Source organism: Bos mutus, chromosome 3, assembly GCF_027580195.1.
Source record: "Bos mutus isolate GX-2022 chromosome 3, NWIPB_WYAK_1.1, whole genome shotgun sequence".
NCBI classification, from domain to species: Eukaryota; Metazoa; Chordata; class Mammalia; order Artiodactyla; family Bovidae; genus Bos; species Bos mutus.
This window is the reverse complement of record NC_091619.1, coordinates 54,302,047-54,374,135: the sequence shown is the minus strand read 5'-3', so window position 1 is coordinate 54,374,135 and position 72,089 is coordinate 54,302,047.

Sequence of the window (72,089 nt, the reverse complement as noted above, 5' to 3'; positions counted from 1 at the left end):
CATGGGGTTGCAAAGAGTTGGACATAACTGAGTGACTAAGCACAGCACAGCACAGCACTTTAGGAAAAGGAACTGATAGAGTTAATGATTTCAAAAGGATACAATTTGGAATTAGCCTTTATTCTCATCTTCTCACTGGGCTCTTCAATGGAACCAGATAGATACAGGCAGTCATTGTGGGTCAGAGTGATAAAATGATGCACAATAGCTTGAGAGTTGTGAAATTTAGGGATGTTGTCCTGATTTCATATCACTTTCACTGTCTTTAATCGTAATATAGGAAATATACACTTTCCAGTTAATAAATTCAAACCTTCCCTATTTCAATAATTTTTGGTTTTCATAACATCCCTGGAGATAAAGAAGACAGCTATAAGAGTTAAGAAACACAGGTCTAGAGGCACGAGGAGCTGTATAGGATAAAGGAACATAGGGAAGGAAGACAAGACATACTATCAGCCATTGGACTAGGGAGCAAGGAGCTACTTCTAGAGCTTTTCAAACATGATACGCTTACTCTTCCTTCTGGTTCTATTACTACCAAAACAATGACAAGTTAGGATTTGGTCCCCAAAGATATGAAGAGAAAGGTAGGAGCAAGACTCCCCCCAGTGTTTGACCTTCAGAGGAGACAGATAGTTCAGATAAAGGGTGAGTATGAATAGCTGGGTAGTATTAGCTGTTTCTCTGGGCTTCCCTGGTGGCTCAGCAGTACAGAATCTGCCTGCAATAAGAGTCTGATGCTGGGAAAGATTGAAGGCTGGAGGAGAAGGGGGTGATAGAAGATGAGATCGTTGGATAGCATCACTGACTTAATGGACATGAGTTTGAGAAAACTCTTGGAGATGGTGAAGGACAGGGAAGCCTGGTGTGCTGCAGTCAATGGGGTTGCAAAGAGTCAGACAGGACTTAGCAACTGAACAACAACAAATTAGATGTCTCTTTGGCCTTCCCTGATGGCTTAGCCGTAAAGAATCTGCCTGCAATGCAGGAGCTGCAGGAGACGGAGTTCAGTCTCTGGGTTGGGAAGATCCCCTGGAGGAGGACATGGCAACCAACTCCAGTATTTTTGCCTGGAGAATTCCATGATCCTGGAAGGCTACAATCCATAGGGTAGCAAAGAATTGGACACGACTGAAGTGACAGCACAGAATAGCACATGAGCTGTCTCTTTACCCTCTTCCACACAGGGACCTACATTTCAACTGATACAGAATTGGCAGCTGACTCAGAATGATATAGTGTTAACACCGTAAAATTAGTTGTGTTTGGAAGAGTAACATTTGTATATTTTTTACCTGGTTCAGCAATATTCCCTTATCCCCTGTGAAAATCATTTTTCTAGAATAAAGTCTCCCTCTAGCCCAAAGCTCAAAGTTATTAGTCATACTGAAGAGAAAAACAAGTTAACAAACTGCTATGCATTTGATTTTCAGTTGATCAATTCATTATCTTTCAAATATCTATGTTATCAGCAAATAGACTCTGGAGCATGTGTTGGGTAGTACCCTGCCTTTGGCAGAAGGGAAGGGAATAGGATCACGGGGAGGAAGGAGTAAAGATGTGATGCAGTCCCATCAAAAGCCTCGGGTTCCTGTTAGCCTTGTCAAAGGCCCTTTGGGGACCTCTGAAACTGGGCTAGCTTTGCAGAGTTGCCCTGAAATGGGGTAGAAGACTGGACCTTTATACTCCTGCAGTGACCAGTCATGGGATGTGGGTGGCCCTGTGACCCTGGGTGAGGTGGGTCTCTAGGGCGAATCCTAGAGAAGGACTCAACTGAGAGCTGAGGGAATGGTTGTCTCAGTCTCAGAGGATGGATTTGGGCGATCCCCGACATCATCCATTGCAATACAAATTAGACTTCTAAAGTTATTTAATTCTTTCAAAATTTGCCAGAGTGTACCAGAGCTATACAGATTTCAAAGTGAAACTTCAATGGCCCAGAGATGGCAGATCTCTTAGAAACTGTATGGCAAATGTTTCACATTTGTAGAAACTTTTTACAAGTCATCAAATAAATAGCTTTTCCATTTACTATATAGTAGCAGAAAGACAGGGGCTCTTCTGGTTTTTGATATGTAGGGTGGTTGGGGGACTAGGGTAGGAGTGTAGCTGCCTTTATCACAATCTGCTTGGAAGAATAAAAATGGTTGGCTTAACCTTCACCACCCCAGCTTGAGTCCACATTCTTAGAGGATGAGCTAAAGATTGAATTCTGGATCTTTTGTGTAAGAGAGGGAGAAATCTGCTGCCAAGTACAGGAGCATTGGAGCCTTGAGACTGAATCCAAAAACTGGTTGTGGATTTGGAACAATGCCTTATATGGCATGACTGTTTGGAGCCACTTCAGGGAGCTAGGGGATCATCGTGGCATTGCTTACGATAATCAAGGGCTGTCTGAGATTCAGGAGGTGAAGCAAGAAGATATGTGTGCCTAATGTTGAAGAAAAGCATTTTTATGTCTGTTAACATTTATGGTGTCCGATTGAGTGGGTTAGCAAAATAAAGACAGATGGCAACAGATTAATGCGAACACTTACAATACCTACAATATTGCGCCCACTCCAGCTGAAGCTCTCCTGCTCAACTTCCTCTACAACTCACAGTCAAATGTCACTTAGTGACCCTGAAGAGAAGAGCAATTTATGATGGATCAGGAATCAGGATTAACCATACATTTATCATGGAATGAGGAATCAGAAACTTCATTTAATGTAGAACTGTGATGTTTGTCTGGGCCTGGTGGATCATTACTTTGCAATCACTCCTTGTGTTAGGAAGCAGGAATTGATTAGCCTAGGGTCATTAAGTCCATCCCCTGCCTCCAGGCTGTACAGTTTGTGTAAATGGTTCCAGCTGGATATGCCTTTATGCTATTCTTAAGGAGCTCCTGAAGAGGAAATTACGAGATGTCCCGGAGGAGCACATTGTGAGGGTCTCTCAGCCTTAAGCTCTGAGAAGTTCTTTTCCATATTTAAGGAGCATTGGAGTAAGGAGTCACAAAATCTGGGCTCTCCTATTAACTCTGATATTTAGCAGTGGCTAGACCTTGGACATGAGTTTGAGCAAGCTCCAGGAGATAGTGAAAGACAGGGAAGCCTGGTGTGCTACAGTCCTTGGGGTCCCAAAGAGTCGGACACGATTGAGTGACTGAACAAGATCTTGAAGTAGCCATTCTTTGACTGAATTTTTCCTGTGTAAGAGATGGAAAAATATTTCTCCAGACACCTCTGACACCCCCACAGGACGATAGGGAGGATCAAAGGAGACAGTGATATGTGAAACACTACTGTGTTTCTAAATTAGGTTGTGATGTACCAGTTCAAAGGTACAAATTGCGATCAATTAGCTACAATTAAGTGCTGATCAGGCCATGATGAAGCAGATGTGATCAAAAGTGAAAAGCCTCAGCAATTTTAGATTGAGAGAACAGTCTAAGATGGACTTTATCACGCCTGCAGTTGAACATTAGATGCATTCAACTTGAATATGCAACAGGTCATGTTCAAGCCTATTACCTTTATCATAACGTGACACCAAAGATTAACTTTTTTGGTACAGGCATTCCAGTTATCATGGTTGGGTTTAAGTATCATTTGGAATGATTTTTGTTTCTTATTTTAAGATGCTCAGTGACCTGGAGTGCTCTGTCCTGTATTTGGCTGAATCCAATTACTAGTAGAACAGTGTGGGTTTGGTGTTGAACCAGAAACCCACCCACTCATGCACATGTGTTTCCATATCACATAATGAAAAATACATTGTAGCTTCAAGCCTTTGATAAATGACGGTAAATTTTTTCCAATGTTGGAATTTTTCTAATGTCTGATAAATGTCTTTCATAATTCACCAAAGGTTTTTGAGCACAAGAGAACATCCATTATAAACAGAGATATGAATTCTCCCTGTATATGCCTCTGACATGATCCCACCTTTGCTTTGCCGGCATTGGAGTCGGGGCTGTTTCATTGTTGCTGCCCCACGGGCTACATGGTTGCACTGGAAGAGTTGTGACCCCCCTCCTTCGACACTTGGACATAATTTGTCCTGTCTCTTTCACCCTTGGAGAGCCTCACAGCTGGTCTGCATGATACCCGATATCATTTTGATGATAAATGAAGGCCTTTCTTAAAGTACAGTATCTCTGTCCTGCGATGGTGAACAGAATGCCTCCTCCAAGGACAAGGTACTTCCTATTAGTCACAGCTATTGCACAGCCATTTCTGCCCTTTGGTTTTTTGCATTTCCTAAAGTTTGCGTATATTTCTTTCACTCCTTTTCTGTTTGATTTCTGGGGCTTTACAGGAGAGTTTGTTTGAAGTTCCTGTCTTTCAGAGACCTTTTAAAGTTTGTTTTTAAAGTAATGAGTGGCGGCTTCTGTAAACAACAAATTGTGAAGACTGAAAATCATGTAACAATATATTATACTTGGAATAACACTTCATCATTTATGAAGTACTTCTATTATGAAGATTGGCCTTTCTTCATTCATGTTCACATTGGTGCTGCAAGATAGATAAGGGAAAATATCAGAAAGCTGGGATTTAATAAATTTAGATTTTAGATTTTGTTCATTTTCTTATTTCTAGCAAGTATTCAAACTCAAGTCTTCTGGTGATTTGTCCCATGTCTTTTCAACTTGATCACAGTGCTCATTAGTAAATAAAACTTACAATGATGTTTATTTGACACATTGAACAGCATGACTATGAGTGACTGGGCTGCCTGGCCCTTGGACAGCCATGGTAAGTTACTCAAGTGAAAAGGGTGAATGTGTTTCAGGCAAAAAGTCAACCTTTGTAGGAGCGATTGGAGAGTGAGTAGAGAAGGAGAGATAAAGAGGCTGTGCCTCCCAGCAGTCCTTTCTTGCAGGATCATCTTTGGGAGGGTGCCGTCCTGCTTGAAGCCAGTTCTGGTCCCCCAGCTTGGGAAGAGAAACAGGGTGGAAGCTGGGGTGGTGAATCTCTTCCCTTTCATGGCACCTGCTTTAAGCCCGACTCCTTTCAGTTCCAGGAGACAGAAAAAAAGCAAGTGCCTCAGAGAAGATTATTTTAGGGTTCAGTAGGTGACAAGTTTACATCTGTGGTGGTTAGTTTTATGTCAATTTGCTTGAATCATGGTGTGCTCAGATATATTTGGTCAAACATTACTGTGGCTGTGTCTGTGAGGATGTTTCTGAATAAGATTAACACTTAATATAAGACTGGGTAAAAGAGATTGTCCTCTCCAATGTGGGTGGGCCTTATTCAATCAGTTGAAGGTATGAATAGAGCAAAAATGCTGACCGCCCCGTGCATAAGACAGAATCCCTCCTGTCTGACCACCTTTGTACTAGGACATCAGCTTTTATCCACCTTCCCATTCAAAATGAAACATCAGTTCTCGAGTCTCAAGTCTGCCAACCTTCCAGCTGGAACTAACCACACCATCAACTCTCCTGAGTCCCCAGCTTGCCAACTGTGGTGCTTGGGACTTCTCAGTTGTCATAATCATGTGGGCCAATTTCTTAAAATCAATCTCTCTCCAAATATATCTTGTTGGTCCTATTTCTTTGGAGACCCCTGACCAACATCCTTTCAGTAAGATAGATGGTAAGCAGCAAAGGGCAAGGCAGATATGGCTGTGGTGAGTATACTCTTGGAGGTTTGGAGAAGGGGACTAAGGTTCTGGCAGGGAGGATACTCAAGAAACAGGACATAAAAATGCAGAAACAAGTATACTCTCCATACACTGTATGGTTGTGATTTCTCAATTTTGCTGTGTATGTAGTGTTGTTAAGGAAGTACTGAAGGGAAACAGCCTTAGGGTGAAGGCAATTTGGGAGCAGGAATGAGGAGGCCTGGGTCAGATTCCAAGGCAAAGGTCTTGAGTAGTCATAGAACAATATAAAATGTGCTGGGTTGGGGAAAATTGGAGAGAAGCAGAGACACAAAGAGGGTGAGAGAGCACACCCTTCTGAGAGGGTAAGAGAAGAGCACAGAGACAGCATCTCAGAGACTGAACTTTGCCTTCAGCTACTGTTGCTTGCTCCTCTCTTAGAGGTGAAAGTGAAAGTGAAAGTCATTCAGTCATGTCCAACTCTTTGTGACCCCATGGACTATGTAGTCCATGGAATTCTCCAGGCCAGAATACTGGGGTGGGTAGCCTTCCCAACCTAGGGATCGAAGCCAGGTCTCCTGCATTGCAGGCGGATTCTTTACCAGCTGAGCCACCAGGGAAGCCCAAGAATACTGGAGTGGGTAGCCTATTCCTTCTCCAGTGGATCTTCCCAACCTAGGGATCGAACCCAGGTCTCCTGCATTGCAGGCGGATTCTTTACCAGCTAAGCTACAGGGAAGCCCATTTTAGAGATTAAAAGAGCTGCCAATTCACTCTGTCAAATTAAATTTACTGATTTTAACTCAAGCCATCAAATATTTTTTCATTCATTTACTCAATAAATATTTATTGAGTGCTTACTCTGTACCAAGCATGGCTCTAAAGTGCTGGGGATATAGTAGACCAAAAAGACAAAATTCCTCACCCTCTTTGGGCTGCCTGTGTGTGTGCTGGGCTGTGCTAAGTTGCTTCAGTTGTGTCCGACTCTGCGACCCCATGGACCATAGCCCGCCAGGCTTCTCTGTCCATGGGATTGTCAAAGCAAGAATACTGAAGTGGGTTGCCATGTCCTCCTCCAGGGGATCTTCCCCACTCAGAGATCAAACCCACGTATCTTAGGTTTCCTGCATTGGCAGGTGGGTTCTTTACCACTAACACCACCCGGGAAAACTTCATTCGAAATAAACCTTGTTATTATAAATATGCAGCAGGGGTGCCTGGCACAGTCAAATAAGCATCTACCCGCCTGTACCTTATTCTCACTCATAGTAAAAGCCAACATTTTGAACAAACAAGACAGTCCCTGCTCTGAAAGAGCTTATAGTCCAATAGAGTGATTTAGATACTCACAAACAATGATCACTAAAACTTGACACATGGGAAGAGGTTTGAGGGAAGGAAAATTACTCCTTCCTAATTTTACTTGACCCACTTTGAGATCTTGCTCTGAAACCATATGATTATTTAGTGCCTAACAAAGCACAAACTTCAGTTGACAACTTCAGTTTGACAACTTCAGTTGACAACTTCAGTTGACAACCATTATATCTCTTCATCCTCTGAACAATTCTTCAAGTTAGATAAAGCAAGTATTACTATTTGCAAGTTTGAGGAAAATAAATGCTCAAATGTTAGTGCTCCTACTTTTCTACAGTATTTTATATTTCCATTTCATGTCAAACCAAAAATTCTGCTTTTCTTAACCTTTCCCACCAGAAGGAGTGAAGCATTGAATGCCAGACACTGGGTAAGCCAGTGGCAGTGGGCTGGCTCTGAGGGAGCCAGGTGGATGTGGTAGGCGTGGGAGTGATATTTTGTCCTATAATTGGCCATGCATGCCCAATTCATGTGTAATCAATGTGAAGGAAGTGTATTATATGATATTAAAATTTTCTAGAGAATATCCCTTCACCCACCTACAGACAACTTTTAACATTCACAGATGGTTCTTTCCCTGTCAAACACGTCCCATAAAAGGGAGAATGAACAGTGGGAATGGAAAGCAGCCTTAGCAAAAGGCGGCAGGCTTCCTAGAAGTCCTCTTTTGGGAGGCTCTTCTCCCTTTTCCCAAAAGGAGAAAGGAGTGGAAGGAGGACCAGTTCTCCCAAGATGCTCCTAGAACACACCCAGGGAATTGTTGTAGTTCAAAAGTCAAGGACACTGCAAGACAAAGACTCAGATTGTCTCTATAATGTGTGTTTAGAAGAGTTGAGCAATTTCTTTCGTTTTCAGCATCCACCTAAGAGGCAGAGGAATAGGTATTGATAGTCTCACTTCATGGTTGTGGAACCAGAGACTGAGACCTTTAGTCATTTATGGAGATTAAAAGTGGGTTATAATTGGAGTAGAGATTTAAATTCAAATATACCTGCCATTTAAACCTTAGATTTCCTTTCCTATGCTACAGTGTTACCTCCTATGAATAAAAAGTGAGGCGGAATCAGTGATTAAATATTGTAAGTAGCTATTTGTATATGTAAATTATATTATTTTGCAAGCCAGCATATAGTTGACTCATAGTACTATTTTTATTCTTAATTAATTGTTGCTTGCAGAATGTAAGCATAATAGTTCTTAACCTTGTTACTCATCTAGAGCTACTCGAAAACATAGTATATGTGTTCTGCATGTAGGGGATGACACTGAGACAGCTACACCTTTTATACTGAGTCAGAATTTCTAGGAGGTGGAATGTAGGTTTTATCAGATTATTCTGATAGGCAACCAGGTTTGGAAGCTACTGTTAGGTCTCCTGCTTAAGGTGAGTCTGGTTCTGTTGGAGTGTGGCTGACCAAATCTCCCTAAATATTGTCCAATAGTGACCATGCTCATATATATTCATAACTTAGCAAGATCCACTCTTGGTAGTCATATAGTCAACAACCTACTTGTGGTAGGCAGAATTCTGAGATAATCCAATGACCCATGTCCTAAATATTCCTCTCCCCTTGAATATGGTCTAGACCTGTGAATCTGATCAGATCCTTACTCCCTTGATTAGGTTACATGATACTATAAAGGTGAATGGATTTTACAGATGTGATTAAGGTCCCCAATCAGTTGACTTTAAACTAATGAAAGGAGGATTATTGTTGTTCAGTTGCTAAGTCTTGTTTGACTTTGCAATCCCATGGGCTGCAGCACACCAGGCTTCCCTGTCCTTCACTATCTCCTGGAGTTGCTCGAATTCATGTCCATTGAGTCAGTGATGCCCTCCAACCATCTTGTCCTCTGTCATCTCCTTCTCCTCCTGCCCTCAATCTTTTCTAGCATCAGGGTTTTTTCCCAGTGAATTGGCTCTTTGCATCAGGTGTCCTAAGTATTAGAGCTTCAGCCTCAGCATCAGTCTTTCCAATTAATATTCAGGGTTGATTTCCTTTAGGATTGACTGCTTTGATCTCTGAGCTGTCCAAAGGTCTCTTAAGAGTCTTGTCCAGCACCACAATTCAAAAGCATCAGTTCTTTGGCACTCACCCTTCTTTATGGTCCAACTCTTCCATCTATAACATGACTACTGGAAAAACCATGGCTTTGACTATGTGGACCTTTGTCAGCAAAGTGATGTCTCTGCTTTTTAATACCTGTCTAGGTATGTCATAGCTTTTCTGACTTAATTAGATAAACAATTTAAAAGAGAGTCTAGAATTCAGGATCAGAAAAAAAACAGCTGAGATGGTCTCCTATTCATGTGAAGAAGCAAACTCCCAGTTATGCAGAGGGCCATTTGGTAGGGAGGGGTGGAAGTCTGCAAACTGAAGGTCTCAGTCCTACTATCTCAAGGAACTGAATTCTTCCAACAGCCAGGTAACTTGAACGAGGACACCGGTGCCCAGATGAGTTCTTCAGCCCTGGCTGACTTCTTAATTTTAAACTGGTGATACACTTAGCAGAAGGCTCAGTTCACCAGTACCTAGACACCTGAGCTCTGAGAATCACAAGATAATAAGTTTGTGTTTTAAGTCTTGGTAATTTGTTATGCAACAATAAAAAATTTATATAAATAATAAAGTAAAATAAAGATTTCCTAGGATAATAGCTAATAAAAGGCAAAAGTCTTTGAACTATTTTAGTGTTTTTCTTTTTTATTTATTCTATGTTAAGGGGAACCACACAATGACAAAACAAGCAAAGTTTCAGTGTCAGACATATTTGTAATCAAATCTTCATTCACCTGTAACCCATGTTATTGTGGTTGTTGTTATTGTGTGTGTGTGTGTGTGTGTGTGTGACAGAGAAAGAGATAGAGAGAGAAATATGGATAAGTTAAATTTTATTACAGTTTTAAAATTGAGATATAATCCACATACCTCAGAAGTCACCACTTTAAAGTATATAATTCAGTGGTTTTTACTGTATTCACAAGGCTGTGCACCTAACATCACTGTCTAATTCCAGACATTTTTATCACCCCCAAAGGAAACCCTGTACCCTGGAGCAATCACTTCCCCATCCTCCCTCTCTATAACTCTTGTAATCATAAATCAGTTTTCTGTCTCTTTGGATTTGCCTATTCTGGACATGTCATATAAGTGGAATCATATAATATGTGGCCTTTTATGTCCAGCTGCTTTGACTGAGCATAGTGTTTTCAAGATTTATCTATTATATAATAAACACAATGTATTATTTTCATGCAATGAATATTATTCAGCCATAAAAGAAATAAAATATGCTTTTGCTTTATGGATTTTATTTGTTTTTGTTGTTAGGTTTATATATGTCTATGATGATGTCATCTTGATAGACTGACATTTTTATCATTATATAGCGTTCTGTATTGTCTGTAGTAACATGTTATATTTTAAAGTCTTATTATTTCTGATATTAGTACAGCCATTTAAGCTCTCTTCTAGCTGCTGTTTGTATATCTTTTCCTGCATTTTTACTTTCAATCTATTTTCATCTTTGACTTTAAACTGTGTTACCTGTAGACAACACAGAGTTAAATTATGCTATTTAAAATCCATCCTACCAATCTTTGTTTTTTTATTGAAGTGTTTAATCCATTTACACTTAATGTAATTACTGGTAAGGTAGGATTGATGTCCATTATTTTTCCATTTGTTTTCTGAATGGCCAATATCTTTTTGTTTCTACTTTTTTCTAATAGTGAATTTTATATTACATAGACATTGTACAGGAGGCAGTGATCAAGACCATCCCTAAGACAAAGAAATGCAAAAAGACAAAATGGTTGTCAGAGGAGGCTTACAAATAGCTGTGAAAAGAAGAGAAGTGAAAGGCAAAGGAGAAAAGGAAAGATATAAGCATCTGAATGCAGAGTTCCAAAGAATAGCAAGGAGAGAGAAAAAAGCCTTCCTCAGTGATCAATGCAAAGAAATAGAGGAAAACAATAGAATGGGAAAGACTAGAGATCTCTTCAAGAAAATTAGAGATACCAAGGGAACATTTCATGCAAAGATGGGCTCAATAAAGGACAGAAATGTATGGACCTAACAGAAGCAGAAAATATTAAGAGGTGGCAAGAATATACAAAAGAACTATACAAAAATATCTTCATGTCCCAGATAATCACAATGGTGTGATCACTCACCTAGAGCCAGACATCCTGGAATATGCAAAGTCAAGTGGGCCTTAGAAAGCATCACTACGAACAAAGCTAGTGGAGGTGATGGAATTCCAGTTGAACTATTTCAAATCCTAAAAGATGACGCTGTGAAAGTGCTGCATTCAATGTGCCAGCAAATTTGGAAAACTCAGTAGTGGCCACAGGACTGGAAAAGTCAGTTTTCGTTCCAATTCCAAAGAATGCTCAGACTACTGCAAAATTATACTCATCTCACATGCTAGCAAAGCAATGCTCAAAATTCTCCAAGCCAGGCTTCAATAGTACATGAACCATGAACTTCCAGATGTTCAAGTTGAATTTAGAAAAGGCAGAGGAACCAGAGATCAAATTGCCAAGTCTGCTGGATCATCAAAAAAGCAAGAGAGTTCCAGAAAGACATCTACTTCTGCTTTATTGACTACACCAAAGCCTTTGTGCAGATCACCATAAACTGTGGAAAATTCTTCAAGAGACGGGAATACCTGATCTGCCTCCTGAGAAATCTGTATGCAGATCAAGAAGCCACAGTTAGAACTGGACATGCAACAACAGACTGGTTCCTAATTAGGAAAGGAGTATAGCAAGGCTGTATATTGTCACCCTGCTTATTTAACTTCTATGCGGAGTACATCATGCGAAATGCCAGGCTGGGTGAAGCACAAGCTGGAATCAAGATTGCTGGGAGAAATATCAATAACCTCAGATACACAGATGACATCATACTTATGGCAAAAAAGTGAAGAAGATCTAAAGAGTCTCCTGATGCAAGTGAAAGAGGAGAGTGAAAAAGCTGGCTTAAAGCTCAACTTTCAGAAAACGAAGATCATGGCATCTGGTCCCATCACTTCATGGAAAATAGACGGGGAAACAGTGTCAGACTTTATTTTTTGGGGCTCCAAAATCACTGCAGATGGTGACTGCAGCCATGAAATCAAAAGACGCTTACTCCTTGGAAGGAAAGTTATGACCAACCTAGACAACATATTAATGGCAGAGACATTACTTTGCCAACAAATGTCGGTCTAGTCAAAGCTATAGTTTTTCCAGTAGTCATGTATGGATGTGAGAGTTGGACTAGAAAGAAAGCTGAGCACCAAAGAATTGATGCTTTTCAACTGTGGTGTTGGAGAAGACTCTTGAGAGTCTCTTGGACTGAAGGAGATTCAACCAGTCCATCCTAAAAGAAATAAGTCCTGCATGTTCATTGAAAGGACTGATGCTGAAGGTGAAATTCCAATACTTTGGTCACCTGATGTGAAGAACCAACTTATTGGAAAAGACCCTGATGCTGGAAAAGATTAAAGGAGGGAGGAGAAGGTGACGACAGAGGATGAGATGGTTGGATGGCGTCACCGACTCAATGGACATGAGTTTAAGTAAACTCTTGGAGTTGGTGATGGACAGGAAGGCCTGGTGTGCTACAGTCCATGGGGTCACAGAATAGGACACGACTGAGCGACTTAACTGAACTGATACTACATAGATATTTTCTACCATGTCATTTGAATCCCTTTGCTGTTTTTTTTTTTTAATGATATTTTTTGAGTTAATTCCTTAATAGTTAACATGCTGATTACAATGAACATTATAATTTATCACAATTGACTTTGCATAAATACAGACAATTTCAATATTATACAAACACTGTGTTCCTTGCTGCATTCCCTCTCTTCTCCTATGCCACATTTTTGTCATAAAAATGACATCTTTGTGCATTATTTGCTTATCAACAGAGTTATAATTATTGCTTAATGCAGTTGTCTTTTACTCTTAAAGGAGAAGAAAAGAATTACAAACAGAAAATAGTTATACTGTTTTTTATATTTATCTATGTATTTACCTTTACCAGTGTTTTCTGTTTTTTTTAAAATGTGTATTTGATTTATTGTCTAGTATCATTTTATTTCATCATGTCAGACTCCCTTAAGTATTTCTTATAGAGCAGTTCAGCTAGTGACAAACTCTCTCAGGTTTGTTTATCTGGGAATACTTTAATTTTCCCTCAGTTTTGAAAGATAGTTTTGCTAGATATAGAATTCTTGCTTGATAAGTCTCTTTCTTTTTCTTTCAGTACTTTGAATATGTTATTCCACTGCCTTCTGATCTCCATGGTTTCTGACAAAAACTGGATATTAATCTTCATGATTTCTTCTACATGATGAATCACATCCTCTTGATGTTTTCAAGATCTTCTCTTTACCTTTCAATAATTTTGCTACAATGTGTCTAGGTATAGACTTCTGTGATTTTATCCTATTTACAGTTCATTGAACTTCTTGGATGTGGAAATGAATGTTTTCTAAATCATATTTAGGGAGTTTCTGATCATTATTTCCTCAAATATTCTTTCTGTCATTTTTCACTCTGCTACTGGGACTCTTACAAACATGTTGACACCCTTTTGATGTGCCATAAGTATCTGAGATTGTCCATTTTCCTTTATTCTTTTTCATTTATTTTTTCTCTAGACCGGATATGCAAAATCCTTTGATTCTTTCTTCTGCCGTCTCAAATCTGATACTGAGACCCACAAAAATGACTTTTTGTTTCTATTATTGCGCCTTTTAATGCTAGAGTACCTGTTTGAGTTTTTTTTAAATGTAAACCTATTAATATTTTCTATTTAGTGAGACATTATTCTCTACTCTCATTAATTCTTTAGGATGTGGTGCCCTAAAGATTTTGAATATATTTAAATATCTGATTTGAAGCCTCCGACTAGTACATCTAAGATCTGGACTTTGTAATGGACAGTTTCTCCTGATTGATTTTTTTTTTCTATGCAAGGACCATACTTCTATGCTTCTTTGCATGTTTCACAAATTTTTCTTTGAAAAACAGATATTTAAAGTAATACAATATGACAACTCTGGAAATCAAACCCAGAATTTATTGTTTGTTTGTTTAGGGACCCTCTTGAACTAATTACGTAATATCAGTTTTCTTTGTCATGTTTTGCCATTAACATCACTGCAAAGTTAGCTTGGTGGTAAGCTAATAAATGGAAGATATTTTCCTAAATGCTTGGAACCAGTATGTCTCTCAGCCTTTGCCTAAGGGCTTTGTGTACTGAGGTACATCTTTGACTCAGAGATTGGTAGTTTACAACTCTGCTAAGCCTTCACTTTTTGCTTCCACAGAGCCTTGGGGTTAGCCAGAAATGGGAATGTAGAGTCTTGTCAGATCTTACCTAGAGATGTGTGCAGCCTTATACATGCACATGGATTTCTAAATTTTCAGAAATATGTCAAAGGTTTTTAAAGTCTCAATAAATATTACCCCAAGAGTTTTCTTTTAAGTTTTTTGGTTAGCTTCTTGTTTGCCCCAAATGTTATCTCTTTCTCAGCCAACTGTAAGGTTATACAACTGCTGGTGATTTTCTTTTTTTAGCTGTCACGTGATATGTAGGATCTTAGTCCCCAACTAAGTGCCCCCTGCAGTGAAAGCATGGAGTCCTAACCACTGGACCACCAGGCAAGTCCCAGTTGCCTGTTGTTTTGATAAACATTTTCAGGGAAAAGGCTGTTCACACTTAGTTAGCTTTGAGTCAGATTAAATGAAGATAGTACTTCAAGTGAAATTTCCAGGGAACGGACAGACTGGTCAAATAATGAGAGTTCTCTGGGAGCTCTCTAGTGACTGCTAGACCAGTGATTTTTATTGTCATTGTGGGGCTGTTGGTGTTCAAGGTTACATCAGCATTGAGAAGAGGGGAATAGGAAGAGGGCAAACCATAAAGTTTGATTTTCTTATGGATATTCAGCTGTTTTTCTTGAGTAAACACACCTCATTTCAAACCTTTGGCTAATTTCCAGAGTTTGTAACAATTTAATTTTGGCAATTTTGTCAGTGTTCTTTTTGCTTTATGAAGAGGCAGATTTTTGGAAGTTCTTACTCTGACATTCCCATTGACATCATCATCTCTAAATCATGCTTATTCTTTAACAAATTTCTTAAGTTTCCGTACTTTCTCTTTTTTGTAAAGTGGACTAATAATACCTAACCAGACTTATTTTAGATTTATGGCAAGAACTAAATGGGATAATACACCTTGAACATAAAGAGTTCAAAATCAGGACAAGTTGAAATTGAATACACAATTTCAACTGTATGATTGTCATTGTGTTATTTTCCTTTTGTTAAGATATATATTCCTGTATAGTTCTCTGGCAGAGATGCCTTACTCTCCTCAACATTTGTACTTCCTTTTCCAGGGTGTAGAGGTGTCCTTTAGAAATGATTTCCTGGCCATGGACTGTATTTTCACTCACCACCCCTTATATCTAAGAGGGATCATGCAATTGACTTTCACCAGTGGATTTTATGCAGTGTTGAAGCTGAGTTAAAGGCATTAAGAAATAGTATTCTTCTCTTTCCCTTTCTCTCAGTTTAATGCAAAAGAGCATGGTGAATTTGGAGGTCATATGTTAAAGATAGCAGAGCTAAAGATAAAATGAGTCTGGGACCCTGGATAATTACCTGAAAAATCACCCATTCAATTTCCGTTGTGAGTGAGAAATAAACTCTTTTGTTTGATCTATTGCCTCATTTTTGAGTTCTTTTGTTACAACAGATAGAATTACCTTAATACAAGAAGCAGTCCTATGAAAGCAATGTTACAGGATAAGGCTAATATCTGCATCCATACATTCTCCTCTATATAGTAGCCACAGTTTTGGTAAATTTATTTCACTCAATCATGTACATTTGAGGGACTCAGAGTGAGAATCTATACTGTATAAGCAACCAACGTGGTGTACCTAGACATTATTCTCTACACTGGTTTAATGAACTGGTGAAACTCCCTTTGGACAGAGGAGGGAATTAATTGCTGTCAGATTGGGGTGAATGACTTGTTCCCCAAGGAGAAGACCCTCCCAAGAATAAATGACTAGCCTTTAACTTCCTAGATAATATGTTAGACTGAGAAAGAATGGGTTCCTTTTATGTAGGTATGAGAAAGCTTCTCTAGGCCAAGGTCAGAATCTTAAAAGAGACTATGTCAAGGGTGGAAATACCTAGCTAGAAGATTAATGTCAATTTTAACACCTGGAGAGTCATTCTGGAAGTCAGGAATAGCAGAGAAATTTGAGAAAATGCCATAGGTGGTAGTGGAGGATGCTTGTAGTGATTTGGGACATATACGAGACTCCCCAGCGACTCCTTGAATCAAAATGGGCTAGGGAATCTGGAGATTTTGCCAGTGAGGGTTATGTAAAGCACAGTTCTTTTGTTGCTTTATCGTGACATACATTTCTGATTGAACCATCAGGCTTTTGAAACCTGAGGAAATGAGGCACACTCGCGCGCACACACACACACACACACACATATACTATGATGAGCTGGGTTATGCAGCTTATAATGGAGACAGAAAAAGATGCTGTGATTTGTGTCTGTCTTTTGCTCATTCTTTTTTATTGTCTGAAGTCTCCTTTTTTTTTTTTTCTAATTGTGTGACCACTGGGACTAGAGATCCGATGGACGGAGTTCTGAGAAATCCAGTGGAATGTTGTAATAAGAAACTGTTTCCTATTGATCTTCTCCCCTCCCAGTAAGCTCTGTATTTGGATTGCTCTGGGCATGGGGGGGAATGGGGCAAGGGCAAACATCCAGTAACTTACATTTTCAGGAGCTTTGTGGTTTCTACTCAGAAACTCAGTGAACTGATAATGATGGCAAGCAGAGGTTAAATCTCCATCTCATCATCAAACCAGAGAGAATAAAGGATTTGTATTCAGTCACACAATGTGGAATGAGGGCAGCTCTTAAAATGATTGCTCAGGGTGCTTTTTCACACAGCCTCTGTTTAGCTGTATGTGACAAAGTCTGCTCAAAAAGAAACTTTTGACTAGATATATAATAAATGAGAAATGCCCTTGGGAAAAGGAAACACCTGTTTTCCCCCCACTCGGTTCAATGCCTACCCATTAATTACTCAGGAACATTTAGCTGGCAGACAGGAAGGGTACAACCCCCTCCCCCCACCTCCCGGCCCCTGCCCCAACACAAGTCCCTTTGGCATTTTAAAAATTAAGAGTTATTTTTTCTTCTCCTTTGGCAAGCTGGTTTGCTTTTTACTGTCTCTATGGGACCATAGGAATACCCTGTCCCTGAACATACACAAACACAAGTTTGAAAAGCCTGATGTGGGAATGATCCATAGAAACAAGAGAATGCCTTTGCTTTTGACCATACATGGGTCTTGGCACTGCCGTGTGGGGCATTTGCCCAGGCTATTCCACAGCCTCTACCCTGTGCCCCCGGCGAGCAGGCAGCTGTGCTTTCTTTAGTATGGATGCTTCCGCAGAGTGACCACTCAGAAAACTCTGAGGCTTTCCCTTTACAACAGAAGGGCCCTGCCCCAGGATTTTAGCTGGAGCCAAAATCTCAAAGGAAGATGCTTCCTGAACATCCCTTCCCTTCAAATTTGTTTGTTCTACTCCTCACCAGAGCTTTGCAAGAAACTCTTTCATTGCCACCTCCCACAAAGGTTTAAAAAATATTTCTTTTTCACTTAATTTACTTTCCAATTTCTTACTCATACTTGGCTTCTGTCTTGACTTCTGTGCCAATTGAAGGTAATATTATTTAATAGTCATATATACACCTTCCACATGAGGGCTACATCCTCGTTACATTACAAGTCCTCAGCTCCCCATTTTATTCCTCGAAATCAAGAGGAAACACCCCAACAGACCAGGGTAAGATAATGAGCTTGGCTACTGTTGCTGCAGAAAACATTTCTTGTTGGCTCTGGGCACAGCGCCTCAGCTTTCAGGCTGGGCCTCCGCTTAAATGGAAGGGCAGGCAGGACCCTGGCCTGCAGCAGCCAGACCCCGGCTCTCTCACCACAAGCCCTTAATTGTTTATTAATGAAGCTTTTGCCAAACAAATCTACACATTGTCTAAACCCTCCGCCTCCAGAGTACATTCCAGCCCGCCCACGAAAGTGCACTGTGGGGCCGCTCTCTGAAAAGTCTTATTCCGTCTTTGGCAGAGTTGATTAGAATTGAAACTTCTTTTTTTTTTTTTTACTTTTATTGGCAGTACCAGCTAAACATGAGATTGTTTCTGATCCCTATTAATGGCAGTACAGGTGTCACCACCACTCAGCTTGCATCCCTGTGCTCCCTACCTCCTGAGAACGGTGTCCCTTTCTGCTCTGCTGCTGGTATCTAGGTCTCAGAGACAGGAAAACCTGGGTGGAAGCACCTCTCAAACACCCAGTGGATGGAGCATTCCAGCAGGAATAAGCTAACAGTCTCTGCTTGGTATTTGAACATCATTTAATGAGTGCCCAGAATTCATCTGTAAATGTACATTGTTAATTTAGGGCCTGCTATTCATTAATTAGGGTTTTAGTGGCAAGTGCCATTGAGCTATCTGCAATGTTTAAGGTTACGTCAAGCCCTAGTAAACGGCTTGCTGATAACAAGCTGCATCCATCTTCATTACTCGGCCACTCCTGTCTGCCTTCGCTCAGCATCTTCGAAGGGCCATGCCTCTTGGAACTGAAGAATTAAACTTTTATCCAAACCAGATTCTGCTCTTTCACCTCTTCTGATTCCTTGAGTACTTCCCATTTATTTTGCCTAAATGACATCTGATTACCTAACATGGAGTGGAGCAAGGTCTTAACCTAAAACAGCCTGCAGACCTCAGTTCTCAGCTGGAGAATTCCAGTGGGTTAACGCTAAGGAAATCCTTACATTTCCATTTCATCTGATACTGGGCTCAGTGTAAAAGAAATAGTTTCTGATTTTTCTTCTCATAAGGTTGCAGTTCCAATAGAATTTTTTTTTTAAGCCAGAGAAATACAGGAAATTAATTTTAAACCTGGAGAATAAATGTCCCTATTGGTTCGAGTTTACTTTTGCAGTGTTTCTCTCTCTGAAAACATGTATCATTTGAGGCAATCACGGTGCCAAATGAAATAATTCCAACCATCTAAAGAGCCCTACAGGCCGAGCCTCAGCTGTACAAACGTAGTCATGTTGGAGGTACACACTCAGTCACCAGAGGGGCTCGGAAACCTACACTGCTTTCCTGTTTCTAGGCCCACAGTTGAAGCAGGCAGCTAGAGCGGACATTTAGGGAGATACTGTTCTTAAAGAAACTATATGAGTACAAGTGTGTTTATCCTTCAAACACTAGGTTAGAGGACTTGCATAAAAACTAACTTCCATTGACAGATGGTCTCCATAAGTCGTTGATTCTGAGAAGGGAGAGAGCTACCTGGCATGGCTGTTTAACACATTAGGGAGCTTGCAGGGAGAACCTACTGCTCCCCTGAACCATGGTTCAATTTTAAGCATCACTGGCTGGGATGGGTTATTTTAACTGTGCTGAGAAGTGAGCTTGGGAGCCCGATGCTCACCGTGTGCGAGGGAGAGGGAAGGAGGAGGAAGAGAATGATAGCCCAAGGGAGGGTATCTGAAAACCTTTGCACCACTGAGCTGGCACACTTATCACAGGGTGACAGTCTATACCGTGGGCCTGCAGTGCATTGCTGTTTGAGGTGCATGCTGCCAACTGGCTTAGAAAATGCAGATCCCCTTCTCAGATAGCGAGGGAGAGAAACAGAATAGCGGACTGACATTCCCAACAATAGGTGCTCCTCGGCTCTGGATGCAGGAGCGTGGGCCCCAGCCGGGTCTGCCGGGTAGTCGGTAGCTCTTCCCAGGGAAGGCGACCCTCTCTCCCAGCTCTCACCATGAGCCCACTCGGGGCAGCCTTCTACTGGAGGGTCCTTACCCCTCTCACAGGCTGGCAGGAATGCCATCCTGTTTTTTTTTTTTAGTCTGATAATTAAATTCCACATCACAAAGATGAAAAAAGAGTTGTGTTTATGGATCATCTTCTTGTCCTGCAACTTTCCAAACAGAAAATAGAAAATGCCCTGGAGACTATGGTGAGGGGGCAAAAAAGAAACACACACACACACAAAAACAAGCAAACAAAAGGCTTGGTTTATAACATGTAGTCATGAAGTTATCTACATTATATGCTATTGAAAGAGACAATCTAAAGCTGAAGATTTCTTAAATTTACCATAATGATGCTCTGGACACTTAAAGTAAGAGCCCTTTGAAACTGACGTGCTTGCAGGATAAAGCACACTCTTCCTCTGGAGGAGAGAAAGCCAATATATTGTGGTGGCGGAAGGAACAATGGAGCCAATGAAACAGAGGTCAGAGCTGAAGGTTTCTGCTAGAAGCAAGCTATATACAGGTATTTTAATTTCATTTTATTCAGAAACTCTGCTCTAGGACCCAGAGCCCTGCAAGTAGACTGCTGGTAAGAAAAGCACTCAATTGTTCAATTTTTATTATTCAATATTGTATTAAAATTTTTTTAGGTTCTTCGGGTCAAGGCGACTTTTAAAAGGTTAAAAGCTATTCAAAAGGGTTACCATATCCATAAAAGCAAATGAAATTAAGCCTAAAGACTGATGGAAGGAAAACAATAATTTAGATAAACTGCCACTGGCTCAAAATGTTTTGACTTTTACCAGAGAAAGGGAATTCAGAGATTCTTGGATTGGTTGTTGTATCAAAGAAAGATTCATTCAATCTGAAGCAATTATTTTTGTGCTTTTTAATATTTGGTGTGTTTTAGACGGGTCCCACCTCTCTTCAGTTACATTCTTTATACTGGGAAATGTAATTGCGTGGCTCCAACTTCCATCTGTCAACTATTGACCTTGCTGGTTAGGCATCTGTAACATCAGACACTGTTGTCATGGAAAGAATTATGATGTTTCAATCGAATGTATTGCAAAGTTAACAAATCCATAACATGATCTGGATCACATGGATGAATTTGGAAAATGTGTTTCAGAGACCTCTGGGAAAAGTGAACAGGATCTCCCTATTAATGTTGATCTCCACTCCTTGCCATTAATTGTGAAAGCCATCATATTACAACAGTTTAGCTCAATTTCAACCTTGAACCTGGAGTACTCCAAATCCAAAGGTGGGATTCAGCAACTGAGACAAAAACCATTATATGCTTCCACGATGAAGTTATACATCCATATCACTGATTGACTTGGTGGTAAATTTGAAATGTTTGCCATTATTGGGTTGCTTTAGTTTTTGTTCAAAGTACTTAAAGATAGGGTTTAGTCTGGTTTTTGTTGCTGGTCTCAGAAAACTAAACCTGCCTGAAGGTAGATGAGTCAAAGAAGTAGATCCGTGAAAGAGGTAATTAGAACAATCAGGGTCAGCTGATATTTACTCGAAAGTCAAAGTATATAGAAAGGCGAATTTCCTGACATTAAATGAGAAGTGAGCTGATACAAAAGTTTAATTTAATCTGCTATGGAAACTGGATCTGGCCTGACAAAATTAAAATGAATAGAAGTAATATTCTGGACATAAATTTTATTTTCACTGTCCTGTGTCTGAACAAATAAGCGTTCCAAGTAAGTACACGGAACTAAAATTTCCATTTCATGAGAAATAGTCCCTAACAAAGAGTTTTTGTGCTATGTATCTTTCACTTTTATAAACTCTAAAAGGAGAATGGCTGTTGTGAACGTTAAAATAATTGGTTTCTTGGATTACAAAATGGCACAGCAAAGATGATGCATCTGAGAACTAAAAAAGAGCCTGATTCATGTTGGCCGTAACTGAAGAAAAATCTATTGTATGTAAAACAAAAATTTACAGATAAACAAATTAGGGGGTGATCATTCATATTGTAAAAGAGTCTTTAAAGGATTCCCCTAGGATTCTTTTAAAGGCTGAGCTCCACTAGTTCATGTAAGTGTGTGTGTGCAGATCATTAACTATTTGACAGGCAGGCCGGAAATGCAGGTGGAGAGAGCCAAGGAGAAGGGAGAGAATGTTCAAGAGACAGAGGAATCAGTGACACTCAGAGGCTTACCAAGTCTCAAGATAAACATTGATGAAACAATAATGAAAGTCAAAGTGAAAATATGACATGTATTTACAAGATATGCTTTATAAACTAGACCTCTTGGAGGCAGACTGCTTGGTTTCAAATGCCATCTCCACCATGCATTTAGCTGTGTGCCACTGGAGAAGTTCCACAACATCTCTGAATACCAGCTTTCTAGGACTATATGAATATTGCATGGGTTAATATATATAAAGCACTCAGTGTCCTGGCACATAATAGGTTCTGTATACGTATTTCTAAAATGATTCTGCAACAAAACTGTTATAAAATATCAGATATTTCCCAAAGCAGGGATTATTGTGTGTATAATCACAAAGCAGGGATACACATTGTGTGTATAATCACAATGCTGGAAATTATTTAACAAGAACAAAATGCTCTGCACTCTCCTAAAAGAAAAAAATTAAGAAGCATTGAGAAAAGAATACTTTTCTTTTTGGGTTTCCCAAAGGAAGTCAATATAAAATTTAACCATCTTTGAAATTATTGTCCCATCTTTATTTTTCTAGAGGTTTGGAAAAATTCCTAAAAACTGTGAAGCACATAGAGGCAATCAGCAACCTAATGTCTACTGATTTTTCTGTTAAAGGAATTTGATTAGCCTCTTATTACATTTGTTGTTTTAAGAACAATAGTATATAGTTGAAATATAACTTCTTACTTGTGGGAAAGACAGCTTCTTGTTTAGTTGCCTTGGCTTGGTTTGCACAAAAATGAACTCTTCCCATGTATTCTATCCAGTGCCTCTATACATGCAGAGGTTTGGGCTTGAAATGGACATTGATACTTTCTAAAGGAATAACCAGTAACAAAGTGTCCCAATCTGGTCTGATCAAATGGTTAAGTTTATCAAGTTTCCAGACCAGAAGCACCAAAAATGGGTATGACTTTGGGTGTGCATGTGGGTGTAGATAGTATGGTAGTGGGACTCAGAGGTAGGTGAATGTGGAAAGGTGCACATTCATTGTAGAGGAGGTGACCTGTTCTGGGGCCTCTGCAGTTACAATTGGCCTTACCATGTCAGTTTCAACATAGCACATGAGAAAGCTCAAACTTGTTTTAAGGGCAAAGAATGAAATTTTTATGAATTATAAAATGGCCTCCTGATCATTTAATGTATTCTCCTTTTGTCCCTCCCCCGCCCCCGAAACCCCTCTTTCTCTCAGGGCAGGCTTCCCTGTCTGGCCAGCCCTCTGGTCTTATCAGAAGAACCTCTTCTCTCTCACACTCTATCCCACGTCTCAGCTGGATGCAGGATGAATAAAAATATGCTTTCTGGTCCTCACACTTGGTTTTATGTGAGTGAATGCTGATGGAAATGGGTAAGTAAATAGTTTTTAAGTGCAGTAGATCAAATTACTTCCTTCACAACTTGAAGTTCCTGACATCTCTGGAAATACCAGGCTTTTTTCAAATGTGAAAGTGGGTTGATCTTCACCTAGCTTCAGTTGATTGCCAAATTGTCAGCTTTCAATATATCTTTTTAGTTTTTTGAAAAAAAAATGTAAGTGATTTGATCCACCTTTGGGGGAAATTTCCTTAGCTCAGAAAATTCAAAATGATGAACATCTGTAAATGCTTTTATTTTTGACTTGAGTTACATAGAGTAAGGGACAGAACTGTGCTTAATGGGAAGTAGTTGTCTTTAAACAATTGTCTCTTAATGGTTTTTTCCTTTGTGTCCAATAGTCTTTATATGTTAGTATCAAGAAATCAAATTTGTTAAACTTTGTTACACAACTTCATCCAAAGCAACCTGGTCTCCCAGGCTTAAATTCCCCTGTTATATTTTCTCATTGTACACTTATCCTTCACAGCATATAACACAAGAGTCCTGAGCAATTTATTTGTGTAATTATTTGTTTAATGTCTGTCTTTACTGAGAGAGAGTGAACTCCGGTATGATAGGGTCCAGACCTGTCTGACTCAGTGTTGCAGATCAGTGTTTAGCAAAGAACATACAGAGTAGATGCTCAAGAAATTTACTAAATTTACTAAATCAACAGATATTAATACTTACTAGTAAATTTTCTGTGCTTACTCTGCTTAGTTGCAATAAGGTAATCTATTACATATTGCTTAAACCACTCTATATGTAATAGTTAAAATAGTAAAACTTGTGTACATGGGGAATGGATTAAAAATAAAATTTATCCTCACTGTCCTCTATTGAACTCTAAAGGTTTCTAAAGAAAATGACTTTCTCTTTTTAGCTATTCAGATATTTACCATCATATTTCTAAACAACACAATCTATTCTTGGTTTTCTTAAGACTTCAGAGAGTATCTATTGATTTCCAGATGAAAGATGAGAAATTTTATGCACTCATATTTTTCTTTTTCCTTTCTCACTATTTTCCCCTAAGTTTAGGGTTTGTTTTATTGTTATTGTTTTGTTGTTTTGATTTAGTTCTTCTATTGGTTACCTTTATTTCTTAATATACTTATTTTTTCTAGTCACCAGCTCTAGACTACTCTATCTTCCTCATATTAGATGCGATGAAGAAATCAGTGCACCTACACTTTCAGCGTTTCTTCCTCCTTGCTAAATCATTATATTTCATATTTTTAGAGTTTAATACTATTTATAGACAAAAATTATTATTATAATAACCTAACCTACGCACTGGTATCATTATATTTATACCATTTACATTGGTTCTGTATCCAATATCTTTCATGATTTGTCTATAATTTGATTTAAAAACATAAATATCTGGAAAGAAAACAATATTTAAATATTACTTTCACTAGAACATATATGATTAAGCACACAGAGCTGGTGATATAATCCCATATAGTTCCAAACACCAAAGTCCAAAAGTTTAATTTATATAGCAAATATTATATCTTACTTTAAAATTATTATGATAAAGAAATAAAGTACATATATGTTGTACATATTATATATACCAATATTGTTCAAATAATATTATATTTTAGCTTGTTTTATATTTCACCATGACTTTTTCTTTACTTGTTTTCCCATGCACACTGCCATCCTCAATGCACCTCCAATTAATATAATTTTTTTTCATAAAGTCCTCTGATTTCCTTCTGATTTCTACTAATTATATTTTTGACCTATAGCTCACTCTGAGATTTCTTTTATTGTACCTCTGGATTAGATTAAGATATTCTTAGATTCCTTTTCTTCCTCTTTCTTTGATTAGTTTTTCATATTACTAGAGTACATCCTCATAATATCTTCTTTAGAAAAGATAGATGAGAGGTAACTTTTCTGAGTTATTTCATGTTTAAAAATGCTTTTATTCCTCACTTAAACTTTATTTATAACTGTCATTGATATGGAATTCTAAATTTAAAGATTCTTTTAGTCTTTTAATACGTTATGTTGTTGATAAGATGTTGATGCCAATCTGGTGATTATTTCTTTTTGAGTAATCACTTTTTCCCCTCTTTTCCCCTCAAAACTTTTTTGAAAGTTTTTAGGACTTTTCTTTTCATGCTTAGTGCTTTCTATATATACAAATATATATATATATATATATATATATATATATATAGTGCATTTTCCCACTTGGCTTGTGTTTGGATGTGCCAATTTTGAGGCTGATATTTTTTCCAGGAAATTTTCTTTATGTATTTTCTTTTGTTATTTCAACTCCTTTATTGTTTATATTATCTTCTTCTAAATCATCTTTTACATACGTTTTTGGTCTTTCTAAAATTTATGTTCTATACAGTACTTTTCAAATTTTAATGCATAAAAATTACCTGGGGACTTATTAAAATGAAGATTCTGATTCAATAGGTCTGGATGAAGCCTTTGATTTGGCATTTCTAATGAGACAGATGATGTCAATCCTGCTGCTGAATGGACCACATTTTGAATGGAGAAGCTTTATATTTCTTGAAATGACATCTCATATTTTTCTTTTTTTTTTTTTGCCATTTTGGAAAACTGTATCAATTCTACCTTCAAAATTAAATTGAATATTTACTTCTGTCTGCCATTGTTCAATCCATAGTTTATTTTTAGATGATTTATATTTTCATTTCCAAGAACCCATATCAGCCTTTCTAATATAACAAAAATAGTATATTCTTAAGATTTTGGGGATACTGATTAGAAATTTTTTGTTCTCTTCTATTTATTCCATTATTACTCTCTGTTCTGTGGTCAGTTTTTAAAATTCAACTTTGGTTTTCTTTTGCTCCTACTTAGTCTATGTTAAATTTATGGTAATCCTTGGTTAATCACTAATATTTGGCAAAAGGACTATATTTTCTTAATTTGCTTAGCTGTCATGAATATCATTTTAAGTCATATACACTGTTTTACCCAAAAGGCCACTTTCTTGAATGGAAGGGCTGCCTTCAGGTTCTGTGTCAAAGGATGAATCCTATAGACAAATGGCTTTTTTTCTTTCAAATACGTTAACAGGTTTAGGACAGCAAACTGCCAAAGAGGCCAACTATTCCATATATTAGATCCAGTCCAGGTGCTCTGAAGATGGTCTTCCACTTACAAACCATTATTGCTGTCCCTTAGCAATTTCTTCAGTCTGTACCTGCTTGAGGCCTCTCCAGAGATATTTTAAGGAAAATGATCCCTACCTCTACTACATCTCTTAGTGTGCATTTTGGGTTGTGATTTACTCTACTAGAGTTTATCTAACAATATAATCCAATTTGCTTTCTATCTTCCAAGACTTCATCAAACTTTCTGGTCTGCTAATGTCATCCCCCTTTCTCCTCCCTTTTTCTGGTTTGTTTCAAGTGCTGCTAACGATTTATTTATTTTTCTGTGTGTATTGTCCTTTCAATAGGAATCTAGAATGGAGAGAAGGCAGCGTAGGGCCTGTCCATCATCTTGACCCAAGAAACTATATAGCTGTCTCAGAATTACTCTAAGTGCTTATTTGAACCTGGCTGAAACACTTGGCTGTTCACAAACAGACAGACCTAACTGTAAATAGGTAAATTCCCATACAAGTTCCCTAGACCTTGCTAATTATTCTTCATGGATCAAGTAGGATTTAATAGTGTTAAGGGCTTTGGATGATTCTAAATTGTTCCCTGAGCCTCTTGGCAGTTTCATGTGTATACAGAAGACAGTGATCATAAAGCGAAGTAGCTATAGAGATGTGCCTAAAGTAAGAAGGCTAAGATAAAAATGAAGGTTAAAGCAGAATTTGAACTGGCCTACAGTTTACTTTGAGGTGTTGCATATTTTTATGTTAGTTGAGCTTGACCAATTCTGCCTTGGATTTGCCAAGAAAATAATTGATGTAATCAAGATCCAAGAATGATAACATGTGAAGATCTGTGGAGGATTGGCAAAACCCCAGATTACTGGGAAAAAGCCAATGGAGTACCTATTTTTAAAAGGCCATAAAAAATTGTTTGAGATTTAATGACCTTTTACAGAGTAAAAAAGCAGTGCATACCAATTACCTTGACCCAAATAAGTTTTAGACAGTCTTAAATGGTAATGGCAGTAATGAATAGAAGTGTATCCATTTCTTATATCAACATAAAATTAAGTATCCAAAACTAGATAAATTTTTTTAATGTAAAAATGCTGGATTTTTATTTATTACCATCATTTTGTTACTATTTAAATCCATATCATGTCAAACATCTAGATAATTCAAAACATCTAGATTTTGGCCACATTTCTCCATTTTTGCCCAGGTATACATTGGTTTTTTTTAGATGTTCCTAGCAATACAAACATAGGATGCTGAATTGAAATTATTTACAGAGTCATAATTCAGATACCAAATCTTTCCTTAATATGTATGTAAGATATGTTAACGTTTTGCACATATGACTGAAACTGATGGTGGCTGCCTTACTCTAGAATTTAAAATTAAATTCAAAATGATTCCAATAAACTAGGTCTTCATCATAAAATCAAACCAAATAAAATGAAATGTGCTGATATGCGGTGTCTTAATTAAGAAGGCAAACAAAATCCCTTTTTTAATTGAGAAGAACTATGGTAGCTCAGCTGGTAAAGAATGCACCTGCAAAAGTGGGAGACCTGGGTTTGATCCCTGGGCTGGGAAGATCTCTTCTCCAGTATTCTTGCCTGAAGAATCCCCATGGACAGAGGAGCCTGGCAGGCTACAGTCCATGGGGCTGCAAAGAGTTGGACATGACTGAGTGACTAAGGACACACACATGTTTAGGTAATAATTGAGTGGGAGAAAAAGATCAGAGGTCCCTCAGAGTTCCCAGGTAGCATTATCCACTGATTCTGTAATTTGATGAGATCTTTCTCACCTCGGATCTTTGTCTATAGTGCTTCCTCTGCTGGGATCTACTTTTCTTTCTTTCCCTTAGAAATTCTCTACTCACCCTTCCAATCTGAACCCTGTGGAGTATTTCTTGCCTTGCATTTTGAGTTAGTTTGCTTTGTTCTATGCTCTTTTGTACATTCAGATATGGCCAACATCTGTTGAGTGTCTCCTGCCTACTGGGCACTGCATCATGAAATAATAGCTGTATTAGTATACCTCAGTGTGAGTATCACACCTCATTATGATTATCGGCATTTAACCAATTGAAGAATCTGAGGCCGATTCATTCTTTTATAAGGTGTTTACTTATGTTTATTCCATATAAAGGTGTTTCATCAGTCATTAAGGGGGAAATAAAGTATACAGACACAGTCCTTGACTCCAAGTTCCTGATTTCAGCATGAGACAGTATGTAAAAGATGTGTATTCATCATATGTGTCAGTGCTATAGGAGTCAGAAGATAATGTGCCAAGTGATCAGGAAACGTCTGGATAGGGTCGGTGTATAAACCAGGCCTTAGGTCTGTTAGGTGGTAGAGGTGTTCAATGTTTGTTTAGTATTGAGTGGCATTTTGAAGGTTAAAGTTTAGGAGGAAAAACTATTCACTCATTTACTTATTCATTCACCCAACACATATTTGACTGCAAACTAGGTACCAGACTCTTCTAGGCACTGGGACATTGGTTATTTTTCTAGGTGTGGACTCTTCTTCAAATATATTCTCATTGTGCTATATTCTTAAATAAGAATTGAATTCTAGGGTTGGCAAAGCTCTTTAAAGGTCATGATATCCACCTAGTCTTTTGTTCTAACTTGTAAGGTAAAAGCAGCTACAAAGGAATTAATGGGCTTCCCTGGTGGCTCAGACGGTAAAGAATCTGCCTGCAATGCAGGAGACGCCAGCTCAATCCATGGGTCAGGAATATCCCCCGGAGAAGGGAATAGCAACTCATTCCAGTATTCTTGCCTAGAGAATTCCATGGACAGAGGAGCCTAGTGGGGTGACAAGAGTCAGACATGACTTAGGGACTAAGGCCCACCACCACCACCATCACCACCACGAAACAGGCCTATCTGAGTCCAGGCTCATATACCAACTCTTTCTAGGCATTTCCTGATCACTTGGCACGTTATCTGCTGACCCCTAGAACACTAATACTAGCACTAGTACTCCTATAGCACGAATACACATACCACTTTGTATTATCATGATGACTACACATCTCTTATACCCTGTCTTATGCTAAGGAGCCTGGTGAGCTACATTCCACAGGGTCACAAAGAGTTGGACACGACCGAGTGACTTATCACTTACTTACTTAGGGAATTAATATATAAACACTGAATTTTAAGCATGTTTGCTTCACCCCATTTTCAAAAAATGTATCAAAACAGCATTGAGAAAACCACAAATATGTCCCAGTGCTCTCCTTTACATGTTGCCAGCTCCAAGGCTAACCACCGTAAGTGAAGAATTAAAGCTGCAATGAAAGATCAGCTTCATTGAAATAAGCTGCAATTAGCTTAGGTAAAACTTTCTGATTGATTTTAAATCCTGGCTAATAGCATGGCAGCATCTGGGTAAATAAGTTTAAAATATTACCTGTCAAATTGAGAAAATTTGAGAAATATTAAAAGGTACCCATTACATAGCCAGAGATGATCTTAAGACAGTCATGAGAATTTCAGCCATCAGTTGTAGTCATTCCCTGAGTGGATATGAGAATGACTGGCTGAATATGAGAAGGTCCTACTGTATCAGGATCACTCAGACTCCACAGACATTTTAAGACAGTGTTAGTGGCTCAAGAAGAATTAGGATACAGCGTCCCTATTGGTTCTGAGATTGTCCTTGAAGAGAGCATACAAGGTTTGGCAAGAATCAAAATTTACATGGACTTAACCATTCTCTGCTAATATAACCACAGTCTCTGATATTGAGCTGAGAATGAACATTCTAAAGTAACTTCTTTTTGCCATTAACATTTGCCAAAGAAAAAGACTCCTAAAAGCCTCAAAACAAAGCTTGTCTAACTACACTTATTTTTGTAGAAAAAAATGTTTTACTTCTAGACTAAAAACCTGCCAACTTCCACATTAACCTAATATAACTTTAAAGCAACAAAATGCTTGACAAAAAATCAGTAACACGTAGAAAAATGCAACACTTACTTATGGGAGGGTGGAGAACAAAGGGAGAAGTAGGTACAGGATACCCAGGTTGAAAGGTGTCTTGCCTTATAGAGTAATTGTATTAGTTACGCAGGGAATGATTGTTGGGGGAAAACATCAAAAGACAGTGTTCAATTGCCTTCATTTCTCTTGTACTTGGTCATAGAGCTACACAATGAATCTTCAAGTTACCCTGTTCATCCTGTGGCCATTTCCTCCCTCCTTTCACCAAAAGAGCTGGTTCTGAGGGCCACCCTGGCCCAGGGCTCCCCTTCACACCTGCACACCTAAGAGGTTATTCCTTTTCCCCACTCCAACATCCAGAACAGAGGCTCATTGCTTATACTGCAATTTTGATAACCTAACTGGCAGAACAGTTATTCAAATTTCAAGCTTCTGAATGCAGCAAGATCAACCTAGCCTATCCACATAAATAATTTTGACATGATAAGTATGCGAGAGCGATGATAACCGATAAGTGAAGCAATTACCTTGCTTTTTTGGATTATATTAAATGAAGATTCTGATAGAGTAATGAAAAGAGACAAAGCAGACAAAAAGTCGGCTGCAGAGCTTTTGGGCACTGTGTTATCTCTATTATACCATATTGAAATAGAGAAGCTATCACCAATCATGCATTTCTATGTAACTTCTGGCTTCTAACAGTGAACAATGAATAAATTGTCACAGACAGTAACTGATAAATTGGGATTGGCAGTGCTTTTTAAAAAGCATAAATAAACTTCCTAGTCACCTTTTTCTTTCTCAAAGCCATTTTTAGGGGACTCTTGGGGGGATCCAACCTCTACCCCACCCCCTTTACTGCCCCTGTTCTTTGTTTAATAATCAATTTTAAGGAATCAAAACTGTGTTCTGGCATTATCACCAAATTTCACCAATTGGTTCTTGATTTGGTTTGTGGCATGACTATCTGAAATTCACAACTTCAAGTTAATTGAGAAAGTGTATTTTTGGTAAAGTAAGTTTTACAAATAAGGGTTAAATGTAAAATATGGGCAATCCATGCCATGAACTTTGGATTCTAGCAGGATGAAAGTTCTTTAACAGCCCACAACTGTTTTAATGATGGCCCAGTCCTGCATTCATTGATTGTTCACAAACAATATCGCCTTTGTTTTAAACCCCTTAAATGAGAGAGGCCCTTAGGTGTGAGCGGATGAACTTTTCGAATGTGAATCATTCCAACTCAGTATCCTGGCAAAGTCTATTCACCCAGGAGTCTTTGGGTTTAATGATGACTTGTTTATTTATTTTTATTTTCTTTTTCAGACAGGCTGTGGTATGAGAAGGTTTGGTTTAGGAATAAATAGGATTTGGTTCTTTTCACAATTACAGCATGGACCACCTAAGCTCATTACGTTAACACACCACCCACCATAATGCAGAGGTGGGAGCTTGAAGGACTCAATCCCAGTGCCACCACTACTCATGGTGTGACATTGGTCAAGTCCATTTTACTCCGAGTATCTCTTCTGTGAAATGAAAGTCATATGGTTTAAGAGAGTGCATGTTAGTGAAAGTGTTTTGTAAACAATTAGGCACAGGGAAAATGATAGTTAGTATTGATCTAGCTGGTGGATGCCCTCAAGGCTCAGAGAAAGAACCAGGCCCAATGCTGCCATTGGCTTTATCAAGATTGGAGTTTCAGACTGATCACTTTTAATGGCAGGGTCGTCTGACTTAGTTCTCTGAAACAAAGAGTGTGGGAAAAAGCATCATTAGTCTTCTGTTCCTATAAGTAAAAGCATTTATTTCCTCTCTTGTTAAAAATGCATAAGCAAACCATTCACGTGGCTGCTTTTGGGCCAAAATGAAAGGGCCAATAAAGTTATTAAAAGCTAATCACATTTGATTACATTATTGCCATTATGGTGTTTAAAGTAACATTTGTTCTGTTGATCAAGTTCCAGTCTTACTACATCTGTAAAGAATTTGCTTTTAAAGACCAGAAAAACAACAACATGGAAATGAAGCCCAGTGCCTGCACCAAAGACTGGATCTTTGGATTGTTTTTCCACGAGTTTTTTATGACAAGCCTACACTGCTGGAGCTCAGATCTCCAGTCACATAAGCTAAGGACATGCTGGTTGAGAGCTTCCAAGGCTATGGGGGAGAGATGGAGGAGGAGGAGGAGAAAGGAGACCTTGATATTGCTAACCCACAGCAAGGTCTGGTTTAACATGACTTTGGCAGTTGTTTTACTTTAAGGACACATTTAGCAAGCTGACTTCACGTTACTGTTTGTTACTCATCATGTTCTTCTTATATGTATAATTTATTCCCTACAGTAAAAAAGACAGGCTGTTCCTGTTAATTGAAATAAAGGCAGGACTTCCCTGGGGGTCCAGTGGTTAAGACTTTGCCTTCCAGTGCAGGGGGTGCAGGTTTAATCCCTGGTTAGGGAGCCAAGATCCCACATGCCTTGCAGCCAAAAAAACAAAAACAAAAAAACAAAACATAAAGCAGAAGCAATATAGTAACAAATTCAATAAAGACTTGAAAAAAAAAAGAAATAAAGGCAAAGAAAATTTGTCAGTTTGTTCATGGCCAATAGCAGCTTTATCCTTAGATATTAGAAATCAGTAATTTAAAAACTGAAGTATAGCTGACTTAGCAATCTTGTTGTTCAGTCGCTAAGTCACGTCCAACTCTTTGTAAACCCATAGACTGCAGCACTCCAGGCTTCCCTGTCCTTCACCATCTCCCAGAGTTTGCTCAAACTCATGTCCATTCAGTCAGTGACGTCATCCAACCATCTCATCCTCTGTTGCCACCTTCTCCTTCTCCCTTCAGTCTTTCCCAGAATCAGGGTCTTTTCCAATGAGGTGGATCTTTGCATCAGGTGGGCAAAGTACTGGAGCTTCAGCTTCAGTATGTTATGATGTGATTGATCATCATTGAACATAACCAGAGAGATGTGTTCACAAAGTGGATCAGGTACGTACTGTACAGCTCAGGGCCAACTGTTATCATTAGTCAAGAACAGCATCCAGGAGTTCCAAAAGCACCCCTACCCACACCATTCTGGCCACCTGAGCACCACTCCCCCCACATCGCCTCTAGAATTCCCTGCCACCCAACAATTAAAGGTTAATGATTGGCACACCCGAAAGCTTCATATATCCATTCTGATTGGTCAGTACCTAAATCCTCCTGATAAGTATTTGAGTAGCATAGATGTCTGGAGAAGGCAATGGCAACCCACTCCAGTAGTCTTGCCTGGAAATTCCCATGGACGGAGGAGCCTGGTGGGCTGCAGTCCATGGGGTCGCAAAGGGTCGGACACAACTGAGCGACTTCACTTCCACTTTTCACTTTCATGCATTGGAGAAGGAAATGGCAACCCACTCCAGTGTTCTTGCCTGGAGAATCTCAGGGACTGCGGAGCCTGGTGGGCTGCTGTCTATGGGGTTGCACAGAGTCGGACACAACTGAAGTGACTTAGCAGCAGCAGCAGCATAGATGTCTATTTAGTATTACAAAGTCAAGTACAAAGACTTAAGGGCTATATTTCAGCCCATAGCAATGTCTGTAGACCTTTAAAGAAGTCAAGATAAGTCTAATAGGCAAACTTCAGTTCAGTACAGTCATTGGAATGTCAAAGTTCAAAGTTCAAATTTCAGTCACTCAATTGTGTGCAACTCTTTGTGACCCCATGAATCGCAGCATGCCAGGCCTCCCTGTCCATTACCAATTCCTGGAATTCACCCAAACTCATGTCCATCAAGTCAGTGATGCCATCCAGCCATCTCATCCTCTGTCGTCCCCTTCTCCTCCTGCCCCCAATCCCTCCCAGCATCAGAGTCTTTTCCAATGAGTCAACTCTTCGCATGAAGTGGCCAAGTATTGAGTTTCAGCTTTAGTATCAGTCCTTCCAATGAATACCCAGGACTGATCCCCTCTAGAATGGACTAGTTGGATCTCCTTGCGATCCAAGGGACTCTCAAGAGTCTTCTCCAACACCACAGTTCAAAAACATCAATTCTTTGGTGCTCAGCTTTCTTCACAGTCCAATTCTCACATCCATACATGACCCCTGGAAAACATGACTTCTTGACTAGAAGAACCTTTGTTGGCAAAGTAATGTCTCTGCTTTTGAATATGCTATCTAGGTTGGTCATAACTTTCCTTCCAAGGAGTAAGCGTCTTTTAATTTCATGGCTGCAATCACCATCTGCAGTGATTTTGGAGCCCCCAAAATAAAGTCTGACACTGTTTCCCCATCTATTTGCCATGAAGTGATGGGACCAGATGCCATGATCTTCGTTTTCTGAATGTTGAGCTTTAAGCCAACTTTTTCACTCTCCTCTTTCACTTTCATCAAGAGGTTGTTTAGTTCCTCTTCACTTTCTGCCATAAGGGTGGTATCATCTGCATATCTGAGTTTATTGATATTTCTCCCGGCAATCTTGATTCCAGCTAGTGCTTCTTCCAGCCCAGCATTTCTCATGATGTACTCTGCATATAAGTTAAATAAGCAGGTGACAATATACAGCCTCGATGTACTCCTTTTCCTATTTGAAATCAGTCTGTTGTTCCATGTCCAGTTCTAACTGTTGCTTCCTAACCTGCATACAGATTTCTCAGGAGGCAGGTCAGGTGTCTGGTATTCCCATCTCTTTCAGAATTTTCCACAGTTTATTTTGATCCACACAGTCAAAGGCTTTGGCATAGTCAATAAAGCAGAAATAGATGTATTTCTGTAACTCTCTTGCTTTTTCGATGATCCAGCAGATGTTGGCAATTTGATCTGTGGTTCCTCTGCCTTTTCTAAAACCAGCTGGAACATCTGGAAGTTCACGGTTCACATATTGCTGAAGCCTGGCTGGGAGAATTTTGAGCATTACTCTACTAGCGTGTGAGATGAGTGCAATTGTGTGGTAGTTTGAGCATTCTTTGGCATTGCCTTTCTTTGGGATTGGAATGAAAACTGACCTTTTCCAGTCCTGTGGCCACTGCTGAGTTTTCCATATTTGCTGGCATATTGAGTGCAGCACTTTCACAGCATCATCTTTCAGGATTTGAAATAGCTCAACTGGAATTCCATCACCTCCACTAGCTTTGTTTATAGTGATGCTTTCTAAGGTCCACTTGACTGCACATTCCAGGATGTCTGCTCTAGGTGAGTGATCACACCATCATGATTATCTTGGTCGTGAAGATCTTTTTTGTACAGTTCTTCCGTGTATTCTTGCCACCTCTTCTTAATATCATCTGCTTCTGTTAGGTCCATACCGTTTCTGTCCAATTATCGAGCCCATCTTTGCATGAAATGTTCCCTTGGTATCTCTGATTTTCTTGAAGAGATCTTTAGTCTTTTCCATTCTGTTGTTTTCCTCTATTTCTTTGCATTGATTGCTGAGGAAGGCTTTCTTATCTCTCCTTGCTATTCTTTGGAACTCTGCATTCAGATGCTTATATCTTTCCTTTTCTCCTTTGCTTTTTGCTTCTCTTCCGCTTAATACTTTTAATCTATGTATTCTATTTATGCTTTATAGGTTACTCTGGATATGTTTGATAAAGATTCTTAAGCTTTCCACTTAAGATGAGTGTTATATATGTGGATAAAGCACAAGTCATACTGCTCTGGCAGGTACTGACAAAGGTCCCTGAATTGCCCAAACACCCTGCAAACCTCTTATGGTAAAGTACCTTTGACAACTATCCTTAAAAAATATGGGATAGGTCGAAAAGAATGAAGCTTAACTCAGCCCATGCCATTTAGAACACTGACATATTTACATGACCTGCAAAACTATACCAGGCACTTATGTGTTCCAGTACCAAAATATGCTTTCCAAAAACCTAGAAGTATTCTCTAAGATAGTCTGGAGTTCCAACTAGTAATGTTACTTATGGATTGCATCCTTCTTGAACACTTTTATTTTTATTTTTTGAACACTTTTTAAAAAAGAAATAAAAATGAAGGCTTCTGGTGAGATACTCACCAGGGATCTGGCTGCTCACCAGGGAATGGGTGCATCTTGAGTTTTGAGCATCCCAGTGAATGCCATCAGCTCATGTTCTCATTGAGTTCACCAGTGTTGATTTCCTCACATGGAGAGTACTAGTGGTGATGTGTATGTGAGCAGGGCACAGGAGCTGGAGGAGGGGGGCATGCTCTCTCACATTGAGGGGAGTATAAATAAGGATTTGGTCTTCTTCCCACTCCATGGAGGTTCATGAAAAAATAAATATTCTTGAGATGAAATGGTGAGTCCTTTTCTCATTCTTCTTGGAATGATTTTCATTCATTCTGTTTGTATCAGCTCCTCACTCTCTATTTACTTATTCATCAAGTATTTACTGAGTGTTTACTGTTAAGCCAGGAACCATCACAGGCACTGGGATCCAGTCCCCGAAAGGACCTGACTCAAAGGTCACCACATCTGAGAAGCATTCCATGAGTATCTTGAGCAGGAGTTGCCCACATCTAGATCCCGTACTATCTCCATGGTTAGGATATTTATTACACTATATTCTAATTAGCTGTGTCAGGTTCTTTACCCCACTCTAAATTATGACTTTCTTGAAGGGGATGATTGGATCTTGATCACCCCTGTATTCTCACAGCCATCAAAACATTATTTGTGACACTGTAGATTGATTGCAAAGCGATTATGATTCTTCACCCTTTCCTGCATCCATGGCTTTGCTGTATGACCTTGCAGTGTCTCTCGTCAAGAGGCAGATCTTATTTCCTGATTCCTGGAATGTGCTCTGGCCAATAGAACATGGCAGAAGTGATAGTAGGCCAGTTCTGAGACTATATCTCAAGAAAGAACAGGCCTGATCTAGCCTGCTGGATGATGAGAACCCTTGGCTCAGTCACTCCTTTGTCTCCCTCACTAACACTCAGCCAAACACCACATATGTGAGGAAGACTAACCTACACCAGCAACCCTCAGCCAACTCCCTAGCTGAACACGAACAGATGAATATGCCCTGCTAAGGTGAGCTGATCCTGGCGCTGATCAGCCAACTATCAACTGATCCATAAGCTCATGAAAAATAATAAATACTTAGTTTGAAGCCACTCAGGCTTGATGTGATTTGTTATACAGCAATTGCTAACTGATACGGTGACATTTTTGTCTTTAAATTTTCTTCCCTTTCTACCCAAACAACAAAAACAAAGGCTGTGTATGCTCTTATCTAGAAAGCTTAGCATTTTGTTTGGGGAGGAACAGTCAGTTCTTTAGTTTTCTAAATCTAGTCGTTGCCAATCTTGGCCTGGTAACTAGCTCATTCAGTGTTAGAACTGGAAACTGACCCAGTGATCATCTTTACCGCCCCCCCCACCCCCGCCCACCCCACACAATTCTCGACAAGGAAACTGAGCCAACAGATGTGGTATAACTTCCTTAAGGTCAACTAATCTCTTCCCAAGAGAAAAACAGTCTACTCTTGCATGGTACCAGAAAAGAACTGTGGGCCTTCACATTTGTGGCACATCTCTTAGCTCCCAACCAAGTTTTGATAACTAGTTTTTCATTTATCTTCTTTTTGTAAGAGGTAGAGTTGGCACAAATGTTCATAAACATAGTCAAACTTTATGAGGAATGCTCTACGCATCCAAGAACGAGGTTATCAAATTGCTTCAATTACTAAAGATGTGTAGTATGTGTATTTTCTTCTGCCCCATTTATAATGTTTTTGAACCTTCACTGCAGGCTAAATGTATGCCAAGAGTTCTCCAACAGATAGATGTGTGTTCATGCTTGCCCCTTTAGCTTGAAGCTTATTAGTCTTACAAAACACCAATTTCTCAACTGACCCCATGATTACTGTTAAACTCCAACTTGGAGAATGCGATCACTCCTGAGGTTTGTTTGCTAGAGGAATTTGAGTCACTGCTGGAGTCTGTGATTCTTGGATGACCATAATCAAACAGGCTCAGGGGCTCTTCAAAGAACATTATTTTCTGGCAAGAAATTTAACAGCTTCAATCTGAAAAATATATTCTGGGGCCTAACATTTTGGTGTTTGGCTTAGTAGAATATAATATCAACTTTCTTTGCTGAGTAGGTGAAGGAGGCATGGATTGGAGATGGGAGGAAAGAGCTAAGGGCTGTGGTTGAAGCATTTTCAAGTGGTGATGGAGTATTTTCCCAGTGAAAGGCAAGAGCTGAGAAACTCATAGGTATCCCGCTCTAAATTTATAAAATTGAAACAATGAAGAAAAAGTATTTTTTGTACTGATTTTCTCTTAATCAGAAATCAAATTGAACCTTGTCTCATGACAAAGTAAAATTAACTCTTCCGTTAATTACTATGACTATCTTCCCCATATTTATTTTGGTAGCCGTGTCAGTGGTAGAAAACTATCTTTTTAAATTGCTTCTTGCCTATTATAAATTACAAATTCATACAATTTTGATAAATGATTTTATTCTCTCCTTTATACTTGCTTTGGGGCCTTTTGCAACAGATGATTTTTCAGAGAAATGCCTTGGTGACTTAAAATAAAGAAATGTGAAGAAAGGTCATATCAACAAGATTAACTATGTGGAGAGACATCAGGCCTTAGAAGTACCTATCAATCAAAGGGAACCTCATCTTTCCTTTTGTTTTCATTCTAAGGGTGTTCCAAAACCTTGGAATATTATAAGCGAAACTTAAGAGGCTATTATGATTGGCTGAGGAGTCGTCAGCCCAGAATTACCTTAAATGTGACTTTTGGCTTTAGGCGTATGTTTTTCCCAAGTTATGTCACAGTTGAGCTGTACTCTTCAGATTGTCATGAACTCTGTCAGGACTAAAGGGGACATATTATTTGCTAATTTAAACACTTTATGTCTGTTTAGGCAGAATGTCTGAAAAAAGTTGGCTGCTGTGCTGTTCCAAAGCACACATTCTTTCAGTTCAGTTCAGTTCAATCGCTCAGTCATGTCCAACTCTTTGCAACCCCATGAATTGCAGCACGCCAGGCCTCCCTATCCATCACCAACTCCTGGAGTTCACCCAAACTCATGTCCATCAAGTCGGTGATGCCATCCAGCCATCTCATCCTCTGTCGTCCCCTTCTCCTCCTGCCCCCAATCCCTCCCAGCATCAGAGTCTTTTCCAATGAGTCAACTCTTCACATGAGGTGGCCAAAGTACTGGAGTTTCAGCTTTAGCATCATTCCTTCCAAAGAACACCCAGGACTGATCTCCTTTAGAATGGACTGGTTGTACACATTCTTTACTAAGACGCTAATCTTCCAAAATGACTTTCTTCTACCCAACTTGTGAAGCAGGTGAAGTAAAGATAAATGTTAAACTTTACTTTGATTTTACCATGATTGTCAGGATATGATAAAATTCATTCATTCATCAAACAGGTGTTAGGCAACTACTATGCCCCAGGCATGATAGTGGATATCAGAGGACCCGCATTTTGCCTTCCAGTGCTCAAAGACTGGTATGGGAGACAGGTACATAATCAGATTATAGGACTTCTCTGGTGGTACAGTGGATAAGAATCCGCCTGCCAATACAGGGTACATGGGTTCAATCCTTGGTCTAGGAAGATACCAAATGCTTCAAAGAAACTGAGCTCATGCACCACAACTACTGAACCCATGCTCTAAAGCCCAGGAGCTGCAACTATGGAAGCCCATGTACCCCAGAAGCAGTGCCCTGCAACAAAAGAAGCCACTGCAGTGAGGAGCCTGAGCATGGCAATGAATGGTAACCCCCACTCGCTGCAACTAGAGAAAGCCCATGTGCAGCAATGATGACTTAGGTCAGCCAAAAATAAATAAATAATTTTTAAAAGATCACAGAACACTGGGAGGGATTTTTGTTTGTTTTTTCTAGCTCTTATATTGAGTCCTTCTGAATCTTACTTGGTTTTGTGGGAAAAATTAAGCTCCTTTGCTTTGGAAATCTATAGATTGGAGAGAATGCCAAAAAAGGTGAAGAATGAAGCTAGAGACAGGCACATTTTGTCACTGAAGGGGAAAGAAGGTGTACTTCATCTAAATTTGGGACTCATAGACTTAGTGAACGAATTTATGGTTACTGGAGGAAGGCTGGGAAGGAAGGAGAGATTGGGAGTTTGGGTTTGATATGTATACACTGTTATATTTAAAATAGATAAACAACAAGGGTCTACTGTAGAAAAAATAAAAATAAATAAATTTGGAAGTCGTATAAGGAGGAGGAGAAAAGCCCTCCCGGAAAAGGTGACCCCAGGATAAATCTTGATATAAATATGATTTGGTTCCTATTAGAGAGGGACTAACTCTGCATCTTCCCCATGAAATCTCTATCCTTAGTGAGAAATTATCAACAAAAGCTTTTGGACCAACTGAAATATCTTTCAGGGTTGCCCGTGTTATACTCTGGCAAGTCACTGGAGAAACTTGTGTGTGTTGTTCAGCCTGTTCATGCTGGCAAGTCAATTAACTAACCCAGCCTACTCAACTGGAGGTGTGATGTGGTTTGTACTGTGTTTTGTGGTTAACTTTCATTTATGTTATTATTACTGATGTTATCTGTTATGGATGTTGTAGTGAAAATAAATTTTTTTGCTCTTTTTCTAGGCTCAAGGAAAAGGAGGGTTTTATAAACCAATAAATACACTTAAAATTTCTCAACACAGAAAATATAGACAGTCCTGTTCTTTGACAAACATGATGGTATTTTCATATGGAAGGTTTTTGTTTTCAAACAAATGACTTTCTGATTGTTCTCAAGTAGTTCTGTAGTACTTTAGAACAGAAAAGATTGAAAAGATAGGTAATTTTCTCAGTCAAATTGAAACTTTAAAATTTCCTTGGACTTTCTGCTGATTTTTCTTACACATTTTGCACATTTTATACATTTTCCATTTAATACACTCACGAAGGCAGTTCTGGCTTATCTGTGAGTAACTAGGCGCTACCTTGGCTCAGACATTCCTAAATCCATCTATTTTAAGAATTTTAAAGTACCTCTTATCATTTCAGAATTCAGATTCAAAGTCAGGGAAAGGAAGAGAGATATTTGTTCTTGGCTTCAGTCCCATTCTGAACAATATGAGGCTGATATGGTAGCTTGGAGAATGAATTTGGGATGTGTATAGATTTTATTTTAAAACTACTTACAGTTCCTTTCATGAACAAGCAAATGGTGGTTCTGCAACCATCTTCCCCAACTGAAAACACATCTATTGTGAAAGGAACACTCTCTTAGCTCTCAGTGTATCTTTTTAAAATAAAAATAAAACTGTATTGTACTTGTTTGTGGGAAGATTAAGATTCTTTGCTTAGAAAACCTCTTATATAGACAGAAAATCAATAACAAGCATAAGATCATTTGTCACATGAGTTCCTGGAAACTGAGGTACCTGGACAAGAAAGGTGAAGCATAGAATTAACTCTTATTTCCAGTTCATGACTAAAATGAGCTGAGCAAACAGGTTCCCTCAGCCCTGTGAAAAATCCAACCAGAATTCCTTAGACCATCAATTTTGCTTTGTGTTTTGGAGTCTTACTATTCCTAAAAATGACTAAAATGACTCCACAATGAGATTATAAAGACCACATAGTTTTCTTAGACGACCCTGGCCATGCCTGTCTCTTCCACACAGGAAGATGCAACATAAGATACACTTGTTGTATCTCCTCAGTTCACTCCTAAAATCCTGATATGTTCAAAGTTAGTCTTTCCTGAGCAACACGACTAGTATTCCTCTTCTCAAGTGTCTCTCAGTGGGTCCTGTGGCTGCATCTTTTTGGATCTCACTGAGTTGGCTCACTCTTTCTGGCAAAACCACACAAGCTAACATCCTAATAATTTCTTTCATTTCCTGGCTTTTCTGTTTTACTGTGACTCTTCCTCTATGAGCTTTTGTTTTCAATCAAGTTTCTCTTTAGTGAGACGTGAGAAAGGGTCCTTTCGTTTTCTTTGCTGTTTGTACTTCTCTTTGCCATCACCATGGGGTCCTTCCAAACTATCATTTTTAAAGGTCACTTCTTTTGTTCTATATGCAGTTGAGTCTGACAGTGGGTTAATGACACCCGAACAAGCCGTTTTAAAATTACGTGCTGCATGATCATAAACAACTTTTGAGTAAAAGGAGAAGAAAGTAAACAAGTTCCCTTCCAAGAAACCAACACTGAAGATATTAGTTAAAATGTTAAAGTATATTAGCCAATTATATAAAATCCTTTTATATTGCCTTGCTTCATTTCAAACATGGCATGGGCTATTTTGTCTGTGAACTCAAGTGGAACAAAAAGCTACAGAATGCAATTTGTGTCAGAAGCTGGACTACAGAAGGACAACTAATTCTAATTAGTACGAATTCCCCATAGGCCCGAGGGAAGCCAAGTGCAGGAACCAACTGCCTAATGCTGTTTCTATCTTGCAACAGGTGGGCCAAGGCCTTCTAAAGGTTGTCATGGCAATAGCTAATGATAGACCTTTAGCTGGACACCAGTAATTAATTGTGGGCATGTCCAGCCTTTGAATGCGATATCTTTTAATACATTTCTGAACGAAAAGAAGATTGGCTCTTCTAATTGGTTAAAATTAGAAGGCTTTGCCAAGAATTCCTGCGATGGAGTGCAAGTCTGATTTCAGCTTCTCAAACTCAGATTCTTTGCCTATCGCCACATGAAGGAGTAAAGAGAAAGGTATTTATCTCTGATAGCATTCATATTCAGTTGCATATGGGCTAGAGAGCAAGCTGCTGCTGCTGCTAAGTCATGTCAGTCGTGTCCGACTCTGCGCGACCCCACAGATGGCAGCCCACCAGGCTCCTCTGTCCCTGGGATTCTCCAGGCAAGAATACTGGAGTGGGTTGCCATTTCCTTCTCCAATGCCTGCATGCACACATACTAAGTTGCTTCAGTCATGTCCGACTCTGTGCGACCCCATGGACAGCAGCCCACCAGGCTCCTCTGTCCACTCAAGGCATTCGTGCAATACACTGTTCCATAAATGCTTGAGGCCTGTAAGAGGTCTTCCTTCAAAATTCTGACAGGTGATCAGGAATGCCATCAAGTTTCCCAGTCTTGAGTGTGTACAGCCTATAAGGCAGCTTTCCCTTAGACAGCAGTGATCTTCTGTGATGGTTTCCTGTGTGAGGGGTGGCCCTTGAACATGGGTTGGTTTGGGGATGTGGCCGAGATCTGGGCAGTGCTGGAGCCACCAGCAGGATGAGGCGACTGAATAAAGACAGCTGCACCACAAGCTCCATAGACATCCCTGGGGTACCACTTCAGTCTTTGTAAGCTGCCCTACAAACCAGTCAAGGCCTACCTTGGCAGGAGATTTGAGAAACACGGCATGATCCAGTTTTGACAAAGTGTTTGAGAATAGGGTGAAAAAGAATGGATGTTCTCTTCCCTTTGGGTTTGGAATTGTGTTGTTGCCTATTGTGAAATGATAGAATAAGAAGAACAACCATAACAGGAATAATAGCTAACACATATGTGTGCCAGGCATCATGCTAAGTACTTGCCTTATTTGAGCCTTCTGGAAACATTAGGAAATGGAAATTACTATGATTTCAGTTTTAGGGGTCAGGAAACTGAGCTGTACAGAGGTGGACTTGCTCACTATTTCTCAGACAGTAAGGGGCAGAGTCAGGATTTGAATCCAAGTCTGTCCCCAAGGCTTGAGCGGTTCACAAAAGAGAAAGCCATTGAAATAGCGAGTTAAACTGTGTTTATTTATAGCAAAAAGAGTCAGCCTCCCTTTTAAATGATTCAGTCCAAAAGACATTATGTAATCTCTGAACTCTGAGTTATGAACCCTGAACCTGAATTCCTGAATACTGACCCCATTTATTGAAATGATTTTTCAAGGGATCTTTCATTAAATGCTTATTTTTTAATTACATGTCCATTTGTCCTTCTTCCCTATCTGTTGAACATAATGGGAAATGCAACTGTTCTTTCTCTTGTTCTAATGGTAAAAAAGTAAACAAATAAGGAAGGCGCTCTCCCCCACCTCGCTGTATTAGCCAAAACACACATTTGGAAATTTCCAGCCACTTCTCTTCTATGTCTGACGTTTTTAAAAAAATAATGTTTTAGCGAAACAAACTCAGACTCAATCCATTTTAAGAAGTGGATGTTTTAAAATATGAGGTTCTAAGCAAAATGATACTGAATTATATATTTATGAGGATTAACTTGCTTTCATGTATAGTAGTGCTTTTCCTGGGTAAACAATTTCTTTTTGGTTTCCTTGGATGAGAAAAATGCACAAATTCATTTTTTTTTCTTAGTGAGATCTTAGTTCTTTAGGTGAACACTTGAATTTGAAATATCTATTTTTGTTATCCTCCAAGTGTCAGTGAATAAGTATGAGAAGTACATGAGGAAAAAGAAAACGAAGGCATCTTTAGGATTTTAGTTCATGAAAAAGTCTTAGCCTTTTCCTTTGACTACCTCATCATGATATGTTTTGTGGGGAACAGACTCCCACACTGTGTTATCACACATCTCCAAAGTTGATACATGTATGTGCTCTGTGGTCTCACCTTTACCTGTATTCATGCATGCTCAGCTGCTAAGTTGTATCTGATTCTTTGCCACACCATGATCTGCAGTCCACCAGGCTCCTCTGTCCATGGGATTTTCCAGGCAAGAATACTGGAGTGAGTTGCCATTTCTTCCTCCAGGGGATCTTCCTGACCCAGGGATTGGACCTGGGTCTCCTGTATCTCTTGCACTGGCAGATGGATACTTTACCGCTGAGCAACCTGGGAAGGCCCTTGCCCCTACCTACACATGTTCAAAGCAGAATGGTTTTTTAATTCACTGTAACAGACAATTTCTGAGCTATGGGCCTCCAAAGGGGAAAGATTTTAGTCTCATTGTTTTAATACTATTCCTTTTATCAGGCCCTACTGCTCGGTAAATAAGGCAGCCATTGGAATCTCCATGGATTTACTTTTACCAAACAATTGGAATGAAATTCTCCAGAGGCTGATGCCCCCACCCCCATCCTGTTACTGGAATCATTTTATTAATAAAATGCTTTTAACATGACCTCCCAAGATTTTGAGTCTTATTGCTTGGGTGGCACTAGAGGCTAAAATGAGGTTCCTTTTAATAACGCATTTGCATAAGTTGATCTGAAAGATTCCCATGCGATTACATGACTCCAGGGTTGGCCTGTCATCTCAGAAAAGCCTGAGGTACTCGTCCCAAAGAGATCAAAACTCAAGAATTAACTAGTCTTCAGAAAACGAGAACATCTCTAGGAGCTGTAAAACAAATGATTATCATTTCTTTTTGGCGTTGGACTATGCCAAGCTAGAGAAAAACAGAGCTTTCAAACGTTGACAATCTGGTATATTGAAGTATGACCATTATTTTTTATTTTCCACATTTTTGGTCCAAAGACAGTTCTGAGTAATTGATTCCCATAATGAGCTATGGTTCGTTAGTCAATTTAATTTATAATTGAATTGGATGGATGTAACTCTGTGTAAAATTGTCTCTGAAGAATCTGTTTTGTTCGTCTGTTCAACTTCTGACAGGGATGGAAGAAAATCTAAATTATTCCCTCCTGCATGGGGGAAAATTTCAGAGTCTCAGCTTCCCTGGTGAAATTAAGAGAAAAAATATTTTTAATAGTTGCCATGCAAAAATATTATGGCTTTACTAAAATTTATACAAGCATGTCAATTAACACATTCATGGCAAGGTTGGTGGATTCAGGCATCTGAGTAAATGCCTCAGGCAAAGACCTTTCTGAGTGCTCAGAAGGATTTCTCATTATTAGAATGAACACTAGGTCTCTCTGCGTTTATTTTTATCAGTTATTGACAAAGATGGTCTTATTGCTACATAAATATACCCAGAAAACAATAGCTCTAATTTTCCAGGTGTTTTGCAATCATCACAACTTGTATTTTCTATACATTTCTAATAATGGTATAATTTGGGGAACAATTATTAAAATAACCATGTAGAGTTTTTTTATCCCCTTAAGTTTTGAAAGATTGTCAGGAAAATGTTGAACTTTAATTGTTAACAACAGGCTTTCATTTTTGCTCAGAGATTTTTCTCCGGTTCCCCAAGCCCTTCACATTTAAAACTTTTACAACCATCTTAGCACACACTCAAAACAAAGCCATAATTATGTAAAAAGAAATGTTTTACAGTTAATGCCATCTAAGACACTCACCAAGTGCCAAAATGCATAGGATTTTGGTAAAAGGCAATCTGTTCTTTGAGGATAATGCATGCAAACTACTCTTGTGCAAAACCTGAGGCAGGAATAGTACCCCGCCTTAGATCACACCTATGGAGCTGACTTTGATACTATGCCCAGAAGTGGGTTACAGGCTGTGATTTGAATGAAGTTTAATCATTTTTAGAAGTGAAGGGCCTTTAGGGTACTCTTGTTCCCTTAGACTTATTATATCTAAGAGAGACGAAGGCATAAGCTTTATGCTTCCTTGTTAACAATAGTAATACAGTAATGATCTCTAATGATGGACTGTTGTGTGAAATCAACTGACTGCGAAGAAAAGCTAGATGAAAACAGCTGTCATTTAACATCGTCAAACTGTGTTCTTATGTGGACAAAGAGATCATGAATTCACATCCTATAATCTGATGGAGAAGGCATTATATCACAGTATGTCCACTGCCATTTGTATGGGCTTTAATCTAATCCCTTGCAAATGTTAAAAATATATATTTCAGTTAGTTACAATGATATGTATAAATAGGGTTGAATTAAGGTGGGTCAGGATATAAAGGTCAAATGTTACAGCTCCCAAGAGAGATCTTTTGCTGTTTCTCTTCATGCACACACACCTGAATGCTTTTTTCTCTGACCTTCGAAGGGTTTCAGGCAGTTTTTATTTTTAAATTTCTGACACAGACAAAAAGGATATTTCTTTTGGAAAAATACTGTGCAAATGAGCCAGGCTTGACTTCAGTTCTCTGATTCTAAACAAAGCAGAAATTACCTTAATCAGGTGAATAAATCACCAGAGATGAGTTAAATTCATAATTGTTACATTCCTCCTGTAGAATTTTTCAGTAGGACTCATCTTTTCTGGAAGTCAGCTATGTAAAATGGATTGAAAGGTGAATCTAACAAAATATTCAAATCCACATCGATCATTCATACAAAATGCACAGTTCAATGAGGGCCGACTCTGGAGCCCAGATAAGCAGTGTCACAGTAAGTTATGTTCTATGGGAGCAAAATCAGTTGTGATCAATCACCTAGTAACCCGCATAAGTTACATTTTTACTTTAGTCCTTAAACTCTTTTGAGTGTACTTTGAAAAGTATTGTTTTTGTCTAAAGTGGTAGATCAATACTGGGATCAATAAGCGTTCATTTCCAACTAACAAGGACAATGGGGAGTGAATTCCTTTAAATAGTTTCATAGCAAGAAATGTTGGGTTGAATAGTAGATCATTAATATGTCAAATTTTAAGCAGGGATCTTAAAAACCCTCACTAGGATAACTCTCAATGAGTACTCCCTTTAAGACAACTGTATTATTTCTGGAATTTCCAGGAAATTCATCAAAACCTTGTGTATTGATAGCCTCTATAGTTTTAATCCAAAGTCAATAAAATGTAAATCATTATTTGTTGATCATTTTGAGTTTCGTGAAATTTTATAACACATTTTGTGTGATGAGGTGAACATCTTTGCAATGGCACTAGTGAATATTAGAGTGGAGAATAGGGAGGGCTCTGTTCTCGGGCCCACACTTCTAGATGTGGGATCATAGAAGGAGGCCTATTTACTGGTCTTGAGATCAGGAGAAAGAAGGAAGACCTGGACACTAGTCAGGTCAATCTTTTCTAAATATTCACTAGTTTTCACAGTATGTCTTTTAACCAGTTCCTTGAGGGAGGGACTATGGCTTATATTTTATTGTCTTCAGGAGTTGCTAGTGTCTCTTTTGCACTGACAAAGATATTAAAGGAATATCCAATGGAGATATTTTTCCAGTACCTTGTACTTTTGACTTACAGGCCTCAGCTTGCCATTGATTAAGTGGCTTTATTTCTACAACAGCAGAGGGTTGGCTCAGATGAGAAGGGGGCAGGCATTGCAAGATTGGATGGATTATAAAGTGGCCTCTTGGAGGGACCATAAAATGGCCCTTAATGTGGCAAGCTTTGGGCTTCGAGAGAACAGAGGAAGATGAGGTGGGATGTGGAATGGGCAAGAAAGAAGGGACTTGCTCCTTCCTGGACAAATGTTTCTAAATTCTTTCAATTGAACACCCCCCAATTAAAAAAAAATTGCTTGCATACACATCTATACATGTTTGTTTATAAAGTATATACATGTGCCACTATTATCAATTAACACCTCAAACACTAAGTCCAAGGCTAAGTTTATCATTTACAACAATGAATGTTACATTTTTTTGTTTATTACTGGTTGACATATTACCATATAAAATTATATTGCCCTTCTTTTAGTTAGTAAGATGGTGTTGAAGAGCTCAAGCTTGTGCTTACATTACTGTTTTCATCTTTGATCCGTAGTCTTTTAATCTGCATTAATTTCAAGCTGTAGTTTGCAGCAATTTAAAAACATAAGGTGTCCACTTTGTGAGGGTAGTGTAACTAAAGTCGGATAACAGACTCCATGAATCCGTTTTATCAGTACGTTTAACCTTCAGTAATGGCGTGTTGCACATGCTTTCATTCCCTCTCCTCAGAATCTTGTGGTTGCCACACCACTCAAGGCTGCCCGATATACATACAGACTGGGATGGCCATGAAAGTTGATTCAAATAGAAAATATTTATAAAACTTAGTTCTGTATAAATATAGATGAACATCACAATATTTCACCCTGCATAACAAATTGTCATTTTACATAACCCATTTTACAAAACAATGTGCTAGACTACAGGGAAAACAGCCCACTAATTTCTGAGTGTGAACAGACTTCATATATTATGACTATCAGAGGCACTGAATTCTGTACGCCTATTTGGGGGAAGGTAGGCTTACATTCCGGAGAAGGCAATGGCAACCCACTCCAGTGCTCTTGCCTAGAAAATCCCATGGATGGAGGAGCCTGGTAGGTGCAGTCCATGGGGTCGCTACATGTCGGACACGACTGAGCAACTTCACTTTCACTTTTAACTTTCACACAATGGAGAAGGCAATGGCAACCCACTCCAGTGTTCTTGCCTGGAGAATCCCAGGGACGGCAGAGCCTGGTGGGCAGCCGTCTATGGGGTCGCACAGAGTTGGACAGGACTGAAGCTACTTAGCAGCAGCAGGCTTACTTTCGGAGAAGGCAATGGCAACCCACTCCAGTGCTCTTGTCTGGAAAATCCCATGGACGGGGGAGCCTGGTAGGCTTCAGTCCATGGGGTCGCTAAGAGTCGGACACTACTGAGCGACTGCACTTTCACTTTTCACTTTCATGCATTGGAGAAGGAAGTGGCAACCCACTCCAGTGTTCTTGCCTGGAGAATCCCAGGGACAGGGGAGCCTGGTGGGCTTCTGTCTATGGGGTCGCACAGAGTCAGACACGACTGAAGCAAGTTAGCAGCAGTAGCAGTAGCAGGATTACATTATGAGGCTTCCGTGGTGGCTCAGACAGTAAAGAATCTGCCTGCAATGCAGGAGACCTGGGTTTGATCCCTATGTCAGGAAGATCCCCTGAAGAAGAAAATGGCTACCCACTCTGATACTCTTGCCTGGAGAATCCCATGGAGAGAGGAGCCTGGAGGGCTACAGTCCATAGGGTCGCAAAGAGTCAGACAGGACTAAAGCAACTTAGCATACATATACAAGCTTGCATTATAGACAAAGAGAGTCACTTCTGCTTCCTCTCCCTTAAAGAAATACACAAGAATGGGAATTTATTTACCTTCATTAATTCTATAAATATTTAATGGAAACAATCTGTAAGTCTGGCATTCAGTCTCTCTGTCCGTATGGAATTTATGTTCTAATAGAGAAAATGGAAGCAGGAAATGATAATACATCCAAATAAGTGCATAAATTGGAGAAGGAAATGGCAACTCACTCCAGTATTATTGCCTGGAAAATCTTATGGACAGAGGAGCCTGGTGGGCTACAGTCCAGGGGGTTGCAAAGAGTTGGACACGACTGAGCACACACACACAGGTGCATTAATGACAGTGAACACACGTGCTCTCTCCACCTGGAGAGATGCTTCACCAGGTTGTGTAAGGTCAGGAAAAGCTCCCCAGAGGTAGTGACTTGGGAGCTGAGGGCTTCAAGCTAAGTAGCACTGGTCCTAAGGTGAGAGAGCGCGAGGTATCTTAGGAGAACTGAAGGAATTCCTTGAAGGCTGGTGTATAGAACATGAGGTAGTAGGAAATGAAACTGGAAAGGTTACAAAGAGAGGTTAGGTTTAGTAAGATCTTCTCTATTCTATTATTAAAGTTTGAGTTTTATCCTGAGAGCAAAGGAAAGACATTTCTACAGGGGACAGATATGATGAGAGGAAGTACAGGAAGAAGTGTACTCTAAGGCTTTGCACGTGTGAAGTACTCAGTGAGTGGCAGCTCTGATGAACATCATCAATACCATTATCAAACTGACTTATCAGTATTATTATCAGATATCTGTGGAGGGGACCCTGGGAGAAAGAGAAATGGATATAACTTGGAGAAGGGTTATAGTCGGACAGGACTGAAGCGATTGAGCATACACACAGGTATTAGCTTCACAAGTCATATTCCAGCAAGGTGAATTCTTCACTGTGCGCTAAGGGCTGAACATTTCTTTAGATTATGTAAGTTTTAACAAAGGCATTGTTAATGGTGTTGCTGACAATTTTGAAGATAATTTCTCTTGGTGTCATCAACATCTGCCCAGAAAAATTTAGAGAGATTGCTTTCTTTAATGTCCTTAGGCTGCCATCTTATTAAAGGAAACAACCCCAAACCTCTCTCCTGTGTGAGTCCCAGTGCAAAAAGTGTCCAAATGAATACAGATGTGGAGCTTCACATTCTTAGGGGGGAATATGGGCTATGTAAGATTATCTTAGAAATGGTCAGAGAAATCCAACAAAAGTATCATTTTTAAAGAAACTGGTTGTTAGGGGATAAAAGACTAGATGCTGTAAAAATGTAGCTGTGTTTTAGGCATTTCATCACACAAGAAAACAGGTGGCTTATTCCCATTTTTGGATACACTAATACCTGCTGTGCTGAAATTAAACCTCACGTGAAACAGGTATTTAGAATGCCCATCAGAAAAAAGATTAAAAACAGTAAATCTCAAGCTCATGAGGTCCAGACTAAATCTGGCAAGCAGCCTATTCTGCAAAAGACTTTCTACTCTTGAAGACAGCAAACTTCAGCCTGGCCAGGCAAAGACCATGCACAAATACTGCAAGAGAATCTTTTCTTTTTCTTTCTTGCATGAAGGGTAGTGATGCCTCAATCCTTTACTCAGCTAAAACAAGATTTATTCCCAAAGGAAAGAACTTAATTCCCTGAGACAAGAGTGTGAAAAACCTATGAAAGGAAATATGAGCCCCTCTTCAAATGATGTAGGGGAAAGTCAGAAGGAACTAGTCTGTATGCGGGATGGATCATCTCCATCTGTCAGAGTGTGAAGTTGTATGATTCCACCCACCTTCACTGCAGTGAGAGATGATTCTCCTCCAAACAAACAGCAAAACAAATATTAGTTTGTAATTCTGCTTAACAAGTCAGAAAGTGCACAAGAAAGGCAAACGTAATTTAAAGTTGGCATACGGAAGCTAAGGGTATATAATTTGGAACAGATGATTTTTGTGTGTGTACACATGGCCAAGTTATAGTTTACCTTTGACTTTTATGTGTGCTTTCCCTTTTGGGTGCATTTCATCCAATACTGCTCCAGATTTATATGTGTAATATAACCTAGAGAATGATGTACAGTATTCAATACTTTTTTGTTGGTACTATCCATTTACAATAATAAACAGTTAAAAAGGTAAAATGTAATGATAATAGTAAACAAAAATTCAGTGCTTTTCTAGTTTCTCATGCCTAACTTTATCATTTCCTCTAATGTGTATCTGTTGACTGTCTTAAACCCTTTTCCTTCTTACCTTCACTTCCATTTTGTTCACTGTCACCATATTCCTCTAGATCCCTAAATCCTTAAACATTCCTTCTTGCTTTCATATTTAAAATAAGCTTTAAAATAGGGACTTCCCTAGCAGTCCAGTGGTTAAGAACCTGCACTTCCATTGCAGAAGCTATGGGTTTGATCCCTGGTGGGAGAACTAAGATCCTGTGTGCCTTGTGGCTCGGCCAAAAAAATACATTTTAAATGATTACTTTCTCATATTAAAATGCTCAGTTTTCATCTTTTCTTAGCTATTACCTTTAGTTTTTTTCTCTACATTTACATTGCCTTCAAAGCACCACCCTTTGTCTCTCTTTTCTTCCTGCTTCTCACGTTCTTCCCTTTCTCTCAGCTTCTACTACCTCAAGTCACATCACTTCTTTTCTCTTCTGTTATGCCTCTCGCTTTTGACTTCTTTCATCAGCTGCTTTTTCCTTTCCTCCCTGGCTCTTTTTCCTTTTGTTTTGCCTCCTTTCTATCAGCTTATCTCTACTACCCCTTTCTCTGCCTTTCCCCTCCCCCCTTATAATATACCCTACTGTAGAGAGTAACAAGAAAAGTATAATGAGATAATTTTAGGGAAATAATATATCAGACATAAGTATGTCCTGCAATATTAGAATACAGCTTAGAAATGGATTGATCAGACCTTTCTATTGTACATGGATACAGAACCATGACACTATATTTCTTCCAGGAACACTTTGTTTGTAAAAAATGTCATTTTATCCCAAATTCCAAATATTGAATAGTGCAGTTAGAATCTGTAAACCATTGTAAATTCAACAAATGTAGTTATACTCAGAATGTTGGGCTCTAGGATTTTGTATGTTTTCTGCTTGAGCTGCTGCTGATCTTCAGCCTTAAGATATCATAGGCACATTTTGAAGTCAACTATTAGAATTGTGAAGTTAACTGACATCCAAAGAGTGGACATTGGGAATACTTGATATCGGCCCTAGGGTTTGAAATCAGGCCTCACTCAAAATATTTTCAGAGGAAATGAGCCAATGCACTCTTTATTTGGGGTATAGAGATGGGGACAATCAAGAAGCTACTTAGCCATTGCTGCTGCTGCTGCTAAGTCGCTTCAGTTGTGTCCGACTCTGTGCAACCCCATAGATGGCAGCCCAACAGGCTCACCGTCCCTGGGATTCTCCAGGCAAGAACACTGGAGTGGGTTGCCATTTCCTTCTCCAATGGGTGAAAGTGAAAAGTGAAAGTGAAGTTGCTCAGTCGTTTCCGACTCTTAGTGACCCCATGGTCTGCAGCCCACCAGGCTCCTCCGTCCATGGGGTTTTCCAGGCAAGAGTACTGGAGTGGGGTGTCACTGCCTTCTCCGATTTAGTCATTAAGTCATGTCTAATTCTTATGACCGTGGACTGTAGCCCACCAGGCTTCTCTATTCATTGGATTTCCCAGGCAAGAATACTGGAGTGGGTTGTCATGTCCTTCTCTAGGGTATCTTCCCAGTCCAGGGATCGAACCCATGTCTCCTGCATTGCAGGTGAATTCCTTACCACTGAACTGCCAGGGAAACCTAACCAAATCTGGAGTTTTTTTTTATAATTGATTCCCTAGATGGGAATACCAGACTACCTCACCTGCCTCCTGAGAAATCTGTATGCAGGTCAGGAAGCAACAGTTAGAACTGGACATGGAACAACAGACTGGTTCCAAATAGGAAAAGGAGTATGTCAAGGCTGTATATTGTCACCCTGCTTATTTAACTTCTATGCAGAGTACATCATGAGAAATGCTGGGCTGGATGAAGCACAAGCTGGAATCAAGATTGCCGGGAGAAATATCAATAACCTCAGATATGCAGATGACACCACCCTCAGGGGCAAAAAGCAAAGAAGAACTAAAGAGCCTCTTGATGAAAGTGAAAGAGGAGAGTGAAAAAGCTGGCTTAAAGCTCAACATTCAGAAAACTAAGATCATAGCATCCGGTCCCATCACCTCATGGCAAATAGATGGGGAAACAGTGGAAACAGTGAGAGACTTTATTTTTTGGGGCTCCAGAATCACTGCAGATGGTGACTGCAGCCATGAAATTAAAAGACACTTACTCCTTGAAAGAAAAGTTATGACCAATCTAGATAGTGTATTAAAAAGCAGGGACATTACCTTGCCAATGAAGGTCTGTCTAGTCAAGGCTATGGTTTTTCTGGTAGTCATGTGTGAATATGAGAGTTGGACTATAAAGAAAGCTGAGCACTGAAGAATTTATGCTTTTGAACTGTGGTGCTGTAGAAGACTCTTGAGTCCCTTGGACTGCAAGGAGATCCAACCAGTCCATCCTAAAGGAAATCAGTCCTGAATATTCATTGGAAGCACTAATGTTAAAGCTGAAACTCCAATAGTTTGGCCACCTGATATGAAGAGCTGACTCATTGGAAAAGACCCTGATGCTGGAAAAGATTGAAGGCAGGAGGAGAGGGGAAGACAGAGGATGAGATGGTTGAATGGCATCACCGACTTAATAGACATGAGTTTGAGTAAATTCCAGGAGTTGGTGATGGACAGGGAGGCCTGGCATGCTGTAGTCCATGGGGTAGCAGAGTGTCGGAATCGACTTGGTGACTGAACTAACCTGAACTGAACTAAAAACTATCACAGAGGGAATAAATTGGATTATTTTATAGATTGTCCATCCTGAGAAATAAGCCAGTTTTTGCACAGATAATTTTGATAGGTAATCAAAACATATGAAAAAGTGAAAGTCACTCAGTTGTATCCGGCTCTTTTCAACCCCAGGGATGATGCACTCCATGGAATTCTCCGGGCCAGAATACTGGAGTATGTAGCCTTTCCCTTCTTCAGGATACTTCCCAACCCAGGGATCGACTCCAGGTCTCCCACATTGCAGGTGGATTCTTTAACAGCTGAGCCACAAGGGAAGCCCAATCAAAACATGATTTCAGTTAAATGTGATTGACAAAGACTCAGGATGTGAAAGTCTGGACCTTCCCTGACAGGACTCTTTCTAGTCCAAGCACCTCTTTTTCCTAGATCCTAACAGTGACCACATTTTCGGATCAATTTCTCCTCCACCAATGAAGGTTGGCACCCCAAGGCCAGAGATGCTTAATAAGTATTTGTTAACTAAATCAATACATGTTGAATGGATGCTGATAGAGAGGTTGAAAATTCTCCATGATTATCATATCAGTCTTAATAAAAGGAAACAATCGATCTGATCTAAATTCTGTGATTTGTAGACTAGCATGTGTGATATTGCAAGAGATCAGAAGTGATGTATCAGGCAAATGACAGTAGATTTAACTCAGCTTCCACTTTACAGTTAAGAATTGTATCTTAATTGTAGCCTGCTGTCTGTAGCCATATCTGTATTTAAATTATTTAGCTTGCTCTGTAGATTTCATTGCATAACATGCAGTTAGCCCTTCTAAATTATTCCCTTTTTATTTATTTTTTTCCCTGAACTTTAAAAATATTTTCTAATATGACTTAAGAAGTTCTGAAATGGATGGAGTTAAGCTGACCTTCATCACGTGTCCAAGTAGTCAAAGAGGGAACACCACAAGGTAAATAACATCCCTGCCAGAGCCTAGCTGAGCAAGATTGGAGCTCCTTTGGATCATTCCCACCTGCACAAACAGCTGGTACACAATAAACACTCAATAAATATTTGCTGAATTGAATAGGAAAGTTAGGAACAGGTCGTGGTGATGGGACAGAAAAGCTAACTTACACCCGGCCCCAGAAATCCCAAGACTGATCACCAGTTGAATTATATCTGAACAACTCATTAAAAACCAGAGGAAATGCAGAAGAGCATTTCTTCCCTACCCCATTACTCTGTGGGAAATACAAATGAAATAGATCATTTACATAACGGCATAATGTGCCTAGATATAACATTATTTGCATAACTGCATAATACCACCAATCAGGGAAAAAGCCTTAAATATTTCTGGGATATGAACATACAGAATTATATAAGGTATGCATATCAACCAATAATCAGACCCTCTCTTTTTTGTAATTTGTAATAGAGGGAAACTGATCTACAGAAATGAATGAACCTCCCTAGCACCATAATATGAACAAGGAGTGTTTGTAAGACAGGAGACTGTCTGATCTGGGTTCGATTTTGCCAGTCTACCATTCTTTTCCTTTCATCATGAGCCATTGACAGGGACCTATACTCATTGGAATACAGGAGAAACCCTTTTAAAGACAATTTTAGGGTAAGTAAGGAAGAAGCAAGGACAAGACTGTTAGGTATCAAATGCCTTACCTTTTTTGTTAACGAAGATAGCCGTTTAAGGAACTAACAGGACAAGGGAAGAAAAAAAAGGCTGCATGGTGTAGTGAGCTTTAATAATCTTCTTTCCATAACCAGAGCAGCTATAACAGGTTATATATTTATCTTAGTGCAAAAGTTCTTTAGTGTGTGCAACTCCACTGTTCATTATATTTTTTTAATGTATCTCAGACTAATTTCAGATTCTGATTTCCCAGTATAAACTAGAGTAACAAATATATAATTATTCTCATAAATAACTCAGCACCTTATATTTCAAACAAGTTTCCCCACAAGGCACAAGTGCCCTATATTAAATTCTTTTAAGTGTAAGTTGATTAAGGTAAAATTAGTTGTTATTACCTTATGGACATTTTAGTTTTAGCAGCAATTCAAAGCCAGGTCTATCACGAGTAGATTTGTTGCCGCCCACAGGTATAATCATCAGGAAAATTAATAATCATGTTCAGTGTGACTATAAATCATTGTGGTTTAGGCAATTAATTTCTGTAGAAAAACGAAAAATCTATAAGTATTATTACTGTGCAAACTACATGTTGTGAAAACCCAAATCCAACACAGTCAAATTGCAAATACAGGGTTTCTAATTCCAGAGTGTGATAATATGGGGTCATCAGAGGCAGGGAAGCTGACGATTCTGAATAAATAATGTGGTAATTTTTAGCGGTTTATAGTCAACTATAGCTTTTAGTACATAAAGTATTCAGAATCTCTAAACCAGATGCAGTGGAGAGTTGTTAATTTCTAGTAAAGGTAGAGGAAATGATTAGAAGATAAGGGACACAGCAATATTTGAATGAGTCCACCCTCATGGCTGGGCAAATACGCTGAGAGCCATAGTATAAGGCACACTGTTGCAGAATTGCTTTCTCTTATTCTGGTCTATTCAGAGTGTGGAGTCAGACTGGGTCTCCAACCGAAACAGAGACCTTTAATTTAAAAAAAATATTGTAACATCTACTTGTTGGTGAATACTTCTGGTGTACCAGACATCCCCTTGGCACTTACTTTCTCATTTAATGCTCACAACCACTTTATGAAGTGTTTGTGATTGTCAATATTAATAGACACGGAAAGAAGCTCAGGGGCTTCCCTGGTGGCTCAGAGAGTAAGGAATCCACCCGCGGGGAAGGAGACCCTTGTTCCATCCCTGGGTCAGGAGGATACCCTGGAGGAGGGCATGACAACCCACTCTAGTATTCTTGCCTAGAGAATTCCCATTGACAGAGGAGCCTGGCAGGCTACAGCCCAAAGGGTGGCAAGGAGTCAGATAGAACTGAGCGACTGAGAACACATGCAAAGAAGCTCAAATGGTTATGTAATTTATTCAAGGCCAAAAAGCTGGGAGACGGTAGGGTCATGGTTCCCATCCAAGTTGACCACTTAAGTGAAAGGCCTCTTCCCATCTTAGTCTCTGTTTTTCTTTACTTTCCCTCGATCTTTTTGTTTCCTTTTTCTGTTTCTACTATCTGACTTTCTCAGATTTTTTTCCTTTGTCTTTATACTTTCCCCTTGATGTTTGAGGGCCCCTCCTGATGTGTATTTCTTAGCCAAATAACAGTCCCTAATTTCAAAAGATTGCTGCCCCTTTGTGCAGTTGTAGCATTGGTAAGTGTGACAATTTGAAGCACAGTTTATTTCTATTTTTAATTTTAAGTATTTTGTCTTTTCCAAGCCTATCTCAGTCTGCATGTTCTTTGTCCCACCCTTTCACAATTTATTAAAATCTCTTTTCTAAGAGGCAATAAGTCTTCATTTTGTTTGTGTTCTGCTTTTCCTAAAGAAAACATACAGGTGAAATGAAGAAAAGAGAAAGGAACAGAGAACGGGAGGAAGGAAGGAGGAATGAAAAGAACAGGAAAGAAGAAGAAAGAAAGAAAAATATTGCAGCATGACTGATCACATTAAAAAAGATGTGCTGCTTTCCCAAAGATTCACCATAGGTATTTTAAATGGCCAACTAATTTAAAACATTGACTAGTATTGTGGAGATTTACTTTTCTGGAAACCACTCATGGCATAGATGCATTAGAGCCATCTCTATTACTAGTTCAGCACCTTGTAAAACATAAAATTATAGTTAAGAATGTATATTTACCAAACTAATTCATTTGACTCTCAGAAAAATATAACACATAGGGTGACTGGGGAAATTTATTTCTGTTTTTCACCTGAGAAAGGAATTTAAACCCTAAGGGATTAAGTGATTTGTGTAAACCACGTACTGAGAGGAGAGAGAGGATAAGAACTCAAACCCAGGTCTCGGTCTCCAAAGTTATGTCTTGAGATTAATTTTTCTTTCAGATTCTTACTCACTTAGGGTAATTGACCCAGCTTTTCTTCCCATCTTTCTGTTGAAATTGCTCTGGTTAGCACAGCCAGAACTTTCCCAATGATTTAATTAACCATTCAAGTGTTATCTTACCTGACCTCTAGACAGCTTCAACATCCTTGAAATTTATTCTGTGTCTCTTTACTTATTTATTTATTCTGAGGCTCTTTCCTATCCTTTTTCTCCTCCTACACTTCAAATCATTCTTTCGCACTCTTTTACTGGTTCATTCTTCACATATTTAACGTTAATGTGATATCAGCCCATTTCTCATTTGAGCATTCTTTCTGTACAGTACTTTTTCCTTCTACAGAGTCAACTACCTTCATCACTGAAGAGGACTGTACTCATACCTGTGGTCGAAGTTTCTCCCCTTAGTTCCATGTCTATAATTCCAACTGATAAATGGATATATTCATTGGAATGTCAAAGTTCAAAGTTTAAATTTCAGTCACTCAGTAGTGTCCGACTCTTTGCGACCCCATGGGCCGCAGCAAACCAGGCCTCTCTGTATATCACCAACTCACGGAGTTTATCCAAACTCCTATCCATTGAGTAGGTGATGCCATCCAGCCATCTCATTCTCTTTCATCCCCTTCTCCTCCTGCTCTCAATCTTTCCCAGCATTAGGGTCTTTTCCAATGAGTCAGCTCTTCACATCAGGTGGCCAAAGTATTGGAGTTTCAGCTTCAGCATCAGTCCTTCCAATGAACTCCCAGGACTGATCTCCTTTAGGATGGACTAGTTGGATCTCCTTGCAGTCCAAGGGACTCTCAAGAGTCTTCTCTAACACTACAGTTCAAGAGCATCAATTCTTTGGTGCTCAGCTTTCTTTATAGTCCAACTCTCACATCCATACTTGATTACTGGAAAAACCATAGCCTTGACTAGATGGACATTTGCTGGCAAAGTAATGTCTGTACTTTTTAATATGCTGTTTAGGTTGGTCATAACTTTCCTTCCAAGGAGGAAGTGTCTTTTAATTTCATGGCTGCAGTCACCATTTGCAGTGATTTTGGAGTCCCCCAAAATAGTCTGTCACTGTTTCCCCATCTATTTGCCATGAAGTGATGGGACTGGATGCCATGATCTTCGTTTTCTGAATGTTGAGCTTTAAGCCAACTTTTTCACTCTCCTCTTTCACTTTCATCCAGAGGCTCTTTAGTTCTCCACTTTCTGCCACTGAGTGAGGGTGGTATCATCTGCATATCTGAGGTTATTGATATTTCTCCCGGAAATCTTGATTCCAGCTTGTGCTTCATCCAGCCCAGCATTTCTCATGATGTACTCTGCATAGAAGTTAAATAAGAAGGGTGACAATATATAGCCTTGACATACTCCTTTTCCTATTTGGAACCAGTCTGTTGTTCCATGTCCAGGTCTAACTGTTGCTTCCTGACCTGCATACAGGTTTCTCAAGAGGCAGATCAGGTGGTCTGGTATTCCCATCTCTTGAAGAATTTCCCACAGTTTATTGTGATCCCCACAGTCAAAGGCTTTGGCATAGTCAATAAAGCAGAAATAGATGTTTTTCTGGAACTCTCTTGCTTTTTCCATGATCCAGCGGATGTTGGCAATTTGATTTCTGGTTCCTCTGACTTTTCTAAAACCAGCTGGAACATCTGGAAGTTCACGGTTCACATATTGCTGAAGCCTGGCTTGGAGAATTTTGAGCATTACTTTACTAGCGTGTGAGATGAGTGCAGTTGTACGGTAGTTTGAGCATTCTTTGGCATTGCCTTTCTTTGGGATTGGAATGAAAACTGACCTTTTCTAGTCCTGTGGCCACTGCTGAGTTTTCCAAATTTGCTGGCATATTGAGTGCAGCACTTTCACAGCATCATCTTTCAGGATTTGAAATAGCTCAACTGGAATTCCATCACCTCCACTAGCTTTGTTCATAGTGATGCTTCCTAAGGCCCACTTGACTTCACATTCCAGGATGCTTGGCTCTAGGTGAGTGATCGTGATTATCTTGGTTGTGAAGATCTTTTTTGTACAGTTCTTCCTGTGTATTCTTGCCACTTGTTCCTAATATCTTCTGCTTCTGTTAGGTCCATATCATTTCTGTCCTTTATTGAGCCCATCTTTGCATGAAATGTTCCTTTGGTATCTCTAGTTTTCTTGAAAAGATCTCTAGTCTTTCCCATTCTATTATTTTCCTCTTATTTTTTTGCAGTGATCACTGAGGAAGGCTTTCTTATCTCTCCTTGCTATTGTTTGGAACTCTGCATTCAAATGGGGATATCTTTCCTTTTCTCCTTTGCTTTTCATTTCTGTTCTTTTCACAGCTGTGTGTAAGGCCTCCTCAGACAGCCATTTTGCTTTTTTGCATTTGTTTTTCTTGGGGATTGTCTTGGCCCCTGTCTCCTGTACAATGTCACAAACCTCTGACACAATCACAGAAAACTAACCAATCTGATCACATGGACCACAGCCTTGTCTAACTCAATGAAACTAAGCCATGCCATGTAGGGCCACGCAAGACGAATGGGTCACGGTGGACAGTTCTGACAAAATGTGGTCCACTGGAGAAGGGAATGGCAAACCACTTCAGTATTCTTGCCTGAAAACCACATGAACAGTATGAAAAGGCAAAAAGATAGGATACTGAAAGAGGAACTCCCCAGGTCGGTAGCTGCCCAATATGCTACGGGACATCAGTGGAGAAATAACTCAAGAAAAAGTGAAAGGATGGATCCAAAGCAAAACAACACCCACTTGTGGATGTGACTGGTGATATAAGCAAGGTCTGATACTTAAAAGAGCAATATTGCACAGGAACCTGGAATGTTAGATCCATGAATCAAGGCAAATTGGAAGTGGTCAAACAGGAGATGGCAAGAGTGAACATTGACATTTTAGGAATCAGCAAACGAAAATGGACTAGAATGGGTGAATTTAACTCAGATGACCATTATATCTTCTACTGTGAACAAGAATCCCTTAGAAGAAATGGAGTAGCAATCATAGTCAACAAAAGAGTCCTAAATGCAGTACTTGGATGCAATCTCAAAAATGACAGAATGATCTCTGTTCGTCTCCAAGGCAAACCATTCAATATCACAGTATCCAAGTATATGCTCTGACTCAGTAATGCTGAAGAAGCTGAAGTTGAATGGTTCTATGAAGACCTACAAGACCTTGTAGAATTAAGACCCAGAAATAATGTCTTTTTCATTATAGGGGACCGAATGCAAAAGTAAGAAGTCAAGAAACACCTGGGGTAACAGGCAAATTTTGCCTTGGAGTACAGAATCAAGAGGGGCCAAGACTAATAGACTTTGCTAAGAGAACACACTGATCATAGCAAACACCCTCTTCCAACAACACAAGAGAAGACTCTACACATGGACATCACCAGATGGTCAACACCGAAATCAGATTGATTATATTCTTTGCAGCCAAAGATGGAGAAACTATATACAGTCGGCAAAAACAAGACCGGGAGCTGACTGTGGCTCAGATCATGAACTCCTTATCGCCAAATTCAGACTTAAATTGAAGAAAGTAGGGAAAACCACTAGATCATTCAGGTATGACTTAAATCAAATCCCTTATGATTATACAGTGGAAGTGAGAAATAGATTTAATGGACTAGATCTGATAGACAGGGTGCCTGATGAACTGTGGAATGTCAAACAGGCACTTATATCCCAAACTAAAGCTAGCATCTTGCCCACCAAATCAACTTTTCTGTTTGCTCCCCACATGGGTTACCAGTGCCACCATTAAACAATCCCAACTAGAAACCAACCTTCACTCAACTCAACAACTTCACTCAATGTATTTATTCTGCATTCCAAATACATCTCGTGTCTGTCCCTTTCTCTTTATTTTCCACTCCCAGTCAAGAAAGCATATCAAGAACATTGGTAAGCTTTAAGTTTAGTGGAAAAAGCAACATCAACTTGACTTGGGTCTCTATCCAAAGCTGAAGCCCAAGCCAGCCCCTAAAGCCAGGCCTTATAGTTCATAACTGCTTCCTCTTTTTACTTTTCTTTTCAGCACACAAATCTCTAAGCATTATATTAATAGTATATTTATTTTTTTGTCATTGACTCTTTCCTCCACTTTAAACTTTAAGACATGAGGGATTCTGCCATCTTCACTGCTCTTCCTCAGGGCTGAGATGAATTCCTGTCTTATTGTAAGCATGAGAGAAATGTATGTAGATCAGTCAGCATCCTTGCAGAAACAGAAAGCATAGTTAAACTGGGGAAGTTAAGAAGATTTAAATCAAGGGGTTATTTAAATATTCAGTCGTGTCCAACTCTGTGTGATCCTATGGACTATAGCCCACCAGTCTCCTCTGTCCATGGGATTCTCCAGGCAAGAATACTGGAGTGAGTTACCATGCCTTTCTCCAGGGGATCTTCCTAACCCAGGGATTGAACCTGTATTGGCAGGTGAGTCAAGTTTAAGGAAAGGAGCAAAAGGTCACGTGGGATTTCAGGGCTTCAGCAATATGTGAACTGTGAACTTCCAGATGTTCAAGCTGGTTTTAGAAAAGGCAGAGGAACCAGAGATCAAATTGCCACCATCTGCTGGATCATGGAAAAAGCAAGAGAGTCCCAGAAAAACATCTATTTCTGCTTTATTGTCTATGCCAAAGCCTTTGACTGTGTGGATCACAATAAACTGGAAAATTCTTCAAGAGATGGGAATACCAGACCACCTGACCTGCCTTTTGAGAAATCTGTATGCAGGTCAGGAAGCAACAGTTAAACCTGGACATGGAACAACAGACTGGTTCCAAATAGGAAAAGGAGTACATCAAGGCTGTATATTGTCACCCTGTTTATTTAACTTATATGCAGAGTACATCATGAGAAACGCTGGACTGGAAGAAGCACAAGCCGAAATCAAGATTTCCGGGAGAAATATCAATAACCTCAGACATGCAGATGACACCACCCTTATGGCAGAAAGTGAAGAGGAACTCAAAAGCCTCTTGATGAAAGTGAAAGAGGAGAGTGAAAAGTTGGCTTAAAACTCAACATTCAGAAAACGAAGATCATGGCATCTGGTCCCATCACTTCATGGCAAATAGATGGGGAAACAGTGGAAATAGTGTCAGACTTTATTTTTTGGGCTCCAAAATCACTGCAGATGGTAACTGCAGCCATGAAATTAAAAGATGCTTACTCCTTGGAAGGAAAGTTATGACCAACCTAGATAGCATATTGAAAAGCAGAGACATTACATTGCCAACAAAGGTTCGTCTAGTCAAGGCTATGGTTTTTCCTGTGGTCATGTATGCATGTGAGAGTTGGACTATGAAGAAGGCTGAGCACTGAAGAATTGATGCTTTTGAACTGTGGTGTTGGAGAAGACTCTTGAGAGTCCCTTGGACTGCAAGGAGATCCAACCAGTCCATTCTGAAGAAGATCAGCCCTGGGATTTCTTTGGAGGGAATGATGCTAAAGCTGAAACTCCAGTACTTTGGCCACCTCATGGGAAGAGGTGGCTCATTGGAAAAGACTCTGATGCTGGGAGGGATTGGGGGCAGGAGGAGAAGTGGATGACAGAGGATGAGATGGCTGGATGGCATCACTGACTCGATGGACGTGTGTCTGAGTGAACTCCGGGAGTTGGTGATGGACAGGGAGGCCTGGTGTGCTGCAATTCATGGGGTCGCAAAGAGTCGGACACGACTGAGCGACTGAACTGAACTGAAGAGGTGGGGACACTTACCAGCAGTTGGCTGAGTAGGATATTGCTGTTCAGATGCTAAGTCACACCTGACTCTTTGTATCCCCATGGATTACAGTGTGTCAGGCTCCTCTGTCCTTCACGATCTCCCTGAGTTTGCTCAAACTCATGTCCATTTAGTCAGTGATGCTATCTAACCATTTCATCCTCTGCCACTCCCTTCTTCTTTTGCCTTCAATCTTTCCTAGTATCAGAGTCTTTTCCAATGAGTCATCTCTTTGCATCAGGTGGCCAAACTATTGGAGTTTCAGCTTCAGCATCAGTCCTTCCAATGAATTTTCAGGACTGATTTCCTTTAGGATGGACTGGTTGGATCTCCTTGCAGTCCAAGGGACTCTCATGAGTCTTCTCCAGCACCATAATCTAAAAGCATCAATTCCTCAGTACTCAGCCTTCTCTATGGTCCAACTCTTGCATCTGTACATGACTATTGGAAAAAAAAAAACATATCTTTCACTATACGAACCTTTGTAGACAAAGTGATTTCTCTGCTTTTTATAATGCTGTCTAGGTTTCTCATATCTCTCCTTTCAAGGAGCAAGCATCTTTTAATTTCATGGCTGCAGTCACCATCCACAGTGATTTGGGAGCCCAAGAAAATAAAGTCTGTCACATTTCCACTTTTCTCCTTTTATTTGCTATGAAGTGATGGGACCAGATGCCATGATCTTACAATCACTGAAACAATGGCAGGGACTTAGATAACCATGTGAAGGTACCACCTGACAGAGGCCGTGGCCTTCTTTGGAGGAACACAACCAATCTGCACTGGGACCAGCCTAGCAGAGGATGGAAGGGAAAAACATATCCTGACTTCACTCTCTTCTTGCCCTCTCATATCCTGCTCATGCCCATGGTCCTAATCCAGTTGAAAGCCAGAAAGCATGAACATAGTCTAGCGTTCACAAAGCTCAGCCTTCCAGGGCACAGAATGGGGTGGAGAGTAGGAGCTTGGAGAGGCACCTGGAAGATCTCAGTGTATGTTATCAAGTGAATGAAGGAGAAAAAAGTGAACAAATGACAGTCATATCTAGTTAATTCTAATACACATAAAAATAGCTTGTCATTCAAAACTGCTTCAGTTTAACTGCAATGAACAATAAAATGCCTTCGAAGCAACTCACATCCTGTGTAAATACACCTTGGCCAAGGGCCACCACTCCATGTTGTGGCCATTGGCATCTTTTTAAAGTGCTCATCTGATCAATCAGTGTCCTACCTGGAATATTAAGATCATTGTGACTTGATCCCATTCTCTTTCTGGGCCTGTCTCCTCTTGCCCTGAAGCACGTGGTCACTACTCACCCAGTAGGGAGTAGGTCCTTTGGAGAAAGGACCTCTCCTGGTCCTTGGGGCTATCATTCCTTTGCTCATACTCTTTTCTTCTGCCTAGAGGTTTTTTTTTTTTTCTTAATCTCCTTTCCATCTTACATACTTTTTTTCATGCTTTCCTTCAAGAATGACTTGAATATAAGGTCTCTGATGCTTCCTATGGCATCTTATCCCAGTCTGAATTCTTTTCTTTTCTTATTTAAGGTTTAATTTATTCCAAAGAGATTCAAAGTAGAGACCTTAAACAATTAACACCTCCTTCATTTAGACTCTAATAATATTTTGAAATGCCTTTATTTACACTTCCGTCCTTGTATTGTATTATTTAAATTTCATTTTACAGAATTGTCCTTGAAAGCAAGAACTGGATGTATTTACTATGAAACTCTAACATTGAGAAAATGTCCAGTGCATAGGACTTGATGGAAACAATAGTTTCTTAATGAATAAATGAGTAACAGAAAAGAGCCTAAAGTACAGAACTGTCCAGTGTGATTCCAACTTACTGGATTTTAAAGTTTTAGCATCCAAAGAATGAAGCATAATGGGTTTCTGTGATAATAAAAAGCAGAAGGGGAAACCATTCTTTTGATTCTTGTGTGTGTGCTAAGTTGCTTCAGTCATACCCAACTCTTTGAGACCCTGTACTGTAGCCCTCCAGGCTTCTCTGTCTGTGGGATTATCCAGGCAAGAATACTAGAGTAGGTTGCCATTTCCTCCTCCAGGAGATCTTCCCAACCCACGGACTGGACCCGCATCTCATGTCTTCTGCATTGGCAGGCAGGTTCTTTACCTCTAGTGCCACGCGAGTACAAGTATATGGATAAACAAATCATTCTTTAACACACACTCACTGGCTAGAATACAAAATGAACAAATAAAGGGTATAGATTTTAATATAGCACCAAGGCATACCTACTATCACATATTAGAAATAATCTGTCAATCATAAATCATTATACAAATACTAATGACTTATCATCATCATAACTAGTCATTATGACCTGGAAAGAAATACAATTAATTAAATATTTGCAACGAGGATGGACCAATGTTAGAATAAAATATTTCTACTCTTCCTGATCTTTGTGTTTTTCAGTGTAACCTTCATGTTTCATAGTATGGTTCACCTTTTGAAGACTAACTAGACCCTTGAGAGGCAGAGTGGAGAGAAGACATATTTAGTGAGCTTAGAGAATATTTGGAGAGCAGAATTGAGGTATTTTACAAAGTTCAGAGCAGTTCAGGTCTTTTCTAGTGTACTTTTCCTTCACTATTTTTTCTTTTAAAAATTTCTTTTGAGATAAAATGTATGTCCATTGGAATTCACAGAACTTAAGTGTACAATTCTATGAATTTTGACAAATATATACACATGTGCAGCAAACATCCTTATCAAGAAACAGAATATTTTCAACACTCAAGAAATTTCCCTTGTGTTCTCTTCTAATCAATCTTTATCCCCATAGGCTGCCACTGTTCTGATTTGTAATACCATAGATTAGTTTGGCCTGTTCTTAAACTTTATATAAATGAAACTATACAGTATGTATTTATTTGTGTCTCACTTGTGAGTCAACATAATGGTTATGTGATTCAACCATATTATTGTATGTATCAGTGGTTTCTTTTAATTGCTATGTGCTATTATATTGTATGAATATACTACAACTTGTTTATCTCTTCTCCTATGAGATGACATTTAGGTTGTTTACAGTTTTCAGATATTATGTTATATGAATAAAGTTATTATGAATAAAGCAGCTATAAACATCCATGTACAAGTCTTTTGCAGACATATGCTTTTATTTCTCTTTGGAATGGGATTGGTGGGTAGGTGTATGTTTAACTTTATAATAACTCTCATTTTCCCAAAATGATTGTATCATTTTATACTCTCATAAGCATATATGAGAGTTCCAGTTATACCACATTCTTGCCAATATTTAGTGTTATAAGTCTTTTAGATTTTATCCTTTGTAGTGGGTGTGTAGAAGAATCTTTTTGAGGTTTAATTTACATTTCTTTGATGATATTGAACACCTTTTCATGTGCTTACTGAACTTTTGTGAAAACTTTAAGTCCTTTTAAATAGTTTGTCTTGTTATTGAGCTATGAGTTCTTTATATATGCTGGATGTATCGTTTTCCAGAGTCTCTCTCTCTCTCTCTCACACACACACACACACACACATACAAGGAGAGGGGAAGAAGAGAATATTGAGAAAATAATGTTTTTGAGAGTGCCATTTAATGAGCAGATGTTTTAACCTGATGAAGTCCAATTTATCATTTTTTTCTTGTATAATTAGTGGGGTTTTTTGTGTCTTCTCTAAAAAAGTATTTTCTGGATAATAAGGTCATGAAGATATTCTTCTATATTTCCTTTTAGAAAATTTACAGACTTAGCTTTCATGGTTAGGTCTACAATCTATCTCAAATTATTCTTTGTGTGTGGCGTGAGGTAGTGGTCAATATCTGTTTTATTTATTCATATGGATATTAAGTCTTGAAATATCCATATGATAGGATATTTAAAAAATGCTTTTCTTTTCTCACTGAATTTCCTTAGAACCTTTGTCAAAACCCAGTTGATCAGTATGTGTGGGTGTATTTCTGAACTTTCTCTTCTGTTGCATCGACCTCTTTGTCTAGCCTTTCATTAATACCACACTGTCTTAACTGCTGTAGATTTAAAGAAAATCTTTAATCAGTAGATAAATGGAGTCAACTTTGTTCTCTTTCAGGATTGCTTTGTCTCTTCTAGCTTTTACCATCAGGTAAATTTTAGAATCAACTTGTCAGTTTCTGGGGAAAATCTATTTCTTACCAAGAAAACATATTTATTTGACTGTGATTTACTCGAATCTCTAGACAAGTTTGAGGATAATTGACATCTTAATGATATTCATATTCAATATAGTAATACTGATAGTATTGATAATAATATTAAGTTTTAAAATATAAGATTATTCATTTAGCTCAAGCTGCCTTATGAAGTACCAAAGACTAGTGGCTTAAAAAACAAAAATGTATTTTCCCACAGTTCTGAAATCTGTAAAGTCCAAGATTAAGGTGTTAGCTGAAGTCTTTCCAGTTTGACGATGTCTACCATGGCTGTGTCCTCACATGGCAGAGACAGAGAACTCTTGTGTATCTTTCTCTTCTTATGATATGCCAACCCTAGTAGCCCACTCTTATAACATCATCTAACCTTAGTAAACTAAAGGTCTTATTTCCAAATACAGTCACATTGACTGTTAGGACTTCCACATATGACTTTTGGGAGGACACAACTCAGTCTACAGCAACTATGTTTTATGTCTGTTTATTCAGGCCTTTAGTTTCACTCAGCAATGTTTTATAATTTTTTCAATATAATGGTCTTGCATATTTTTATTAAATTTATTCCAAAGTATTTTAGGTTTTAACATTATTTTAAATGTAATTTAAAATTTGATTTTCTAGTTTTTTTGTTTCTAGGAAATATATAAATATGGTTGATTTTCATACATTCCCTCCTTAAGGGGCATTTTTGAAGATATAGTTGGCTATGAAAATTTGATTTAGAGAACTTGATAATGTCTGAAAGTGAAAGTGTTAGCAGCTCAGTCATGTCTGACTCTCTGGAACCTCATAGACTATAGCCCACCAGGTTCCTCTGTCCCTAGAATTCTCTAGGCAAGAATACTGGAGTAGGTAGCCATTTCCTTCTCCAGGGAATCTTCTTAACCTATTGATCGAACCTGGATCTCCCACATGGCAGGCACATTTTTTTACCATTTGAGCCACCATGGAAGCCAAAACAAATGTGGAAAAAACAAAAAAACAAAAACTTGTAACACTACATTCATCTCTTTAGAACTAGGTTGAAGTAGCCACACAATTTTTAACTTGTAAATTCCAGACACAGGAATGAGCATTACTGTTAGTAAAGTACGCAGTCTCCACTTTCCTCACAGTAGCCAGCATCACCTCTGACACATCCTTTCAGGATCCTTTCAGGATGGCTCTTGTCCAGAATCCTGTTTTGGATACTTAGGACAACAAGAGGCTGAGTTTTCATTAGTCACACATAACTGTCCACATGGGCAGCCAACCAGTCTTGGGGTCTATCTCCTTAACCAAAAATACCATGGTGGTGCCAAGTGTTTTTGCTACAGATTCAGTTTTTAAGAAGCACAATCAGATACTTATCAATACAGACTTCCCCCATAGCTCAGTAGGTAAAGAATGTACCTACAATGCAGGGGACACAGGAGACATGGGTTCGATCCCTGGGCTGGGAAGATCTTCTGGAGGAGGAAATGGCAACCCACTCTAGTATTCTTGCCTGGAGAATTCCATGGAGTGAGGAGCCTGGCAGGCTACAGTCCAAATGGTCTCAGAATTGGACATGGTTCTGAGTGACTAAGCATGTATATACTTACTGATGCATTGCAAAAGACCAGAGTTAGGAACACTGAGGGCTTTTCTACATGAAGTCCATCACCTTCCTAGGATGCATTGAACAGAAGCAGTGAAAATTCAGCCCTTGAGCTTCTGATCCACTGAACCCAGGGCCAATTTTTCTATTTAAGTGAACTCATCTCATGTCTTCAAATAAAGTCTCCTACTAAATACTAAAGGCAAAGCTAATTCTCCACAGCATATTTGTATGATGTGATTCTTACTGTCATAAAATAAGGACACATCACAGAGAACTCATTGCGATTTTCTATGAAGTAATATCCAGTGATTCACTTTTCATTCTTCGGGTTTGTACTGTTGCTAGATACCTCAGTATCTTTTGTAACAGGCCATCCGTTCAGCCTGGTGATGTTTATTTAGCTTCTTTTAGTTTATCCTCTGAAGAAGCTTTTGATTCCAGAGAGACGGGGGACATAAATCCATCAGTGAGGATTTAGGGCAAATTAGGTTTAATAACCGCAGAGTTGAAATTTTGCCACTGTACTTTCTAAATATCCACTCCAATTTGTTAATACAGCATAGATTAGTTTGAGGATGATTTCAGACTCCCCTGTCTAGAGTTTTGCATATTTAAAATCACTTTAAGGTCAGAAGTTAAGTGTTCATAGTTACAAAGGGCCTTTAACCTCCTAGGATAATAGTACAATTTTACGGTCTAGGTTAAGAATTCTTCTCCCAGTTATTAAGACTGAAGAATGAACCTTGGACCCAAAGAAAACAACTCTAGAGTGAAAAACATGGCTACTGTTCATATCCCAGCAGCAGAGCTGCCACAGGGAAGGCAGAAGATAAAAGTAAGAAAGAGAAAACAAAAAGGCTTCCAACAGACAATTCACACATGTCACGAAAATCCACCCTCCTGTGTCTGAAGTCACACATATGTCTCTGTATTTCTATATTTAAGCTTATCTTTGCAATATCTTTGATTGTAGAAGCTATAGAGCTTTTTATTCAAATGGGCATTTGCAAACAATATGTTTTCATTTGCAACACGCATCACTTCAAATCATCCAGATGCCAAAGGCTCTCGCTTAGTCCACTAATACATGTGACTTTGGAATTGTCAGATTAAAGCCTAAATCGACAACCAAATTTCCCTGTAAATGTAATTAGAAATACAAAGCATGAGGCAAGCATACGGCAGCTCTAGCTGAGTTAAAACTATCTACACAGCCTAAAACTTTTACTCCTTTTCATTTGAATCATCCATGTCTCATATTTCGATTTGTATTTCATTGCCATGAACAATAGAATCATTTTCAAGTTGTACTGAGCTCTCTTAAAAGATAATGTCAAATCTATATGGCTTTTAGCAAAGTTTTATGAAAAATGCTGCATTACCAGTGCAGAAGGAAG